The 72,089-nt window shown below is 37.3% G+C and overlaps 4 protein-coding genes and 1 non-coding gene across 5 annotated transcripts; 3 read left to right on the forward strand and 2 right to left on the reverse strand.

The window, feature by feature from the left end:
* Positions 1–1,009: 1,009 nt before the first annotated feature.
* LOC133783225 (receptor-like protein 7) lies at positions 1,010–4,458 on the forward strand. The gene is made up of 2 exons (XM_062222771.1): positions 1,010–4,085; positions 4,214–4,458. The coding sequence occupies exon 1, from the start codon at positions 1,065–1,067 to the stop codon at positions 4,020–4,022; it is 2,958 nt and encodes a 985-aa protein (XP_062078755.1). The 5' UTR covers positions 1,010–1,064; the 3' UTR covers positions 4,023–4,085; positions 4,214–4,458.
* A 29,091-nt stretch (positions 4,459–33,549) lies between these two features.
* Positions 33,550–34,596, reverse strand: LOC133786038 (uncharacterized). Its single transcript, XM_062225252.1, has one exon. The coding sequence runs from the start codon at positions 34,594–34,596 to the stop codon at positions 33,550–33,552; it is 1,047 nt and encodes a 348-aa protein (XP_062081236.1).
* Positions 34,597–35,215: 619 nt separating this feature from the next.
* LOC133787537 (small nucleolar RNA R71) lies at positions 35,216–35,321 on the forward strand. The gene has a single exon (XR_009872553.1). It is a non-coding gene; the product is annotated as a small nucleolar RNA R71 (small nucleolar RNA).
* Positions 35,322–50,773: 15,452 nt separating this feature from the next.
* On the forward strand, positions 50,774–52,746 carry LOC133783226 (cytochrome P450 71D11-like). Its single transcript, XM_062222772.1, has 2 exons — positions 50,774–51,850; positions 52,025–52,746. Exons 1-2 carry the CDS (start codon positions 50,942–50,944, stop codon positions 52,649–52,651), a joined length of 1,536 nt encoding a protein of 511 aa, XP_062078756.1. The 5' UTR covers positions 50,774–50,941; the 3' UTR covers positions 52,652–52,746.
* A 532-nt stretch (positions 52,747–53,278) lies between these two features.
* On the reverse strand, positions 53,279–55,232 carry LOC133783228 (cytochrome P450 71D11-like). The gene is made up of 2 exons (XM_062222773.1): positions 54,202–55,232; positions 53,279–54,078 (listed from the first exon to the last, which is right to left on the reverse strand). Exons 1-2 carry the CDS (start codon positions 55,093–55,095, stop codon positions 53,449–53,451), a joined length of 1,524 nt encoding a protein of 507 aa, XP_062078757.1. The 5' UTR covers positions 55,096–55,232; the 3' UTR covers positions 53,279–53,448.
* Positions 55,233–72,089: the final 16,857 nt, after the last annotated feature.

Genomic DNA, 72,089 nt, shown 5'->3' on the forward strand with positions numbered 1-72,089 from the left:
ATTTATTATTTTTAAATAATTATCATAGTAAAATATCTCAAAAATATTATATTTTAATTATTTATTTTATTTTATTTAAGTTTAAGTGTTTACAAACTACTGTTAAATATAAGAATATTTTGTTAAATATAAGAATATTCCGTTAAAGTTAACATTAAAAAAATAAAAAATTGTTAAAAATAAAAATTTCCGTTATCTACACACTTATATAAAGAGTTATGTATATATATTCCCAAGCATATATATCATGACCAAACAAATCAAAAATATAGTTTCGTTCTATTACTACTCGAGGAAACTGGCAAACTAAGATGGGGTGGTCTTCATGGTTGACGCTCCTCGTTTGCCTTGTTTTACATGATTCTCAATCTCTAATCTATTCCTCTATTTTTTATCAAAATTTGTTGAACTAAAATCACAAATAATTTATCAAACTAATAACTCAGAATAAAAATACAGTCATTCTGCCTAAAATTGTATTGTTATATTCAATTTTTTTTGTCATCAAAATCAAATTTAAAAGTTTATTTTGAACTATTTTACAAAATACATAGTCAAAAAAATAATTTATCAAAACATAAAATTCAAAATATATAATGAGTCAAGACACATTGTTAGTATAAATCATTTTTTAAATCAAATATTCAAAATCCTTTTGGATTGATTCGATGAAATTACTTTATTATTGGTCAGTATTCAAAGAGTATAATTTTCAACGTATAAGAACAAAAACAATAATTTAAATTATATAATATATGGCACAAAAGTCCTATAGAAAATAAGTTTTTGGGGCCCAGCTTCATTACTTTTGCATCGGTCCAAATTAAATAAGTGTTCAGAAACAAGACTTTTCCAACCCGGAAGATATATCAACTCATGCATTATTTTCTTTTCTTTCTTTTTGACACAATCAATTGATCACATATGACCATAATGGTAAGCAGCTATATTTACACACACACACACACATATATATACATATACATAAATATAAATATCAGGACCGAAACCAAACAAAAATAGAGTTTTTGTTCTAACTACTTTGAGGAACCTGCGAATCTAAGATGGGGTGGTTGGTGTTTCTCGTTTGCTTTGTACTACTTGATTCTCAATTTCTAATCTACCCCTCTACTCCTTTACCTTCTCAATTGTGCCATCCAGATGAGAGATCTGCTTTGCTCAAATTCAGCAACTCCTTATCTCTCAATCCAGAATACTTAGATATTGCACACTTGAAGACTGTCTCTTGGAAGAATGGTACTGATTGTTGTTCGTGGGATGGAGTGTTGTGTGATCCTATTTCGGGTCATGTAATTGGCCTTAACATGAGTTTTAGCTTCCTTCAAGGCTCTCTTCATTCCAATAGCACCCTCTTCTCACTTCGACATCTCCAATCCTTAATCCTCGACGACATTAATTTCAATGGCTCTCCAATTCCTTCTGATTTTAGTAGTCTTGCCAACTTGAAAAGACTTAGCCTTGGTAATACCAATTTTTCTGGTAATGTACCTGTCGAGCTGTCTCACCTTTCTAAACTCTCTCATCTCGTATTTTCTTCTACAAATAGTATTTTTTTGGAGACATATGTCTTAAAAAGAATGCTTCAAAATTTCACCGATCTGAGGGAGCTCACTTTGAATCGTGTCGACATGTCTGATGTTCCATTAGATAGTTCATTCACGAATGTAAGTATTTCTTTGATGTTTCTTGATCTCAGTCATTGTGAATTGCAAGGGAATTTTCCAGACTTCCTCCTTCGCTTACCAAACCTTCATCACCTTGATTTATGGAACAACAATAATCTTACTGGCTCTCTACCTACATTTAATTGGACCAGTCCACTCAGGTACTTATCTCTTTCATACACAAGAATTTCTGTTGATTTGCCATACCTGTGTAATAGTGCCAAGTCTTTGCAAGCTTTGTTTCTTCGCAATTGTAGTTTTAGAGGTGCACCATATCCTACAAGATTGGCTAACCTCAGTCAATTAGTACAACTTGATACATTATTCCTTGATTACAACAATTTTGGAGGCCAAATCCCATTATTTTCTTTTAACCTCCAGCATCTCATCAAATTGGATCTTTCTGGCAACAATTTTGTTGGTAAGATTCCTGAAAATTTAGAAATAAACTCTACCCAAAGCCCATTCCCTATGCAATTAGAAGTCCTCGTCTTATCTGATAACTTACTCAGCGGATCAATACCTTCTTGGATGTATTCTCTTCCATTTCTAAAGTCTTTAAACCTAAATCGTAATAAAATTATTGGCCCAATTAAAGAATTCAAATCAAGATTTCTTGAAAGCCTTCAGTTGGGTACCAATAAGCTGCATAGTCTGATTCCAAGCTCAATTTTTCTACAAGAGAACCTAAGAATTCTATATCTCTCAACCAATAATTTGTATGGTGTTTTGGAGTTAAACAAGTTCTCAATGTTGAGAAATCTTGAGAATCTTGATCTCTCTTATTACAATTTCACTTTGAGTTCAAATAACTATGATGGTAATAATCTTTTTCCTCGGCTGCAATATTTGAGTTTGGCTTCCTGCAATATTGTTGCATTTCCATATTTTCTGAAAAGCTTGAAAAAACTAAAGAGGATAGACCTTTCCCACAATCAAATTCATGGTAGCATTCCTCAATGGTTATGGAATCAAGGCACAACTTCATTGTCTCATTTAAATATATCATACAATTTTTTGACACATGTAGAGCAAATTCCATTTCAAAACTTGAAGTATTTAGATCTTCGCTCTAATATGATACAAGGGAATCTTCCAATCGTTCCACCTTCATTGATTGTTTTTTTCATCTCAAACAATCATTTATCCGGTGAGATACCTTCTACATATTGCACTTTGAGTAAGATATACATCCTTGATTTCTCTAATAATAGTATTCATGGAAAAATTCCTTCATGCCTTGGAAATAAATCATTCCTCTCTGTGTTGGATTTGGATATGAATAATTTTAGTGGAGAAATCTCTCGTGACATGTTTGAAAATTCAACTAGCTTGAGGAGTCTACACCTTAGTGGCAATCAACTAGAAGGATCCCTCCCACGTTCATTGTGGAATTGCAAAAATTTGGAAGTTTTAGATGTGGGAAAAAACAAGATAAATGATACCTTCCCTCATTGGTTGGAAGATCTTCCGATGCTTCAAGTTCTTGTTTTGAATTCCAATAAATTCCATGGTTCTATAGGGACACCAAAGGTCAAATCTCCTTTTAATAAGTTGAAAATTATGGACCTTTCCAATAATGAATTTAGTGGTCTTTTACCAACAAAGTACTTTGAAAGTTTCACGGCTACGATGGATGGACATGCAATCGGGAATATGACACGCATAGGAGACCACTATTACCAAGATTCTGTGATTGTAGTAATGAAAGGTAGTGAACGTTCATTAGAGAAAATCATAAGTATTTTTATTACAATTGATTTCTCAATAAATCACTTTGAAGGAGAGATTCCAGAATCGATTGGAAAGCTTAAGGCACTAAAGGGGCTGAACTTTTCTCAAAATAAATTAAAGGGTTCCATTCCAATGTCATTGACATATTTAAGTAATCTTGAATGGTTAGATTTGTCGTCAAATGAGCTAGTTGGAACGATTCCAAATGAATTACCAAATTTGACTCAACTTTCAACTTTAAACCTTTCGCATAATAAATTAGTGGGACCAATACCTAGTGGAAACCAATTTGATACATTCAACAATGATTCATATAGTGGAAACTTAGAATTATGTGGGTTTCCTCTATCGAAATCATGCAACAATGGTGAGATGCAACAAGAAGGCGATCATGGTGAGAAACATGAAGATCATGGAATTTTTAATTGGAATATCGTGAAGATAGGATATGGGTGTGGAATGATAATCGGAATATTTTTTGGATATATAATGCTTTTCAATACAAGGCTTGATTCTTGGCTTCGGAAAAAGATTGGAAGAGGAGCGGGACAAAGACAAGGACAAAGGACAAAGATTGGAAGAAGAGGCGTTGGAAGCGAATGATCGTTTGAGAAGGATCTAGAATTTCAAACAAAATTAGGTCATGATCAAAAGCATTGCCATATGGTAAGTGTGGAAAACAAATTTAATATCATTTTAGTGATTCAAATTATTTATTTTATATTACCAAAATTGAATGACCCAATAATGAATTATTTATTTATTTTGTTTTATGTTTGTTTGTTTTGATGAAGTACAAAAGGTGGCCGCAGTGTTGATGATTTGAGATGTACAACTACTTATGATTTGCCTAGAATGATGCATGGATCTCTTTTTCTAATTTAATTGTCTTTGGATTGTTCTTCACTACTAAAAAAATGTCATGTCCTAATTGAACACCATTTTCTATTTTTTTTTCCGGTAAATATAGTTTTGCATTATCTATCAATCAATCCTTGTTCAAATGATATTTCATATTTTGTGTTAGAATTTATGTACAGTCGGATCCCGTATGATGATAATGGTGAGCAGACATGCATATTATATTATATCATATCATATTATATTATATTATATTATATATTGGGTATGGATGTTGTCTAGCACCTAACCGATCACTTCATAGAATTATAGTCATTTGATTAAAATCAATTAGGGATGCACACAGGTCGGATTTGCGGGTTTCGAGTTTATCGGGTTCAGATTTTGCGGGTTTCGGATTGAGAAAAATAGTACCGAAACCGATCTGAAATTTTTGAGTTTTTCAAGTTTTGGGTGTCGGGGTTTTTTCGGGTTCGGGTTTCGGGTTGGGCTGGGCCTTTTGGGTTTTGGGCCGAAAAGCTCAATTTGGCAAAAATACCATTTTTCAAAAATATCATTTTTAAATAAAACTGAAAAAAAAAATGTGTGATAATATGAATGTTCTTTTTTTTTTTTTTTTTTTTCACTAAATACACTATTTTATGTAAACTTTCCTTTATACAATTCTAACTACCAAGAAATTAATTGAAAAAATAACTCAAAAATCTAAATTAACTAACATATCAAGTTTTCTTTAAAAATGAATAATACGCATATAATGTAATTTTTCTTTTCCAAATGTTTTGTCATTTAAACTATGTTATTATACATCCTTTCATTTTTTTTTTAAAGTAAGAAAAGAAAAGAAAGAAGAAGGAAGTTAAAATATAATGTCAATCAAAAGTCCAGAAACAAAATACAAACAAAGTTCAAATTACCAATTACAAACATAAAAAATGTCAAAGTCCTAAAATATAACCATAAACAAAGATAAAGTTCATAAACTAAAGTACATAACAAGTTAACTACAAAACCATAATAAAGTCCATAAGTCTACAACCATAGACATAAAGTCCATGAAAATTCAAAATACAAAAAAGTTCATGTCCTTTCCTTCATTCCTTTCAAAATTCAAAGAAATTTTTTTTTAAAGAAAAGAAATCAAGGATAATATATAAAAACATACTAAGTAAAGGCAGGCAGGCACGAATAAATTCTTACAAGAAATTCTTTTAATTCATAGATTGTTGTGCATATGAGACTGAAAACTGAAAATTGACAGAGGATGAAGTTGGCCCAGTACTTGTAGGATCATTGGTCATCTCTACAAATATTATTAATATAAAAGATAAATATTAGATTATAAAACATTCACACACTTAAAATAAATATTTATAAGTTATTAGTTTAGTTGCAAGTTCAACCACGAAAATCCAAATAAAATGTAATAAATTACCTGACTCAAGATATTCCGATGTTTGAAGCGCTTCTTTTTCATCCTTATAGTCTCGAATAATGATGGGTTGATGTGATATGCTCCACCAGTTATTGAGAAAAATTAATGCTTCGACCATCCTTGGGCTTAGCAAGCTTCTAAAAGGATCTAAAATCCGACCTCCTATAGAAAATGCCGACTCAGAAGCAACGGTGGTAACCGGTATAGCTAACACATCACGAGCCATGAGTGATAAGATCTTGTACTTGCACCCACTACTAGCCCACCATCCCAAAAAATTAAAATTCTCACTTGGTCGCTCACGTTCCTCTTCCAAATATTTATCGACCTCATTTTTTGTCATTCCATCATCCTTCTCCAATCTCCGTGCCACAAAACTCATCATGCCAATTTCGTGACTTCTTGTTTGCACTAGGTTGACCACTAACATGCATGACGAATGTGGATGAAGCACTAACAATAGATGTTGATTGTAGCTGAGTCATAGATGTCGATAGATGAAGACTTGATGTTGTCTCATTATATTGATCAAACATTGCCCGCATTGTCTTCTCTACCCTTTTCACCATCTCTTTGCACATCATCTCATCATAAGTAGCACTAAACCAATGGCTGAGATAGTCAAGCTTGTATCTTGGGTCAAGGACCAAGGCAATTAGAAGTGCCTCATTGCAATTATCAAGTTTTCCCCAATACTTGTCATACTTTAGTTTCATGCTCATTGCCATTGTCCTCAATAACTCATTCTCATCATCGTCAGCTACTAAGTCATACAGCTCCTGTTGCATATTGCAGATCTCAATGACGTGCTTATTAGCAGTAACATAAGTAGACCCACTAAACTTTAATGTTACTTCGTAAAAAGTCTCCAAAAACCTCAAAAACACTAAAGCATTATCCCAATCATCAACAGTGGGGGGCCCTCCTTTGGTTTTCCATCTTTGTCAACCTCATCAAAATATTTCATATAATTAGCATCTTTTTTCATCATGTCAAATGCCTTCGAAATTTTATTGCACAATTGAGCATTAGATATGTGGAGTTCCACCTTGTTGGGACATCTAAATACAGAAGCCCTTTACAGTCAATCATTTCCTGCATGACACGCTCCTTAAATTTTTTTAGCCTAGCAGGAGAAGACCTAACGAACCTCACAGCATTTCTAATTGCTGCAATTGACCAATGTTTTTCCTTCAACCCTTTAGTGACAATTAGGTTCACTATATGAGCGCAACACCTCATATGTAAAAACTTTCTATCCAAAATTAGTCCCTTCTCTTTCTCCTTGAATTGTTGCCTCAAGTATCTAATGGAAACATCATTAGAAGAAGCATTGTCTACCGTAATGGTAAACAACTTAGAGATGCCCCAATCTAAAAGACATAAGTCGATCTCATGGCCAATGGTTTCCCCTTTATGATCTACCACTTGGCAAAAAATTATAATTATTTTCTGATACTCCCAAGAATTATCAATCTAATGAGCAGTGATGACCATATAATTCAAATTTTGAATGGAAGTCCAAGTATCGGTAGTAATCGATATCCTCTCACGGCTCAAAATATTTTTCAATGTCACCTTCTCCTCCTTATATAACTTCAATACATCTTTAGCAACAATCATTCGAGAAAGGATCTCAAACCTAGGTTGGAGTGTTTTGACAAATCTTTTGAACCCTTCACCCTCGACATATCTAAATGGTAACTCATCCAACACAATATGTTGTGTGAGGGCTACCCTACAAGCTTCTTTGTTATAAGCTGCCGCTACTAAGCTTGTTTCCCCCTCTTTCCCTCCCTTTACATGTTGAAAGCTTAAAGTCTTTTGTCTCTACTCATGAATCTTATACAGACTTAGCTTGCATACTTTCTTAAAATGGTTCCACAAATGACTAGTCCCATATTTTCTACTGTCACACAAGAAGTCAGACCCACAATAATTACATATCACTTGGGGGGAGAAGACTCTTCGTTAGGATCTGTCGAGGGTGGAGGAGGATCTTCCTTAGTAAAATGATCCTAAACAGATGACCCTTTTCCCTTTGTTTTCCCGGTACTACTAGCATTAGGGATGGGAGGTCTAACCCTCTTTCTAGCCCCAATTTTTCTACCCTTTTCGGTAGGAGGAGCAGGGTTTTCAGTCTGAGTGAGAGGTGGTTGATCTTGATCATCTATCAGGGGAAGAGTTTCATTTACCTCATCAATATCCATTACCTAATACGACATATTTAAGAAAAAACTAATCAACAGAGCAACACACAAGCCTATAATCCACTAAGTAAAGGCATGCATGAATAAATTGTATCATTAGTTATTTATTCCCTTGGATAAATTGTATAAATTAGGTTTAATGTACTTTGAATGCCCTTGTTGAACTTGAATTTATAACTCTAGTATAAATTGACGTTGTTTTTCTCTTACATTAGTGTTGTTTGATGGATTTATCTACTCTCTTGTTCAATTTTAGTCTCTTATAAATTTTAGTGTACTTTGAATATGTCGTTTCTATTCATCATTATTAACTCTAAACAAAAGACCCTACTGAAAAAACTAATCGGACTTTTCATAGAAAACAGTTATATCCAACAATATATATTATATATTAGACCAAACATAAACATATCCAACAATATATATTATATATTAGAACAAACATATTCAACAATATAAACATATATTAGACAAAAAAATCACAAAGATCAATGCAACCCCTTAAAAAATTCAACACAAAATCTACAGTTCAGCAACACAAAACTTGGACTCATACATTCCTTTTCCTATCTCCTTTTTTTTAATCTTCCATCATTTTCACAACTATTGTGCTTCTACACTACCAAAAACTTGTCCATTTCAAGAAAAACTCATATTCAACCTCAAATACAACGGCAAAATAAAAACAAAATCGAAAATGCATAAGAGACAAAAGTAACCGCGGTGGTGGCGCTGTGGCAGCGAAGGGAGGAGATGAGGCTGGCTGGTGGTGGCATTGTGGCTGGCGTGCTCCCTGGGCAGTTGGGTGGGTCTCTCCTCTCTTGACCGTGCGTGAGAGAGAAGAAGAAGGGGGGCTGGACTAGAGCTGGTGTGACCGTGTGTGTGAGTGAGGGAGTTGGGTGGGTGGCTGAGCACCGTGGCTCTGCTGCTTAGTGAGGGAGGCGGTCGTTCATGAGTGAAGGTGAAATAGAAGATTTTTTTTTTTTTCAGTTAGTTTATTTTAGGGTTATCATTTGTCTTTTTCAGAATTTTTTTTTTAAAATTTCGGTCGGGTTCGAGTCACACCCAAACCCGAAATTATTTCATTTTAAAACCCGAACCCAACCCGACATATTTCGGGTTCGGGTCGGATTAAGCCCAAAATGGACAGGTTTTCCAAAAATTCGGGTTCTCGAGGTTCAAGTCGGGCGGGCTTTGTGGGTTTTCGGGTTTTGCGGGTCAAATGTTCACCCCTAAAATCAATGACTGGGATTATCTCTAAAACAAACAATAATTTTTCTAAATTTTTTTTAATCAATTTAGGGGTAAAGTAAAGGTTAACTGGCTAGAGTGGTTTTGGATTGAGAGCTTTACACATTAGTAGGAGTAAACACCTGAAAATTAGTTTTTTGGTCTTAGTACTCGAAAGTCACCTGAAAATGAATAATCACTCTCTTTGTCTATAGTGGAGAGTAAAAAGAGAGAAAGAAATAGAGAAATGGGAAAGAAGAAGGGAAAGGGACTTTGATTTAATCAAGTATCACAATACCCTAGCGAAAATTTGACCTCAATAAATTCTCTCCAAAATTTTCACACATTTATGAAATATCTATACTTTTAGGGGCGACTTGTTGCTACTAATATGCCTCATGTCTCCCCTAATGATTTTTAAAAGTAAAATAAAAAATAAAAATATATGGATTTTAAACTTAGAATTATTAAAAAAAACCATTACGTAATTTTAATTATTTACTACTTTAGACATCCTTACTAGATTAAGAAAAATAATTATTAAAATGAATTAATAAATTTATAATTAAAAATTTCTTAAGTAATAAAGGGAAAAATTATTTATTAGTTAATTATAAATAAAAGAATAACTAATAAAAATATTCATTTCTAAAATATTTATCAGATCGCCACCCGGTGTGATCTAATATCAACAATTGCACTAATCAACAATGTGTTTATTCACTTCCGTAACTGTTGGTTTAGTTCTCATTAAAACTAATGTATGCATGGCACTTTGATTGGTTTTAGAAGATTCAAGCTTCAATAAATTGTTTATATTCAGTTGGGGTTCTTAGTCTATATATTGGCTTGTACTCTTTATTTGTAATAAAAAAAACGTAACAGAGGGTTTGAGAGAGAAAGTAGTGAGCGGTCAAAGGGTTAGGGATTTGACAAAGGGACTGCCAAGGTGTTCTCCTCTAAGATATCTCAAATCTATTCAAGGGAGATTGGTTCTTGTTGTACTGTTCTATTGTAATATTGCCACATTCATAGTGAAGAGATTGAGTTCTTTATGTGGAGTTCAAAGAGGATTAGCCCTTGTATTAAGGGTGAACCTCTATAATTTTCTGGTGTTATTTATTTTCTGGTGTTATTTATTTTCTGCCTATTATTTATTTTCTTCTATTTTTTTCTGGTTCATTTTCTGGTTTGTGTTTTGGTTTGTTGTGTGTAGGACAAAGTTGAGGTTGTTGATTACACAACAAATGGTATTAGAACCAGGTTCATAAAGATTCTCAACTTGGTGCATGATTTGAAACAACAAAGTAACAAAGAAGAATGACAAGTGCTCGATTGCTGGTCTGAGAAGAATTCAAAAGAAAGCTCAAAAGAATCAATTCAAGATCCATCAAGAAAGATGTCTACAACAAAGATAGACATTGAGAAATTCAATGGTAAAAATGATTTTTACCTTTGGAGGGAGAAGATGAAATCTCATCTAGGAAACATAGGGGAAGATGAAGCTTTGAAGGAAGAAGATTAAATGTCAGAAACCATAGAGAAATCTAAGAAGGGAGACATTTTGAAGAAGGCAAGAAACATAATCGTGTTGAGCCTTGAAGATGAAATCTTGAGGAAGGTGAGTCGAGAGGAGACTGCAGTTGCTATGTGGAACAAATTGGAACAAACATTCATGACAAAGTCCTTACCAAGAAGAGTTTACTTGAAACAAAAATTCTATGGTTTCAAGATGAATGAAGGTAAACCGGTTGATGAAAATTGAAATGATTTCACTAAGTTGTTGTCTGATCTTTGCAGCTCAAATGCCAAAATTGAAGGGGAAGATCAAGCAATTAATTTATCTGCTCAATTTATTTCAATCACAGAGATAGAATTCTTTATGCTAAAGACAATTTAGTGCTGGAAGAAATAATTGGAGCTATCTACTCTAAAGAAATGTCTTTAAAGAATAGTGGCAAGTTGTCAGGAACAAATGGTGAAATCCATTTCACAAGAGGAAGACATACTCAGAGGTTTAACAACAAAAAATCGAAGTCAGAGCAATTCAAACTTCAAGATTCGAGAAAGATCGAGTTCTAAAGGTCCAAACAAGGATGGCAACAAGTGTTTTTTATGTGGCAAGGTTGGTCACTATAAAAGGGACTGTTATTTCAACAAGAATAGGAATAGCAGGGATATAAAGGAAAATCAAACTGGAAATAAGTTTGAGAATCAAGATTCAGCAAACTACACTGATGGTTATAGTTCATGAGAAGTTCTTCTCGTTGCATCAAACATTTCAAGTGAGAAATGGATTCTTGATTCCGGTTGTACCTTTCATATGACATTCAACAAGAAAGTCTTGAAAGAATTCAAGCCAAGTGGTGGCAGGGTTGTTCTTGGAGACAGTAACACTTGCAAAGTTGAAGGAATTGGCGGTGAACACATCAAGATGGTTGATGGAGCTACAAGAATTCTCAAAGATGTAAGGTATGTTCTTGAACTCACTAAGAATCTAATATTTGTGGGAACTTTAGATGATGCAGGTTATACAAACAAGATTGAAATTGGCATCATGAAGAAAAGTCGTGGTTCTCTAGTTGTTATCAAGGGAGAAAAATGAAATGGCTTGTACTATCTCATAGGATAAACCATTAGTGGAGATGTGGCACTAGCAACAAGTGATGAGGATTCAAAAACAATTCTATGACATAGAAGACTAGGCCACATCAGTGAAAAGGGACTCAAAGTTATGCATGATCAAGGGTTCTTTGGAAAAGATAAAATCAGCAAAGTAGAGTTTTGTGAAAGTTGCATTATTGGAAAACAACATAGACTCAACTTCAAAACAGGTCAGCATACATCAAGAGGTATATATATTAGATTATATACACTCTGATTTATGGGGCTCCGAAAAGGTACCTATACATGGAGGTAATGTTTACTTTATGTCTATTGTTGATGATTTTTCAAGAAAGGTTTGGCTATTTTTGTTAAAATCAAAAGATCAAGCATTTGAAAAGTTTAAATAATGGAAACTTTTAATTAAGAATTTGACAGAAAGAAAAATCAAAACACTAAGAAATGACAATGGCCTTGACTTTTGTAGTGGAGAATTTGATAATTTCTGCAGAAACAATGGAATTCAAAGGCATCGAACTGTTAGAGTCACTCTTCAGCAAAACGGAGTTGCTGAGAGGATGAATCACACATTGCTTGACAAAACCAAATGTTTAATGATTAGTTCTGGTTTGCCAAAGTCATTTTGGGGAGAAGCAATGATGACAACATCATATTTGGTAAATAGAAGTCCATCTACAACTATAAACTTCATGACACTAGAGCACAAGTGGTCCAATAAACAACCAGACCCACAAGGTGTGAAGGGTTATAGATTATGGATTAAAAGTGACAAAGGTTTTAAATTATGAATAGTAGGGATGTAATCTTTAAAGAAGATGAATTTCCTTGCATAGAAGATGCTAATCATAAAAGTGTAGGTATTACTAACAAAACTGTTGTAAGAAATATAGAAAATCAAATTCTTGAAGGTCAAAATCAGGTGGAAAATGTTGATATAAATGATCATAAAGATCAGGTGGAACAAAACCAACAACAACCTGACACCAACCAGGTGGAAACTCATGATGAACAAGCTGATGCTGCAGATCATGGAGAACTAAATCAGGAAATTATAACTGATGTGCAAGACTATCAGTTAGTTCGAGATCGAGAGAAAATAGTCTCTAGACCAACTCAGAGATATGGTTTTGTTGCACTAGATGATATGCTTGCTTATGCTTTCATCACAACAAATGAAATGATCAAAGTGGAACTAACAAGTTATGAAGAAGCAATTGCAAGTAAGGATGTAATTAGGTGGAAGAAAGCTATGGATGAGGAAATGCACTCATTGAACAAAAATAAGACATGAATTTTGGTTTCAAGGCCAAAAGATCACAAGGTTATCAGCTGCAAATGGATATACAAACTCAAAGAAAGGCTAACAAGTGGAAGTAAGCCAAAGTTTAAAGCAAGACTGGGTGCAAAGGGTTTTACTCAGCAAGAAGGAGTAGATTTCAATGAAATCTTTGCACCAATAGTGAAATACAAGACCATAAGTATTATGCTCTCTTTGGTTGCTCAGTTTAATCATGAACTTGAGCAAATGGATGTGACAACAACTTTTCTAAATGGATAGTTAGAGTAGGTCATTTACATGGAACAACCTAGAGGTTATGTAGAGTCCAAGAACTTTACTTAGCTAATTATTTAGTAGTATTATAGTATGTATAGTATTATCTTTGTAACTGTGGATTTTTGGTTCAGACCGGGAATTATTTGGACACTCATAGTAGTACTTATAGATTTTCTAAGTTTAACCTATAGTTTAAGAATATTAATGTTAACCTAAGGTTTGATTATATGACTAATATTAAGGATAATATTTATTATACTATAAGGTTTAGATAAGGACCAATATGATTTTAAGCACATGTTATGAATGGGTGATTAAGGATTAAGTATTTTGAGGATTTAATTTAATAAGGGTAAAATTTTGAATGCTATAAGGTCAGTCAGAAGCTTTGAATACGTTGAGGGCTTAGTCAAGGTTGTTTACTCCATTCAAACTTAGCTAAAAATGTGTAATTTCGTGTTTAATTAATCAGCGTGTGCTGATATATCGCAGCTATAGGGGGCGATATATCGCAGCACGTAGATACGGAAAACACGAGACGATGCACGACTGCCTCGGGCATACTGGCCCAGGCGATATATCGCCTACAGGGGGCGATATATCGCCTCCTTCAGTATGTTTTGAAAGTTTTTGAATTCTTTTTCCATTCAGCCATTCAACCTCTTGATAAGTCCAGCATCTTTTTGAACGAGTCTTCAGCCTCTGCTGAACGATTATTCAAATTATTTTCACCTAAAAAGCTATTATTTTTATTCAAGTAAAATCAAGATCCTTTCATTCCTAAACTCTATTAAATAGGACCTAGTACCCAGCCATTATTCATCTTTTGCTCTAAGTTCAGAGGCTGCAAGTGCTAAGTGAGTGTGAGAGTGTAAACACCTGGTTTGAGGAAATCATAAGCTTGATCCTCATAAGCTTATCAAACACTTTGGGAAGTAAGGTTCTATAGTATTTCGGTTTGTGGTGTAGATTGGTCTTACAAGTCTTTAAGGTAACCCAAAACTCTAGTTCTTTGGTTTTATGTTATTTTCTTTCTCATAGCCTTCTACTCAGTCTTCTAACCTCATTCTTATTTTGGTTAGGAAATCTAAGTTCTTGAGCACATAAGTTTCAGTAAGTATGTTTCTCAATGGTTTAGTCTTCCCATTCCTTTTCATCTCTTTTTCTTCATTAGACTCACTCTTTTTCATAATGGTTATTAGGAGTGTTCCAAAGTCCCAACGCTGTGCACATATCCCGGTAACTTTGGTAAGGAAAATAGGATAGAAATGCATATGTTATATGTCTTATATGTTGTCTTATGTTTCTTATGTTGTGATATGTGTTATGTATGTTTGTAGGCTTGGGCATATGACCCATATGACTAACAAGACCCCAAATAGATTATGGGCATATGACCTACTTAGCTAGTTGGACCCCACTAATCTCATGGGCATATGACTTGTTTAGTCTATCGGACCCCAAGTAATAATGGCCATTATAGTATGTGTATGTAATAAGTGTTATGTTATGTTTTTATGTTTATTATGAAATTTATGTACATGATGTACGTGTTAGATTTTCCTTGCTGGGCATTAGGCTCATTCCTTTTTGTTTTATGTGCAGGAAAATAGCTTTAGTGGCGGTAAGGTTCGTGGATGCTTGAATTGTGTATCGGTGGTGAATGGATTCAAGGAGTCGAGAGTTCGATTTCGAGGATGTAGTCATTTTTTTATGGTCTTTATATGTATTTTCCGCACTTACTATGTAATCCCTTTATTTTATAAATCATGTTATGTTTTGTTTTTCAAACAATGGGATCCCATATCCTTCTTGATATTTATGTAAGTAACTCTTATTTCTATAAGTTTTCTAATAAAATTATGGTATTTTATAAAATGTAAGTTTTAGTAAGAATTTGTATGTATAGTTTCGTTAATGGTCCAAGAGTCTAGAATAGTTGGGTCATTACAGGTTATGAAGCTAAAAAAGGAAAGAGGCAAAGTCTGTTTACTAAAGAAATCCTTATATGGCTTGAAGCAAGCTCCAAGGCAATGGAACAAGCGTTTTGACTCTTTCATCACCAAGCATGGGTTCATCAAGAGAATGTATGATACATGTCTCTATTACAAGGGTACTAACATCATACAAGTTGAATATCTACTTCTTTATGTAGATGGTATGTTGCTGATTAGTAAAGAGAAACAAAAAAAATTGAAAGAATCAAGAAAGTTTTTAACTCAGAGTTTGATATGAAAGACTTGGTAGAGGCTAAGAAAATACTTGGGACCAACATCAAAAGAGATAGAAAGGCTCATTATCTATTTCTAAACCAGAAGGATTATTTGAACAAATTGATAAACAGGTTTTCTATGAGAGGAGCTGAACCAGCTTCTTTACCTTTGTCTAGTCAATTTCAGTTAACCTCTAAGAAAAGCGCGAAGACAAACAAGGAAAGGAAAGAAATGGAAGGAATATCATATGCTAATGCTATTGGGTCGGTTATGTATTCCATGGTATGTTCAAGACCTGATTTGGCATTTCCTACTAGTGTTCTAAGAAGATTTATGGGGGATCCACGAAAACATCATTGGACAGCTATGAAATGGATGCTTAGATACATTGCTATGACTATTGAGTATGGATTAAAGTTTAGTAAGAAATCTGATGTGATTCAGGTGGAAGGTTTTGTCGATGTAGATTTTGTTGGAGACAAGGATTCAAGGAAGTCAAGTACTTCATTTATGTTCTTAGTTTCAAGGACTTGCATTTGCTGGAAGTCTCAATTGTAGCTTGTTGTAGCACTTTCTTCAACTGAATATGTGTATATTGCTGTTGTTGAAGCAATAAAGGAGGGCATTTGGATTCAAGGATTACTTTAAGAGCTTAAAATCTATCATGAGAAGGCAACTGTTTATACTGACAGTTAAAGTGCCTTACACCTTTGTAGGAATCTTGTTTTTCATGATAGAACAACATATTGAGGTGAGGTAAGGAATAATCAAGATAGAGAAGGAACCAAGTGAAGAAATGTAGAGTCCAAGAACTTTACTTAGCTAGTTAGATAGTAGTAGTAATGGTAAAAGCTAGTAGTAGTAATATTATGTTTATTACTATGGATTTTGGTTCAAGTCGGGACTTAGTTGGACACTCGTAGCAACACATGTAGATTTTATAAGTTTAACCTATAGTTTAAGAATATTAATTATAACATAAGATTTGATTAATATATCTGATTCTGAAGATGATATTTATTATACAATAAGGTTTCGATAGACCCAATAAGATGATGACACTTGTTGTATGCATGGTTATTAAGAAATTAAGTATTTTGAGGAAATAGTTTATTAAGAGTGTTGACCCAGATTTTGGCCAACTGACACGGAGTCAGAAATACGCTTGACGTGAATGAATATGTTGAAATGAGTGTGATGACGAAAATAATAAGAACACAAGATTTTATAGTGGTTCGGCCCCAAGATCTGGCAATAACCTACGTCCACTTGAATTGTTATTAAAATGAAATTCAAAGGAGTGATCAAAGAACTAGGGTTCAATGAGTTTCACCAACCTCTGAAGAAGAAAAATACAATTATTCTCATGTAATTTCTCTCTAATCTCAAAGCTCAAAAGGAAAAGGATCGGATCCTCTTCCCTGAGCCCTCTTCTTCTATTTATAAGCTCAGGGAAGATTTACATTGATTTGTTACATATATTCTTTCCTAAATAGTCGGATACTCAGGAAATCATGGGATATAATTTCGGATTCCATCATAACTGCCTAAGATCTTCTCCGTGTATTATGTGCGTACGACTAGGCTGGTCGTATGAAGAAACCGATCGCATGACACTGGGTGTTTTCCTGGTCGATAGTCGAGCACAGATTCTGCCAGGTGTCAGTCACGTGTAATTAATGCTTGCCATGTCATTCACTTTTCATTTTTGGGATAACATTTGCCCCCCAAGTTTGTTTAGTGCGACCAGCAATAAAGAAACTTAAGGGAACAAACGTTCATATCCCCATGATGTCTGTCAGAACCCCCGTGTGTTTTCAAAAATCGTGACATAATTATGTCTAGTCAAGCCTTTTCGGTTTCCAAAAAGACACTTTTGACGGCTTATACACTTCCCCACATTTCGAAAGTGGGAAGTGATGATTACTGCCTTTTTGCCATACCCTCAATCCCTATAAATAAACTTTTCTTTCCCATTAAGAAATTTTTATTCGTCATCTTTGCCGATATTCTCAAGAACTTGCACCAGAGTTCAGAGCTTCGAATACCAGTCCGACGCCTAGCCGAAGGTCTTCCAGTTCGAGTTTTCATTTTCTTCCGAATCTCCATCTTCTCTCAGGTAAGGACTCCATCTTTTAAGCTCTCTATTTCGCCACGCATGCCGTCTTTATGCTCTGATATTTCTGCGTTCTTGAATAGGGTTTTTAGGGTTTTTTGGTATAAACCGCCTACTGTTTGATAAAAATGCATCTTTATGCCTTGTATAGGTTAGGTCGATACTTTGATAGATAGAATCTCTGATTTGGGACGTTAGGTTGACGAAAGATTCAACCTTTAAGCCAGGTGAAAAAACCAAAAAAATTTCCCGCCCTTCAGGAGTCGAAAAAGTTGTCTTCAGAAAACAGTTTTCTTTCCTTTTTGTTTTTATCCATCTTTTAAACTATCCACGTTGAAGTTAGTGTAGGATTAGGATGTTGCTGGTTATTTAGGCACGAGCAACGTTATCCCAACTCCCCACACTACTTCGCGGATTGTGTCTTATCTCCTCCATTGTCTGTTTGCAGTTCATATGCAAGACCCTTGGGGGGAGAAAGACCTATCGAAGACGAACTCTTGGCCCAACTGCTCGAAGGCGAAGAGAATCCATCCACGCTGATTCCAGAAATCCCATTTTCACGTCCTAACCCAAATCCTCCACCAGCTCCTACTCAGAAAATGGCAAGAACAAAAACTAAGGCTAGAAAAAGACGCAACCCTTCTTCTCCAAGTCAGCCTCCTGCTGATGCTCCCTCGACCAGTGGTCGAGGTGAATTCCCTCCTGAAACCGAAGTTCAGAGGCGTGCCCGTCCTCGCCATGCCGACCAGCCGGATGTCGAGTGGCACGTGGTTTCTCTAAGTTCAGTGACAATTCGCATGATCACCAACTATTTAAATAAGTACAATCTGACGGGGGTGACCCTAGTCAGACCTTCCATCGAACAGTGAGCCAACCTTCCAGGGGGGGCTTATAGCGCCTGGTCGAGATACCATATCGAGGTGGGTGCCATCTTGCCTCTTCATTCGTTTTTCCAAGGGGTGGAAAATTACTTCGGGGTGACCCCTTTTAAAATTACCCCGAACGGGTATAGGATGCTGGCCACGCTCTATATCCTCTACAAGCTCAAGAAATGGCTAGCCCCTTCCCTTCATGAGGTCAATTATCTGTTTGACCTCAAGTCCAACCCCAACCAAGACGGTACGGGGTTTTTCCATTTTTGCCACCAGGAGACCGGACGCACCTTTCTGTCCGAGACCACCCATATCTCCAACGTGGGGAAGTATCATCTGGAGTACTTCCTTACGCCCGACATCCCCGCAGACAATCTGGCCATCACTCGAGGAGGTAAGGAAAATAATGATCCTTAAGCCAGTAGTTCCTGCGCTTTAAATCTTTCTTGTCGTAATACTTCAATGTTCCATTGTGTTCCAGGTCCATGGTTACGCCCGACCCCCACTCCAGGAATGCAGTCGAGGTCAGCACTCTTATCCAGTATGTCAAAGGCTGCTAAGAGTGTAAAAAACTTGATCAATGAGGCTAACCTTAGGTTGGCTGGCCTTAAGGGCTCCCAAGCTGCGACTAGCGAACCCGCGGCGGGTGGTGTCCATGCTGATGTAGGACCTGAGCAGGGACCCGAGCAGCAACCTCAGGCACCCCCTCCTAGGAGGAGGCCAACTAGGGTTACAATCAGGGAACCTGTTGTTCCCCACCGAGCAGCAGAACCGTCGGTCCCCAAGGGCAAGGGGAAACAAAAGGCTGCTGAGCCTGCCGAACAGTCTGACGACTCGTCGGATGTATACGGTACACCATTCTCGTTTTTAAATAACTTGCCAATTCCCCTCCACCTATTTGATGGGGATGGCAATTTTAGGAACGCCCCTTCTTTAAATTCAGATTTCTTCCAGGAACTAGGTAGTTCAGTAGATAATGTTACGAGTAGTAGGTGTAGCTCGGGTACCTTACTTTTGTAATCCTTCTACTCTAATCACTGTTTTTTCGCGTCCCTTTAATCTCATTGTTTGAACTGTTACTCTTTGTGCAGGCATGGACTCCGGGGACTTCTTCGACCATTACCAAGCTGCTGCTGATTCTTCTGTCCCGAAGAAGGACAGTAAAAGGGCTCGAGGGGAAAGTAGCAAGACCCCTTTGAAGAAGGCTCGGACAGAAGATGCTTCCGCCGACACCCCTTCCAAGGAGGACCTACCACATCCACCTACCTCCGAGCAGCAAACTCCTGCGCTTGTCAATCCTCGGCCTTCCTCAAAGGCCGCAGACAAAGAGACCTTGGACCATTTGTCCGAAGGCTCCCTGCCCAGCAACATAGTTCGCATGGCCAGGGAGAGAATATATCGACTCTCGAAGCACAAACGCACTTAGGTCGCCATCAATGACACCGCCACTATGGACGTCGACCAGGTCGTCAACAGGGGGTTGAATGAGCTAGCCAGCGTAAGTCATCTTTTGCTATCTCATGGCTTATATTATACTTCTTTTCCTGACTTTCCTCATTTTTTCTTCAGGCGATGCTGTCTTTGACTGCTGGCTGGCTCCGTGCTGGGGCGTTGATCTCTCGAGAAAAGAATTACGACTCCAAGCTGGCCCAGGCCAAGGAAGCGCTTGAGGCTGCTAACGCTAAGCTGCTCGAGGATAACAACAAGTTGCTTGTGGAGAACAAGGAGTTGGCCAAGCTGAACGAGCAATTGTGCAAGGACCAGTCCATTCTCACCCTGGAGCTTCAGGAATCTCAAGAGACATTGAGGCAGGCCCACGAAGAGCGTAAGACCTGGAGGGAGAGCGCTGTACTCGTTACCCAGGAGTGTAAGCTGGCCTAACTTGACCTGGCTGGCAGTAGGGAGGAGTCAAAAAGGCTCGAGGGACGGGTGCTGGAACTCGAGGGGCGCGTTCAGGAGCTTGAAGAGCGCACTCAAGAGCTTGAGGAAGATGGGGCCAGAAATCTGAAGAAGTATAAGGAAGCCACCTTCCTAAGCTTCTATGATTTCTAGAAACATAACCGGGGGGCTAAAATTGACTACCTATCCGAGAAGTTGCAAAGGACGCTAATGGCGCAGTGCACTGCTCGGTTGGAGGCAGAAGAGAAAGTTAAGGCCAAGACCCCTTTTGCTGGTGCTAAAGCCGATCCTCCAGCTGATAAGAGTGCTCCTGCTCCAAAAGACCCTCCTGCTCCAAAATAACTTTTTTCTTTTTATCTTTCACAGTTTTTATGGCCCATGGGCCTACTTGTAAAGACAATTTTCTTTTATTGCTGCAAGGGCAGCTTATTTACTCATGTTTGAACAATTACATCCGAGCAATACTGCTCGCGGTGTAAAAGTTTTTTCCTTTTAATTTCATATTTACATCCGAGCACTAATGCTCGCGGTGTAAACAATTGCCTTATTGATATTATAATATTTATTTTATTATAATACCTGTTCGCATGACCAAACTTAGCATAGTACTTTGGTTTGATTTAACAAAACATAAATTTTGAAAAATGCTCTAAGTACCGTAGCATGCTTTCACTCATTTTGTTCATGTGTTTACATACCTCATGGTATGCTTTGCTATCGATGTGCCTTATATGCCCCCCAAGTGATCAAGGAGCTTTAGGTCCTTGGTCATTTGCCTTGACCACGACCTGTTCGAACATTGCTGCTCGTTATGAAGTTCAACACTTGTAATACAGCAAAACAACACACGTAATGAACAAATACTTGTAAAAATAAATTTACAAAGGTTGGCAAGAATGACTGGCTGCGCACAGTCCGTTATAATCTCGTATTAAAATGGACTAAACATGTCTGTACGAGTGATCTTGAAAAGATCTTACACTTATAAGCGATTATCCATACAACGTGGCTAACCCTTTTTCAAAACTTGTAAAAAGTAAAAATTAATACAAGCCAGTCCTTTAAGAAGGACTGTTCATTGGTAATACTTGCGCAGGTGTTCTCCATTCCAGTAGCGTGGAACGAGATCTCCATTTAAGCGTGCAAGTTTTTAGGTGCCCGGGTGAAGGACTTCTTCGATCTGGTATGGTCCTTCCCAGTTTGTTCCGAGTACTCCAGTAGTGGGGTCGCGGGTATTCAAGAAAACTCGTCGTAGCACTAGCCCCACGACGTTGAATTTTCTTTCTTTTACTTTTGAATTAAAGTACTGAGCGACTTTTTGCTGGTACGCAGCTACTCGGAGTTGGGCTTTTTCTCGTATTTCTTCTATTGAGTCTAGGGACTCCATCATCAATTGGCTGTTCCGATCCTAGTCGTATGTAATTCGTCGATGCGAGGGCGGATCTAACTCAACTGGCAACATGGCTTCATATCCGTATGCTAAGGAAAATAGAGTATGACCTGTCCCTGTTCGGTGAGATGTTCTATACGACCAGAGGACTTCGGGCAGCTGTTCTAGCCATGCTCCTTTGGCGTCTTCTAGCCTTTTCTTCATGGTAGATTTGAGCATTTTATTCACGGCTTCCACTTGTCCATTTGCTTGTGGATGCGCAACTGAAGAAAAGCTTTTAATAATTCTGTGTCTTTCGCAGAAGTCTGTACATAAGTCACTGTCAAACTGGGTTCCGTTGTCTGAGACAATCTTCCGAGGCAGACCATATCGACAAATAATGTTTTTGATGACAAAGTCAAGAACTTTCTTGGTCGTTATGGTAGCGAGTGGTTCAGCTCCAGCCCATTTGGTGAAGTAATCGACTGCTACGATCGCGTACTTTACTCCACCTTTTCCGGTTGGCAGTGAGCCAATCAGGTCTATGCCCCATACTGCGAAAGGCCATGGACTTTGCATCTTCTTTAACTCGTTTGGAGCTGCGCGTGGAATTTTGGAAAACCTTTGACACTTATCGCACTTCCGCACGTACTCCGCAGAGTCTTCATTTATAGTTGGCTAGAAATAGCCCTGCCTTAGAATCTTCTTTGCCAAACTTTGCCCCCCAGCATGATCTCCGCAAAAGCCTTCATGTACTTCCTTCATCAATTCCTTAGCTTTCTCGGGCGTGATACATCTGAGTAGTGGCATGGAATATCCCCTTCGGTATAAAACACCATCGACCAGTATATATCTCGCGGTCTGCCTTTGAAGAGTTCTGGCTTTGTTCCTATCTGTCGGCAGTGCACCGCTGGTAAGATACTCCAACTATGGTGCCATCCACGTATCTTCCATCTGGATTTCCATGCTAGTCACATCTGTTCATATGCTTGGCTCGCTCAATCTTTCTACTGGCACAATGTTCAGAGTGCAACATCTTTCACGCTAGCGAGTTTGGCTAAGGCATCTGCATTTGAATTTTGGTCTCGAGGTATCTGTTGGAGGGTGTACTTCTGGAACTGTGCCAATAGGTCTCTAGTTTTATTTAGGTAGGCTCCCATTTTGAGACCCCGTGCTTGATATTCCCCTAGAACCTGATTCACCACCAAATGTGAATCATTGTAAATATCGAGCACCTTTATATTCATGTCTTTTGCCAATCTCAATCTAGCAAGGAGAAGAAGAAAAATACAATTATTCTCGTGTAATTTCTCTCTAATCTCAAAGCTCAAAAGGAAAAGGATCGGATCCTCTTCCCTGAGCCCTCTTCTTCTATTTATAAGCTCAGGGAAGATTTACATTGATTTGTTACATATATTCTTTCCTAAATAGTCGGATACTCAGGAAATCATGGGAGATAATTTCGGATTCCATCATAACTGCCTAAGATCTTCTCCGTGTATTATGTGCATACGACCATGCTGGTCGTATGAAGAAACCGATCGCATGACACTGGGTGTTTTCCTGGTCGATAGTCGAACACAGATTCTGCCAGGTGTCAGTCACGTGTAATTAATGCTTGCCATGTCATTCACTTCTGATTTTTGGGATAACAAAGAGCAATATTTGAAAACCCCTGAGTCTGGCAGAAGCTTTTAAATCGTATTATGACTTAGTAAAAGTTGTTTACTCAATTCAAATTGAGCTCAAAAAGTGCAATTACGTGTATAGTATTTCAACGTATGCTCATATATCGCCACTCGGGGAATATGAAAACACGTGAACTTTGCACGAACTTTACACGAACGTCGCCACTCTCTTAGGAATATGAGTCCAGGCGATATATCACCTACTAGGGGCGATATATCGGCTCTAGGTCATAGTGTTCAAATCATTTTGAAACCGAGCTCAATTCAACCCATAACCTCTTAGCAAGCCTCTGAATCTTTTTGGCCGAATCTTCAGCCTCTCCTGAACGATTATTCAAATGTTTTTCAATTAAAAAGCCATTATTTTATTCAAGCTAAATGAAGATATTTTCATTCTTGAACTCTATAAATAGGACCTAGTACCCAGCCATTTCTTCATTCATCAAGCTGAGTTCAGAGCCTACAAGCTGCGAAGTTTACTTTAGAGTGTTAAACACTTCGGTTGAGGTTATAAGCTTTATCATTATAAGCTTATTAAACACTTGGGAAGTAAGGTTTATAGTGTATTTCGGTTTCGAGGTGTAGTTCGGGTATAGCAATTTCAAAGGTATCCTTATTCTTAGTTCCTTTATGTATTGTTTCATTAAGTTCTTATAGTTTTCCTCTACTCAAATCCTAACTTGGCATTCTTTATTCTTGGTTAGGCATCTAAATTCTTAGAATTTGAGGTTCTTGTTGGTACGTATATTTTTGATGGTTTAGTTCATTCTTTTCATCTCTTTTCTTTTAGAATACTCACCTCTCTATTAATGGTTTTTAGGAGTGTTCCAAAATCCCGACCTTGTTCTCATCAACCCGGTATTTTAGTAAGGAAAATAGGATAGTTCTTATGTGATATGTGCTATGTTTATATAAAAGTGTTATGATTATGCTATAGTATGATTTTATGTGTTATGATATATGTTTTTGGGGCTTATAGTTGTTATATAGCAAACCCTATCACATTTATGTTTTTGGGGCTTATAGTTGCTATATAGCAAACCCCAACACTTTTATGTTTTTGGGGCTTATAGTTGCTTAACTAGCAAACCCCATTGTAGTTTGAGGCTTATAGTTGCTTAGTTAGCAAACCCCAATAGTCACCATGTACATGGGTTAGAGTTATGATATATGTTCATAGTTTATGTGTATGATTATGTTTCATGCTTGTAGTAGATTTTCCTTGCTGGGCATTAGGCTCATTCCTTTATGTTTTATATGTGCAGGAAAATAGTTATGGTGGCGGGAAGATTTTTGGCAGCTTGAGAATGTGTATTGAGGGAGAGTGGAATCGGTGGAATGCGCGAACGATTCGAGGATGAAGTTGTTTAAGTCTTTCAATCATATTTTCTATGTATTTTTCCGCATCTGAGTTGTAACAAATTTTAAGATTTAAGTTAAGTTATGCTTTACTTTCAAAACAATGGGATCTCATATCCTACTCATGAATTTTTATGTATTTTAAACCTTTACTTTACAATTTTTAAATAAAGTTATGGGTATTTCATATGTATGTTTTCTTAAGATTAGTGTTTGTGTATAGTAGTTTATTAATGGTCCAAAGTCTAGAATAGTTGGGTCGTTACAGTTGGTATCAGAGCAACGGTTCATCCGCATGAAGTTCTCCTCAATACACACACTCAAAGCTCCGAATCTGACCGCCTAGTAAGTGTTTATGATTATAGTTATTATGTTTATATGTATAGCTAACAATTTTAGTCTTTATGTTTCAGTTAAGAATGAACAGAGCATTAACTTATGAATATATCTGAGCCATTAAGGCCCTAAAAAGAATTAGAGAACCACGAAACACCGTAGGAGTGCTAGAAAGAATCACTCGGAGGCTGCTTTTGCTCCACAGAGATATAGGTCACCTCCAAGAATCTAAGCAGATCATGATGAGATTGTTATACCCAAAAATTGGAGAATGCATCCTAGGAGACCCCAAGGGAGTGGTCTTAGGAGACCCCAAGGAGAAAGTGGTCTTAGGAGACCCCAAGGAGGATGTGGTCCTAAGAGACCCCAAGGGAGTGGTCTTAGGAGACCCCAAGGAGAAAGTGGTCTTAGGAGACCCCAAGGAGGATGTGGTCCTAAGAGACCCCAAGGATGTGTAGGAGGCAAGCCTCCCAAGGTTTCCTAAGTGTTGGCTCGAACGTGTCTAAGGTAAGTAGCTAAGGAGGAGGAGTCTCATGCAAGAGGAAGGAGACTTAGATTTTGATAAGGAGAGCCTATACAATGTTCGATCGGACATGTTTGGGAGATGCTAAAGGAGAATGCCTTGACCTTGTCCAAGGTGAGATGTTATGGAGGAGGTTGCCTCAATGTTGTCCAAGGTGAGGCACCAAGGAGGTTTCCTCAATGTCGTCCAAGGTGAGGTGCCAAGGAGGTTGCCCCAATGTTGTCCAAGGTGAGGTGCCAAGGAGGTTGCCTCGGACCACCTTGGTCCGAGGAGAAGCCAAGGAGATTGGTTCAAGGAGGAACATGGCATGCTAGGGGAGAGTGCCATGTTAGAGGAGAGAAGTGCATGTCCTACCACCATGCACGTTCAACCCACAAAAACATGTCCTACCACCATGCATGTTCAACCAGCACTTGCATGGGTAGTGAGTAGGAGGTGGACCAACTAGCTAGAGAAGACTAAGTCAGACACAACTCCAACAACATAAGCGGGAATCTCTCATTCTTCCCACAAATGGGGGGTTTGTTACATTTCGAATTTTGAATGTTTAAATGTAATAAATGTAGTAAATATAATAAAATATCCCTATCATAAGGGATATCAGTTGAGGATCCCAGGCCTATAAATAGAGAGTTTATGGGATGAGAGAGGGGCTTCCTTCTGCTTCTTCTTTCTAGAGAGAGAAAATTGGGTCTGTCTATTCTAGAGAGAGAACGTGCTGAAATAAGAGAGAATTCTTGTATTTTTCACAATCTGTACTGAAGAAACTCAGTTGGCTCAGTCCATCTGATCTTGAGTATAGGTCTATAAATCACAACTCTAAGTGGATTAGGCTATTACCGACAATCGGGGCTGAACCACTATAAAAATCTCCTGTGTTATTTACTTTTCTTGTTTATACCGTCTGTTGTCGTTTTTATTTCTCTTGAAGGCTTGTCGTTATTGACGTTCTCACGTCGTTGGTTAAAAACGCAGTCAACAGAGAGCAATAGAGCAATACGTTTTACTAATTGGACTATTTAGAGATTATCATACTGTAATTGCAGCCTTAGAGGATATATGGGAAACAATGAATGATGAAGATGAATTGCCGGTAGCAATGAGATATTTTTTTCTCTTACTTAGGTTCACGTCAAAAATGGAATTTCAATTTACAAATGAGCAAAAGCATAGAATTTTTACAAACTTTCCTCGAGGGCATTTTGAAGCACATGACAATGAGGACTATGAAGAGTTAGATGATGATATGCTAGATGAAGGATCAGATATAAAAGATCCTGATTTTTAGAATAATTAGTTTCATTGTTTTTTTTCTTTTATGGTTGTAAATAGTGAAAAACTTTCTTTTACCAATTAATATCAATGTTATTTTGTTAATATGTATGAGTTTGATTTTCTTTCACAATCATAATAATGTAGAGTCCAAAGAACTTTACTTAGCTAAGTTAGATAGTAGTATAACAGTAATAATAGTATTATCTTTATGACTGTGGATTTTTGGTTCAGACAGGGATTTATTTGGACACTCATAGTAACACGTGTAGATTTTCTAAGTTTAACCTATAGTCTAGGAATATTAATTTTAACCTAAGGTTTGATTAATATGACTGATATTGAGGGTACTATTTATTATATTATAAGGTTTAGATAAGACCCAATAAGATAATAGCACATGTCATGTGTATGTTTAATAATAATTAAGTATTTTGAGGATTAAATTTATTAAGGTTAAAATTTGAATATCCTAGGGTCAGTCAGCAGCTTTGAAAACGTCAGAGGGCTTAGTCAAGGGTGTTTACTCAATTCAAATTAAGCTAAAAATATGTAATTTCGTGTTTAAATATTCAGCATATGCCGATATATCGCAGCACGAAAAAAAAAACGTCGCACGATTGCCTTGGGCATACTGGCCCAGGCGATATATCGCCTACAAGGGGCGATTGTTGTGAAAATTATATGTGCAAGTGTACACAGTCCAACACAAGTAATATAATGATAAGTGAATCGTCTCCACAGGGATTGGTATTAAAAAGTTCAATGTAAACACCAATTAATTACAATTTAGAAATTTAAGAAAGTGAATTGAGTGGTTGTTGAAACTAAAATAAAATGAAAGAAATTAAAATATGCTTAAAATTAACCACAAGTTCTAGAGAAATAACAGCAAGAAGAATTATCAATGGAAAAATTGGACTTGAATAGCTAAATCCCCCTATGTCAGAAACTGCCCAGAATGCAATAGCATTAAATTTAGCAAATTGCACCAGAGTTAACTAGAATTCCCAATATGCTCACCAGATTTTTCCAAAACTCGTGAATATAGTTTTACCATCCAATTAAATATATTCCTATATCAAATCAGACTTAAGAACACAAATAACAGCACCAATTCTTAAAAGTTATGCAAGGTAAGTAAAATATTCCTATTATACTCACTAAGAACAACCTAACAATGGTTATGCTCTTGCATCATTCAAGTACAAACTACGACATTCAACCTTTCCAGAATTAAATCTAGCTTAATAATCTGCCATTGTTGGCCAAACAATAGCAAAGAATAATCATGAACAACACTTGAATGAACAATGGTGAATTTACGTAAATATGCATTTAAACTTTAATAACTATGACATAGGGTTCTTTAACCATTCAAGTCTCAAAAAGCTTAGCTCATAGCTAAATTAGTATCCAAAATCTGAAATGGAAAATTGATATCCATGAGTTCTAAAATAGCTATTCTAAATTAGGAAATACAAAAATTAAAGAAGAAGAGTAAATGGGACAAATTCGATATAGTTGGTGTGTGAATCCTCCTTGTCCTTCTCGTTCCCCTTCAACAATTGTACTTCTCTATATTTTTCTCTCTATTTTCTGTACTTTTTTCTTCTGATGATAGTCCTTCAATGGCTGCCACTCAGGTGATACGGCTGGTTCTCCCTATTTTCCAAATTAGGGTACAAAATATCCTCTCTCCAATTAGAAAGCCCACCTTCTTTTCCTCCACTTAGGCCCACTTAATTGGACCACTTTTCTGCCCAAAATAACTCCAGCTGGTGCCATTTATGGACCCATGCCACCTGGTCACGGATTAGAAGGAAATGACACAGCTGCCTTTAATTTCCACGTCAGCAAGTGAGCACCAGCATGCTGCAGCATGAATTTTAGCAATCTGGAAAGTTTCAGCTTTTGCTTCCAAACCAAGCTTCCAATTTTTCTTCTTCAATCCTTCCATGGATCGCTTGATTCCCTTTTTACACAGAAAACTAGAACAAGATTAGTTATTTAATTCCAATTTAAACCCAAAATATTGTAAGACTCCAATATTAGATCAACTAATTATATAGATAGATAACAACTTAAAATTGACAAACAAACACCAAAATCATCACTCTTTTTATGCATAATTAAGTGTAAAAGTCAAATAAATAACTCTATATCATAGAGTTATCACACCCCCAAACTTAAAACATTGCTCGCCCTCGAGTGATGACTCAAAAAGAAAGAAAGAAAAAAACACACAACAAAACCGACTTAATCAACAACACACACACTCAAGAGGATATGCTTTCTTAGGATTTAGCTTAGCAAAGGAAATGCTCTCATAAATTTATTAAAATGATGGTGGAATATGATGATGATAGTGATGAGTGTGCCTCTTGCCAATGCTCTCAATCAAATCTCGAGTGCTAATGATGCCACAAATGCATATGTCAAGTGTTCCCACCAATAGAATGTGCATAAACCTTCCCAAACAATCTTGATTCCCTAGAAAAAATTACACCTCGATCCTAAAGCTTAATGCTTGCTTCCATATGTTGACTTAGTGAGACCTTCTCCACTAATGTAGACTAACACTACACCCAAGATCAATAGGACTTTGACTAGCTTATAATATTTGGCTTAGGCTAGGGTAGGATAAAAGGTAGTATCTTCGGCTCACAGTACCCTAAACATCTCAATTTATCTAGGATCAATTACAAGCTCACAAACAATTCCCAAAGATTCACCCACAATATTGACATTTTTATATTTCTCTTGCCATTATTTAATTCCACACAACTAGAAAATAAAGAAAACTTCAACACAACTTCACTTTTTTTTTTCAAAGATGCTACACCCCCAAACTTAGTTTCAAAACCTATTATTGCTTTTTTTTATATATATATATATATTTTCGAAATTGCTTTCTCTGTTTTTTTTTTCAATGGGGATGCACTCTTTATATTTTGCTTTATACAGATTTTTTTTTTTTAATGCAATAATTGACAAAATATATACACAAGGCAAGAGAAATATCACATGAGACTCACTCTCCCCCCAAACTCAAACCCAACATTGTCCCCAATGTGGCCACTAAGAATAAGAACATGAAATGGCTCACCACAGTAGCTGAAGTGCTCACACTCCCCACTCACTTACTCTCAAATGTATATCCTAAATAAATTGAGATGGTTAGGGAGGTAAATGAAGGATTAGGTGTTGTAGGGAAGATGATCATGGGTGAAGAAGAAAATAGGCAAATAAGCTCAAAAGGGGTGACTAGGGACAAAAATATAATGGGTGAGTTGGAAAGGCTCAAACGTCCAAAAATGGCCTAAATCATATCCGTGGTGTATTGTCATCTAGGATTTCGCCTCAAGGGCCACACTAAGCAATTCTAGAAACTTAAACTTTCACAAGGCATTAACTAGCTCTAGAGGATCAAGAAAATATGGGAGAAGGAAATGCACATAATATTGAAAACAACACAATCAATTCACTGTGCAACATCATTAACACCAAAGAAAAGCGCGCAAGATGCAATGACAAAAGGAAATGAGGATGGAGTAATATGGATGCAAGTGATCATCATCGAGCCCTTCGCTAAGCACTACTAAACAAACATAATCCTCTCAATACAACTAACACAAACTGACAAGAGCAGAAACAGCAACAACAGAACACATAAAGCAAGACAGAAAACAGACAAAAAACAGAAAAATATTTAACATAAAGTCAAAAGGTAAAAGAAGGAAGAAACCCCCTTGCAACTAATCGGACTCCTCAGCAGGAGAGTCCATCGCGGTATCGGCAACAGCAACCCATGGCTCCAAAATCTGCTTGGGGAAGGTAGGAAATGAAAGTGCAGTTTTGGGGGTAATCTTCTTAAGTGCTCGATGCATCACCACATTCCGTTGGTGCTCATACTTCCAATAAACATGAAGACGCTCGCACAGCTGAGTTTGAAGAGTCTCTTGCCTAGCCAACCGGTCTAAAATGGGGTCATTCATAGATGAAGAGCCAGCACCTTGTTGAACACGAGAATCGCGAAAATGGATAACACCTTTGTTGGACAGGCGCTCCTCATCCTTCCACACAGGCACACCAGCGGCCTTACACACTTGAGTCACTAAAGACAGAAGAAAAATCTTCCCACTCGTCCGGTGGGCACAAGTAAAAATCTCTTGAGCAAGAATACTACCCACATTAATAGACCGGCCAGTAAGAATACAATAGAGCAATATCATGCGCTCCCGGCTAACTGAAGAATCGTGTGATGTGGGCAAGAACCGAGTTTGAACAAACATATACCAACATTTAGCTCAGGGTTGTAAATCAGTGCGCTTGAAATGAAATGTCCCAGATGAATCAATCCGCCAATCGACCCCAGGCTTAGCAAGCAAAGTCACAATCTCGTGCATTTTCTCCTCAGTGGCACTTTCAAGGAGCTGAGAGTAGTCGCACTCAACTTCAGATAACCCAAATAACTGTTTAATGGATGCTCCTGAAAAGAGAACACTCGCTTCACAAACAGTAACAGAATCAGGCCACATTGAGTTGATGAACTGGGAGTAGAACTCTCTGACTACGGGAACCACAGCTTCATCGGGGTGCTGGCAAAAAGATTCCCACTTCCTTGCATTTATATTATCAGCTAGCCAAGATGGAACACCTGTGAATGGAGTCTTTTTAGGCAGAAAACCTCTCTCAGGATAGATATCTTTAAGCCGAATAAAATCGTCAAATTTCTGCCTAGCTTCTGGGGAAGAAAATCTCTCAAGTGAACTGAGATCCTTAACACTTTTTCTTTTCGGGCCACACTTTTGCCTTGGCCGAGACATATTTCAGTAATAACAAAAGCAGCTACAACTTTCAACAGGGGTGCACACACACAGTACCAGCCAGATAAAGTCCCAAGAAATCACTGCCAAATACTCAAGAATAAACAGCAAAGATGCTCACGGACCCCCCAAGCAGAAGAACAAACCAAAATAATGCACCCATAGGTCGCAGAGAAAACAAAACCCAAGAAAAAGAGAGTCAATATCAGAGAAATTCCCAAACCTGAGTTACCCACGATGGAAAAATATGTTGAAAATTGTCCTGCATGGGACGGAGATGGGAGATGGGACTGGGCTTAGGCACAGCTACGGAAAATGGAGAGACGGATCAGAGGAAATTTCGGCTGGAGCCGAACTCCTTCGCGAAGTGCGGGGACGAGGTTTGGGAGTCTTCACTACTGGGGCCGGGCTTGGACGGGGTCTGACGGTACGGATGGTGGCAGACGGTGGGGTTGGGCTAAGGAGAGGAGCTTCGGCTGGGGGCTGGGTCTGATAGTAGCTCGGGCTGGGTCGAGGCGAGGCGGGGCAGAGGACTCACGGATGGGGTGCTGATGAAACTCAGGGGACTGGGCTTCGCGACTGGGGAACTTGTGTTAGGTTCAGGTGGACGGTGATAGCGAATGCGGGGCTTGGGCTGATGGCGGTGGACGGTGGTAGACAGAGATGGGGGAAACGGGGCAGAGGACTCACGGATGGGTCGCGCACCTGGGCGGAGTGTTGGGACAGGGCAGAGGTGCTTCGGCTGGGGTGGGTTTAGTGAAAGAGAAAGAAAGAATTCGGGCTGACTAATTTGGGAAATTGGCTTTTAATTTCTCTGTTTTCTTGATATATTTGTTTTTGTTTTTTTCTGTTTGTTTATTTTTCTTCTCTAACCTAGCCAAGCCCATTCCAAAGAAAACCCGATACCTTGCCAGGTGCTCTGTATTGCCTCAAATTTGTCTATTCAAGAGGCCTGCTTGCTAAATTTCATGTTGTAGCATCCTAGAGCATTTATAACTTGCTTGCCAAAACTGAATTCCTTCCCCAAGCTGAGAAAATCAGTAACTTTCAACCCCAAAACTGCACCAGTGCATCGAAATCAAGATTTACCCTGCCTCCAGTGGACCTAAAAAAAAAAAAAACAGCAACACTAAAACAAAAATCAATAACACTAAAGTAAAGAAAATAAAATTTGAACTAAGTAATATAAAATATAACTATATGTATATATATTTTTATCCTGCTTTTTTTTTCTTTCTTTTTCTTGTTATATATATATATATAAATATACAAAATGACTTGCTTGAATCTCTCTCGCTCTTCGGGTCTCCCTTAAAATAACACAATGAGCACAAGGAACCCGAAGTACCATCCGCTTCATGCATCCTCCAAAGTAATGGAGGTCTTCGCTCGGTTGACCTCTCCTTCCCAATAATGCTTAAGTTGCTGGCCATTCACTTTAAACTCTCTACCGGACTGATCTTCCCTTACTTCAACAGCCCCATGAGGATACACCTTGATGATTGTGAATGGCCTCGACTACCTGGATTTCAATTTACCAGGAAATAACTTCAGCCGCGAGTTAAAGAGAAAAACTCGCTGTCCTTCTTCAAACCTTTGGGAATGAGCTTTCCTACCACACTTCTTTTTCTTCTTTCTATGTGGCTCTTGCAAATGAGACGGTGCCTTGTTTATACTTGCCCCTAGCTCATTGTTTCTCTCAAATTCTTTAAGAGATAGCCTCATCCTCACTTTCTTGTTATACCTTAGAGTTCTTGATAGTGATGGCAAAACAATCTCCTACTTCATCTGGAGAGCGTATAGGATTGAATACCTTGAAAGTTACCTGTTCTTCTTGAGCTCTCATTGTGAGCTCCCCTTTTTCCACGTCAATCAAGGTCCTCCCAGTAGCTAGAAATGGCCTACCCAAGATAATAGGAACATCTCTATCCACTTCATAATCAAGAATGATGAAATCGGCCGGAAAAATGAACTTATCAACTTGCACTAGAACATCTTCAATTTTTCCTTCCGGGTGTGCCATAGAAAGATCTGCCAATTGCAAAGTAATTGTGGTTGGTCTAGCTTCCCCAATGCCTAGCTTTTTGAAAATTGACATAGGCATTAGATTAATACTAGCACCTAAGTCACATAGAGCTCTTCCCACATCTCTTCCACCAATTGAACATGGAATTGTAAAGCTGCCTGGATCTTTCAATTTAGGAGGAATCTTGCTTTTTAACATTGCACTACAACCCTCCGTCAAAGCAACTGTTTCAAACTCACCAAGCCTCATCTTCTTTGTCAAAATATCTTTCAAGAACTTCACATAAGTTGGCATTTGCTCCAATGCTTCTACCAATGGAATGTTGATATGGAGCTGCTTTAAAACATCCAAAAATTTCCTGAATTGACCATCCTGCTGCTGCTTTTTGAATCGTTGAGGAAATGGTGGAGGTGGTTTATGTAAAACCTTTTCTGTAACAGATTGCTGAACTGATGCTGTAGCATTCTGGGTAATTTCAGCAGCTGAACTTGCTGAGTTTTCCCTCTTCTCTTCACCAATTTGGATTGAAGTGGGCTCGTTTTTTCGCTTATCTTTCTCCTCATTTAACTCCAGATTTTTTCCACTCCTCAAAGTCACCACTTTGCACTGCTCTTTGCCATCCCTCCTTGGATTTTCGGTGTCACTTGGAAAGGTGCCTTGCGGTCTATTCTTCAATTCATTAGCCAATTGCCCCATTTGAATCTCAAGGTTTCTCAAGGAGGCTGCTTGGCTCTGAATCACAACATCATTCTTGGCCATATATTCTTTCATTAAACTCTCCAAAGAGCTTAATTGAGATACTTGAGGCGGAGAAGGTTGTTGCACTCTTGGTGGTTATTGAGAAAACCCCGGTGGATATGTAGTCTTGCCTTGCATTGGTGCTCCACTTGAACTAGCTCCTTGACCCCCCCATGAGAAGTTCGGATGGTTCCTCCAACCCGGATTGTAAGAGTTCGAATATGGGTTGTTACGACTCACATTTTGATTCCCCAAGTAACAAACTGATGCAGGATTTGATGGACAGCTGTCAAATGTGTGCCCATCTCCACAATAAACACAAGAAACATCTGCCACTTGGCCCATAGCAGCTGGTTGTACCATTCCCCCCAAACTCATGTTCTTGAGAAGGTTAGTCATTGAAGAAACTTGAGCTGTCAAAGCTGTCAATGCATCAACTTCAAGTATACCAGCCACTTTTAGACTTGTTGAGGCTCTAACATTGGACCATTGATAATTGTTGCTAGCTATCCTCTCCAAAATCTCATAGGCTTCATTGTAGGACTTAGAGAGAATAACCCCATTGGCTGAAGCGTCTAACACCATACGAGTGGAAGAATTGAGCCCATTGTAGAAAGTCTGCATTTGTATACAATGTGGGATCCCGTGGTGTGGGCACTTTCTCAATAATTCCTTGAATCTCTCCCACGCTTCACAGAATGATTCATCTTCCAGCTGCTGAAATGACATGATTTCATTGCGAAACTTGGCATTTTTGGTAGGGGGAAAGTACTTCATCAGGAATTTTTCAGCCAACTCATTCCATGTAGTCACCGAGTCGGGAGGAAGGGTGTTGAGCCAAGCTCTAGCTCGATCCCTCAAAGAGAACAGGAACAACTTCAACCTTAGGGCCTCTTCACTTACTCCTTGTAGCCTGAAAGAATCGCTAACCTCCAAAAATGAACGAAGGTGGAGATGAGGATCTTCCGTTGGCAGCCCACTAAATTGACCAACCGTTTGGAGCATTTGGAACATGACGAGCTTTAACTCAAATTGGGTTGCTTGGATTTCGGGCCTCACAATGCTCGGATTGAGCTCATTAAACATAGGGGCAGCATACTCCCTTATGCCCCTCTCTCTATCATCGGCCAAAGAAATGGCGTTAGCAATATTATGGGCATCCCCAACCCCTTCAATCTCATCAGCCATATTGAAATGATTTTTACCCCTTTGTTCCCTTCTTCTTCTTCTAAAAGTGCGTTCAATTTCGGGGTCAATAGGAGCTAGTTCAAGGTCTTCTTGCTCGTTCATGCACTAGAGTATTCCTGAAAATTCACAAAACCGAGCAAGCAAGATTAGAACAACATAGAAAAATAAATTGCAAAATAATTGATATTACACAAATTTTTAATTTCAATCCCCGGCAACGGCGCCAAAAAATTGTTGTGAAAATTATATGTGCAAGTGTACACAGTCCAACACAAGTAATATAATGATAAGTGAATCGTCTCCACAGGGATTGGTATTAAAAAGTTCAATGTAAACACCAATTAATTACAATTTAGAAATTTAAGAAAGTGAATTGAGTGGTTGTTGAAACTAAAATAAAATGAAAGAAATTAAAATATGCTTAAAATTAACCACAAGTTCTAGTGAAATAACAGCAAGAAGAATTATCAATGGAAAAATTGGACTTGAATAGCTAAATCCCCCTATGTCAGAAACTGCCCAGAATGCTATAGCATTAAATTTAGCAAATTGCACCAGAGTTAACTAGAATTCCCAATATGCTCACCAGATTTTTCCAAAACTCGTGAATATAGTTTTACCATCCAATTAAATATATTCCTATATCAAATCAGACTTAAGAACACAAATAACAGCACCAATTCTTAAAAGTTATGCAAGGTAAGTAAAATATTCCTATTCTACTCACTAAGAACAACCTAACAATGGTTATGCTCTTGCATCATTCAAGTACAAACTACTACATTCAACCTTTCCAGAATTAAATCTAGCTTAATAATCTGCCATTGTTGGCCAAACAACAGCAAACAATAATCATGAACATCACTTGAATGAACAATGGTGAATTTACGTAAATATGCATTTAAACTTTAATAACTATGACATAGGGTTCTTTAACCATTCAAGTCTCAAAAAGCTTAGCTCATAGCTAAATTAGTATCCAAAATCTGAAATGGAAAATTGATATCCATGAGTTCTAAAATAGCTATTCTAAATTAGGAAATACAAAAATTAAAGAAGAAGAGTAAATGGGACAAATCCGATATAGTTGGTGTGTGAATCCTCCTTGTCCTTCTCGTTCCCCTTCAACAATTGTACTTCTCTATATTTTTCTCTCTATTTTCTGTACTTTTTTCTTCTGATGATAGTCCTTCAATGGCTGCCACTCAGGTGATATGGCTGGTTCTCCCTATTTTCCAAATTAGGGTACAAAATATCCTCTCTCCAATTAGAAAGCCCACCTTCTTTTCCTCCACTTAGGCCCACTTAATTGGACCACTTTTCTGCCCAAAATAACTCCAGCTGGCGCCATTTATGGACCCATGCCACCTGGTCACGGATTAGAAGGAAATGACACAGCTGCCTTTAATTTCCACGTCAGCAAGTGAGCTCCAGCATGCTGCAGCATGAATTTTAGCAATCTGGAAAGTTTCAGCTTTTGCTTCCAAACCAAGCTTCCAATTTTTCTTCTTCAATCCTTCCATGGATCGCTTGATTCCCTTTTTACGCAGAAAACTAGAACAAGATTAGTTATTTAATTCCAATTTAAACGCAAAATATTGTAAGACTCCAATATTAGATCAACTAATTATATAGATAGATAACAACTTAAAATTGACAAACAAACACCAAAATCATCACTCTTTTTATGCATAATTAAGTGTAAAAGTCAAATAAATAACTCTATTTCATAGAGTTATCAGCGATATATCGCCTCCTTCAGGACATTTTGAAACAATTTGAAAATGTTCTCCATTCAAATCTTCAACCTCTTGATAAGTCCAGCATCTTTCTAAACGATTCTTCAGCCTCTTCTGAACGATAATTCAAATGTTTTTCACTTAAAAAGGAATTATTTTATTCAAGTTAAATGAAGATCTTTTCATTCCTAAACTCTATAAATAGGACCTAGTACCCAGCCATTTATTCATCTATTAAGCTAAGTTCAGAGGCTGCAAGTTGCTAGGTTAGTGTGAGAGTGTAAACACTTGGGTTGGGAATTATAAGCTTGATCACTATAAGCTTACCAAACACTTGGGAAGTAAGGTTCTATTCACATTTCGGTTCAAGGTTTAGATTGGTCATAGAAGTATTCAAGGTATTCCAAACTCTAGTCCATTTCTGTATTATTTTCTTTAAGTTCTTATAGTCTTCTACTCAGTATTCTAACCTTATTCCTTATTCTTGGTTAGGAAATCTAAGAACTTGCACATAAGTTTTTGGTAAGTATATTCTCAATGGTATAGTTCTTCCACTCTTTTCATTTCCTTCTCTTTAGTATATTCACCCTTCCATTTATGGTTTTTAGGAGTGTTCCAAAGTCCCAAAATCTGTTCTCATATCCCGGTAATTTTGGTAAGGAAAATAGGATAGGATTTATGTGTTATATGATTTTATATGTTATCTTATGATTAGGTGTTATGAAATATGCTATGTTAAGTATGTTTGTAGACTTGGGCATATGACCCGTACAACTAACAAGCCCCAAATAGATTATGGGCATATGACTTGCTTAGCTAGCAAGCCCCACTAATCTAATGGGCATATGACTTGTTTAGTTTAGGGGACCCCAAGTAATAATGACCATTATAGTATGTATGTGACATAAGTGTTATGATATGTTTTATGTTACATTATGAATTTTATGTATATGGTTATATGTTAGATTTTCCTTGCTGGGCATTAGGCTCACTCATTTTTGTTTATATGTGCAGGAAAATAGCTTTAGTGGCAGGAAAGGTTCTTGGAAGCCTGGGGAATGTGTATTGAGGCAGAATGGATTCAAAGAGCCGAGAGTTTCGATTCGAGGATGAAGTCTTTACTTATGGTTTTATGTGTATTTTTCCGCACTTATTTATGTAATCTCTTTTAATTACAATTATGATATGTTTTGATTTTTAAAACAATGGGATCCCATATCCTACTTTCGATTTTATGTAAGTTTAACATTTGTTTTTACAAGTTTTAATAAAGTTATGATCTTTTCACTTGTAAGTTCTATTAAGAATTAGGGTCTATGTGTAGTTTTCATTAATGGTCCAAAGTCTAGAGTAGTTGGGTCAGTACAAATAAAATAAATAATGACTAAATTCAGTGAGGATAGTTACAAATCAATGAACCAAGTTCTCTATATTGAGAGTTAGGGAGTCATAGTAGTGGGAACGATTTTACTTATCTCAGCTCTCCCTCAATATGGTTAACTTTGGAACAAAGATGAGTTTTGAGCCTGAGAATTAAGTCATATAGATGATTAGAAACATACTTAGAAAATAATAAAGATGGCTTGTTTTTCTAAAGTATAGAAACTCACTCTAATAATAAAGAAGACTTATATAATTTTCATAAGAAGTCATAATTAATAGGTTCGAGATATGTTTGCTTAGATTAAGTTGTTGCCTTAGAGCCTATTAGGGTTACTCAAGAGAAGGTTTCTCAAGGAATGATCAAGATAGAGAAGGTAACAAGTGAAGAAAATCCAGCTGACATGGGAACGAGGATTGTGATACTCAGTAACTTCCAACACTGGTTGGAATTACTGGGAATTGAAAATGGATAGGTCTTATCCATTCATGAAAAATGGTACTTAAGGAGGTCTCTTCAGTTAGTTTTAATGAGTACTAAGGTGGAATTTTTTGTTGGTTTAGTTCCTATTAAAACTAAATGTTAGTTTATAAGTTTGAAAGAAAAACTTTAATTGATATTACAGAAAGAAAAGTTAACTATTAACGAGGGAAACAAGTGTTTTTAACAAGACAAAGAGTTCATCATTACATCACCAATTAAAAAACAGAGAAAAAAGAATTACAGTTTTTGTTTTTTTAAAGTTAAAATAACAACCCAGAATCATGGTCCTAATATTATGCCATGATCACATCTACATAGATAACAGAACACCATAAAATTAGGAATAAATTGAAACTTTCAACTAAGAATATTTATAACTCCACATCAGCAGTCCTAAACACGTCATCCAACACTCCTCCTTGTTTTAGGAGCTGCAAACACCAAGCTTTGTTTGCAGAAATTCAAACTTGCTAAGAGGCAGTGGCTTGGTGAAAATATCTGCAACCTGATCTTCTGTTTTGCAGTAGATAAGAACAATAGCTCCATCTCTCTGTACTTCTCTCAAGAAGAATAACTTAATATTAAAGTGCTTAGTTTTACCGTGAAAGACAGGATTTTGAGAGATTGCAATAGCGGCCTGGTTGTCAACAAGAATTTGTGTACTTTCCTCCTGCTCCATGTTAAGATCACATAAAAATTTTCTCAGCCATAAAGCTTGATTAACAGTGGCTGTTGCAGCAACAAATTCTGCTTCAGCAGTGGATTGAGCTACAATTTCTTGTTTCTTAGAGCTCCAGGAGAAAACACCAGAACCAAGTGTGAAACAGTACCCCGAGGTGCTTTTCATATCATCAATGGAACCTCCCCAATCACTATCAGAGAAACCAAGCAACTTAAACTCCTTACTTTTTGTAAATTTAATGCCAAAATCACTTGTGCCTTTCACATATCTAAGCACCCTTTTTGCAGCCTTGAGATGCCATTCACTTGCACAATGCATAAAACGAGACAAAATACTTACAGTATTCAAAATGTCAGGTCTAGTGGCTGTAAGTGTAACGCCCTGGCTACCCCAGAACAGTTACGGTGAATGGTGAACCGGAAATTTGACTCACTACCTGAGTCCTTTGGTCAAAAACGTGCTCTAAGTGCAATTAACAGGTTAAGGCATAAAACCAATAAAAAGGAAATGGAGATTTTTATTACAAACTGCTCTGCAGAGCTAAACAAAACGTTTATAAGCTGTTCTCAGTACAAAAAGGTCACTACTGCTGTAAAGTTACAATCCCGCCGACCTAAGCGGCAAAAATAGGGTAAACCCCCTAGTTCCTCTGAGAACACCTTGACCGTGGTGGTCAAGCGGCTGCATACGTACACACCACCACATCAGCTCTCCACTCAAGGCTAGGTGAGCTTCTCTTTCCCTTTACCTGCACCACATAGCACCCATGAGCCAAGGCCCAGCAAGAAAACATAACACTTTATATAACATTATCAAATGATTATCATTATAATCACACTGAGCATAAAGCTTTCAAACAAATGGGTAAACACCACATGAGATTCTGATAAACCACACTGAGTGACTGCCATGCCAGTCACTAATTCAGATGGAAGAGTGGCTGATGGGTAAGCCACTAGCCTTCAACAGGTTCTGGTAACCACACTGAGTGACTGCCATGCAAGTCACTAATTCAGATGGGAGAGTGGCTGCTGAGTAAGCCACTAGCCTCCAAGCGCTTATTTCATTCATCGACCCTCGGGGTCGGTCTTGCATTAATGCTCTCTGAGCCATTCAATGCTGGTGATCTATCAGATCAAAACTTGTTGGCTTGCGTGACACACGCTAAGGCCGTCCTGACTAATAAGCCAGCTCAAAGTGATCAGTGCCCAGTACCACCCCCGAACCTGACTAATAAGTCACAGCTTCATAGTTGATACTAGCACCCTTGCCAAACCTGACTAATAAGTCAGTGCCATGCACAAATGAGCAACATATGCTAAGCATTCTATATTCAATCCATGTCCATATTTTCACAATCACATGCCTCATGTATATCCACGCATGTCACATTTGGGGTGCAGTTTTCTTACCTCTGGTTCGAGCAAGAACGAATAAAAGAACAACCCTGAGAACGATCAACTTTTTGGTCCTTTAGCGGTTACCTGGTCATAACCAAATCATGGGATTCCATCAATAAAATGAATAATAAAAGGTTCCCAAACCAAAACCTAACCTCCGGGACCTCAAACACTACTCAACCGGGTAGTAGGTTCAATCCCGAGGCCTTAGGCTTGCATCCCCGAGCCAAAAAGCTCTCTTTGGCCAAAAATGCCTTAAGGGCCGCGGCCCTCCTTGGCCATGCCGCGGCCCGCCCCTCAAACAGAGGCGCCTAAACCCAGCAGCTCCCAAGGGCCGCGGCACACCCTGGCCATGCCGCGGTGCAACGCCCATTTCAGCCAAAACCCCTGTTTTTCTTCCCTTGCGTTTTCCCTTGAAACCAACCCTTCAAACCCAATTTAAACACCACCCAAACCTCTCTCAAACACCCATTTAAAACTCCAAACATCACTCATAACTATCCCTCATCATAACCCAAGTAAAACATCCCAAGAACTCCTCTTGATTCCAACTTTCCATACCAAAATCTAAAACTGAAAGCTATGAACGAAAACAGAGCATACATGGAAACTAATGGCTTAAATCTTACCTCAAGTTCAGGTTATGGTGCTCTTCCACTGTGGAACACTCTCCCAAAGTATCAAGGCTTAGCTCCCAAGCTCAAACCTTCAACAAGTTCACAAAACTCACAAGGAAGAAGAAGCAAGAAGAAGGTACGGGAAGGACAAGAAGGGAACTCTGTTTTGGGTTCTGTTTTACAGCCTTCCATACATCATATATATCCATATACCAAAAGACCATAATACCCCTAGGTCTTTAAAAGTCTCTAAAACCACTCAAGGGCAATTTTGACATTTTCCACCCACACCGTCAATGATAATTAACGCTTCCCAATTCCCGCTAATCTCAATATTCTCAAACACCAATATTTCACATTCTGTTACCCTTTAATACCCGGTAACACTCTAAACATTAAAAGCACCCCGAGACTCACCCCGAGCCCCGAGCTTAAGCCTGTTATGACCAAACCGATATTTAACATTCCTTGATCGTCTCATGCCAAATAGCTCGAACAAACCCACATTATAATGTGGTCTCAAATTATATCACCAACATGTGAATAAATAATCAATTTACCCTCAACGGGTCAAATTACCATCACACCCCTGTATAAAGAAATATGGACACATATGCATGCATTTCACATCATATCATAATATAATCAACATATACATGCATTTAATCAATTAATAACATAATTAAGCAAGTACGGCCCTCCCGGCCTACTGTTCACGCCGTTAAATACATCGGAGAATTCGGGGCATTACAGTAAGATACATCAAGCAACCAATCATGCTTCTGAAATATGCTTGATCAACCTTCTCTGTTCCATCTTCTTGACACAGCTTCTCCCTTGAGTTCATTGGAGTGCTCATGTCTTTGCATTCTTCAAATTCAAACTTTTTGAGAATCTCCTTAGCATATTTCTTCTGACATATGAAGACTTCATAGTCATTTTGTTTAATTTCCATCCCAAGAAAATAGGTCATCAGTCCAAGATCTGTCATCTCAAAAAACTCCATCATTTCTTGCTTGAACTTCTCCACAATACTTGATTTGTTTCCTGTGACAAGCAGATCATCTACATATAGTGAGATAATAATAATGTCAGTTTCATTGTGCTTGACATATAATGTTGATTCAGATAGACTTTTGGTAAAACCCAAATTCTGCAAGTGTTCATCAATTCTGCTATACCAAGCTCTAGGAGCTTGCTTCAACCCGTAAAGTGCTTTTTTAAGAAGATAGAATTTGTCTTCTTCTCCTTCTTTTGCATACCCTTCAGGTTGCTCAACATATATCTCCTCCTGCAACAAACCATTCAAGAATGCCGACTTGACATCTAACTGATACACCTTCCAATTCTTTTGAGCTGCGACAGCGAGTAAGAGTCTGATGATATCAAGTCGGGCAACTGGTGCGAAAGTGTCTGAGTAGTCCACGCCAGGTATTTGAGCATATCCTTTAACCACTAACCTAGCTTTATATTTGTTGATTGAGCTATCAGCATTAAGCTTGGTTCTGTACACCCATTTGACTCCAATCACCTTTCTATTTTGGGGTCGCTCAACCAACTCCCATGTTTGATTTTTTTCAATCATGAGCAGCTCATCCTTCATTGCATTAATCCAATTCAGATCAGTCTTGGCTTCTTCATAATTTGTGGGTTCATACACAGCAACATTGCATCTTTGGTAGATATCAGAAAGTGGTCTTGTGCCCCTAATAGGTATGTCATCCACCATTTCATTTTCCCAATCTTCAATGCTTTGATCAATTGTGCCCAAATCAAAAACATTGAGTCTTGGCTCTTTTAATGGTGAATCCATTTTTTTTTTCATCATCCCAGTTCCATTCTTCATCTTCCATAAAGTGCACATCCCTGCTTATAATAATTTTTCCAGTTTGTGGTTGGAAAACTTTATAAGCTTTTGCAACCGAACTGTAACCAATAAAGATGCCTGGAAGTGCTCTTTTGTCTAGTTTGTCTCTCTTTACCTGTGGAATATGAGTGAAGCACAAACATCCAAATATTTTAAGAAAACTCAGAGATGGTTTATATTCATACCAAACCTCAAAAGGTGTTTTATCTTTCAATGCTTTTGTGGAAAGTCTGTTTTGCAAAAAAAATAGCAGTGTTTGCAGCTTCAGCCCAAAATTTCTTTGGCAAGTTCTTCTCATGTAGCATACATCTTGTCATTTCCAAAATAAATCTATTTCTTCTCTCGCTAACTCCATTTTTTTGTGGAGTATACGGAATAGTTAATTGATGTTGGATACCTGCCTCCTCACAAAACTGATTAAATGTTTCTGATGTGTACTCCTTTCCATTGTCAGATCTGAGGATCTGAATTCGACAACCACTCTCATTCTCAACTTTTGCTTTAAATTTCCAAAATACTTGAGCCACCTCTGACTTAAGCTTCAAAAAGAAAATCCAGCACATACGAGAAAAATCATCAATGAATATAACATAATAAAGGCTACCATTCAGAGAAGGTTTCTTTGTGGGCCTCCAACATCAATATGAATTAGCTGCAGCTTCCTTGTTGCTCTCCATGTTGCCTTTGAAAATGGTTTCCTGCTTAGCTTTCCAAATTGACATGCTTTGCAGTTAGGAACGTGGTCTTCAAATTCTGGAAGTTCATTTGCCATCTCTTTGGATTTCATCAGTAGGAGCCCCTTGAGATGATAGTGCCCAAGCCGTTTATGCCATAACTTAGTGGCATTTTCTTTGATTGGGAAAGCAATTTGCTCTTCCTCCAATAGATTTAGAGTGAAGCTTTTTCCTTTCATTTTTACTTTAAAAATATCATTGCCATCTGCATCTTTAATCAAACAAAATTTGTCGTCGAACACAACCTTGTTACCCTTTTCAATTAGCTGTCCAACACTTAACAAGTTTTGATCAATTTCAGGAACATATAACACATCAGAAATGAACTTCGTACCTGAACATGTTGAGATTGCAACTGTTCCTTTTCCTTTCACAGCTATGTACTTTCCATTTCCAACTCTAACCTTAGATGAGTTTGTGTTGGTCAATTCCCGGAATAGACTCTTGTTATATGTCATGTGGTTAGTACAACCACTATCAATAAGCCAACTCTCGCTTGAATCGATGCCGGAGAAACACGTAGCGACAAATAAATGATCCTCTTCCTCTTGCTCAACAACTTTTGCCTCTTCATTCTGCTGTTGATTTATGTTTCTGCATATAACAGCTTCGTGCCCCATTTGATTACATTTAGTGCACTTAGCATCAGGTCTTATCCAACATCTAAACGGTGGATGTCCTTTTTTTCCACAATGTTGGCAAGGCGGAAAATTTCTCTTTGAGTTTCCACCCTTGTTTTGAAACTGATTTCTTGCTGTGTTTTCATTATTTTCGTTGCTTGACACCTGCATTCTCTTATTTTTTTCAGCATCTTGATGCTTGGCTGGCAAAGCTTCTTCAACTATATGATCTTCCCTCATACGCCTCCTTTGCTCTTGAGCCTGGAAAGCATTTAACAACTCTGCCAATGTTATCTTGGACATATCCTTTGTGTTCTCCAAGGTGGTGAGTGATGCTTCATATCTTTCTGGCACAGTTACAAGAAGTTTCTCTACAATTCTAGAATCAAGAAACTCAATGCCAAGTAATCTAACTTTGTTAGCAATGCCAAGCAATCTATCTGAGTACTCTTTTACTGTCTTAGATTCTTTCATCTTTTGCAACTCAAAATCCCTTACTAAATTCAACACTTGCATGCCTCGTATCCTTTCTTCTCCTGCGTATTCTTCCTTCAAATAATCCCAAATTTCTTTTGCTGTTTTGAGAGACATAACTCTCATGAAAATAGTTGTTGAGACAGCAGCAAACAGAGTTGCTTTCGCCTTTGCCTTCCTGGTTTTTCTTTCCTTGTGAAGTTTAATTTGAGCCATGGTGGGATTATTAGGCAGCGGTTGAACTTCATAATCCTCTTCCACAGCTTCCCAAAGATCTAAGGCCTCCAGGTAGGTCTCCATTCGTACTGCCCAAAATTGGTAATTATCTCCATCAAAAACAGGTGGAGCAAGGTGAGCAAGACTTGATTCACCTTCCATTTCACAGACCCCTTAAGAAGAGAGCTCTGGTACCAAATGTTAGTTTATAAATTTGAAAGAAAAACTTTAATTGATATTACAGAAAGAAAAGTTAACTATTAACAAGGGAAACAAGTGTTTTTAACAAGACAAAGAGTTCATCATTACATCACCAATTAAAAAACAGAGATAAAAAAATTACAGTTTTTGTTTTTTTAAAGTTAAAATAACAACCCAGAATCATGGTCCTAATATTATGCCATGATCACACCTACATAGATAACAGAACACCATAAAATTAGGAATAAATTGAAACTTTCAACTAAGAATATTTATAACTCCACATCAGCAGTCCTAAACACGGCACCCAACACTAATGTTTGTGTGGCACTTTGATTGGTTTTAGAAGATTCAAGCTTCAACAAATTGGTTATATTCAATTGGGGTTCTTAGTCTATATATAGGCTTGTGCTCTTTATTTGTAACAAAAAAAAGTGTAACAGAGGGTTTGAGAGAGAAAGAAGCGAGTGGTTAAAGGGTCGGGGATTTGACAAAGGGACTACCAAGGTGTTCTCCTCTAGGATATCTGAAATCTGTTCAAAGGAGATTGGCTCTTGCTATACTGTTCTATTGTAATATTACCACATTCATAGTGAAGAGATTGAGTTCCTTAAGTGGAATTCAAAGAGGATTAGCCCTTGCATTAAGGGTGAACCTCTATAATTTTCTGGTGTTCTTTATTTTCTGTCTGTTATTTGTTTTCTTCTATTTTTTTTCTGGTTCGTTTTCTGGTTTGTTGTGTGCCGCCGGACAGAGTTGAGGTTGTTGATTACAAGCATAAAGAGTATCATTAGCATAAAGAGGATAGAAGTGACAAAGATAGGAACTGCTTAGATCGATGCATCGTTTGATCAATAATGTACGATCATATGTATATTTGTGGGAATGTACGATCATATATATATATATATATATTTGTGGGAATGTACGATCATATCTAATTGAAAGAATTTGTTAAATAACGGTTTAAGTTTTCACTTTACACAATTCAGGCATGGAGTTTGCAAATTAGCTATACTGTAATATCTGAATCAAAACATCAAAGTTATATCTGTTTTATTCATAAAATAAATAGATAAATAATTAAGGGTTTTTAGCAATATTGCCCCCTGAGTTATACATGGATTGTCAATTGAGTCCCTGAGTTTTATTTTTAAGCGATCAACTCTTTATGTTCATTAAATTGTGTCATTTACATCATTTTCTTTAACTCCATATAATTTTTTAAAAGAAAAGTCAAAGAAAAAAATTATATTTATATTTAAAATTTAATTAGAATAAAATTATTAATTTTAAAATATTTTAAAATAATAAAAAACTAAATACAAATATTTTTAATTAAAAAAAGACAATATTTTCTCTCTCTCTCTTACTCTCTTCTTCTTTGTCACAATTGCATTACATTTTCTTCATCATTGTATTGCGGGACAAGAGAAAATTATAAAATTCAACTTTATGAAAACATCTCATAAATGGATGCTTTTAATTATTAGTCAGATCTAACTTCTCAAAATCTCATTTCAAAAAGTATAGTTTCAAACTTTATGTTTGACGCTAACTTGAGCTAGACATTTAACCTCTCAAAAAATCAAAGTATATTATATAACAATAATAAAACTATGAATTTTAAACTTGTCTTTTGAAATGCAATAACCAAACAAGATTTTTTTTTCCTAGATTGAATCTTCAATTTCCATCCCCATTTCCCAAACAATCAAAATCTAAACTCATATATTAATGCAGAAAAAAACATCCCCACAACATCAGCGTTCCCATTTCAATGGTATATTGGAAATTGAATTCAAGTTTCAAATCAATAAATGACAAGAATAAGAAAAAAAGAGTAAAAGAGAGAAAATATTATTTTTTATTAAAAATATTTGTATTTAGTCTTTTATTTCTTTTAAATATTTTTAAATTAATTATTTTATTCTAATTAAATTTTAAATATAAGTGTACTCTTTTTTCTTTTACTTTTTTGTTGAAAATTAGATGGTGTTAAAGAAAAAGATGCAATTGACACCATTGAATGAACATAAGGGGTTGATTGCTTAAGTAAAAACTCAGATACTCAATTAACAATCATGTATAAATGAAGGGCAATAGTGCTAAAAAGCCAATAATTAATCATCCTAATCATAACAAAAATAATCAATTAATGCCTGTATTAGCGGATTCAATGCTTTTCACTTTTATATAAAGGATTAGAATACAAGAGTGAATAGAAAAATATCAAGAACCTCTGTATTTAGACTCTTTATTATAAGCAAACTAAGGAGATTAACATCATATAAACTGCAGAGGCAGTGAACAATTATAATAAAGTAGGGGTAGAACTATAAGGAACTGGAATTAAGCATAGCTCTATTTTTCTTCTCACTGATACACCAAATCTCTCACTCAGTACAGAAGTTGATACCATGAGGCAGTTTCCAATCAAAACAGTACAGAAGTTGTGCTAGAGGAAGTTCAATATTTGCAATAGCAAAAGAAATTCCAGGACATGTCCTTCTACAAGCAGCAAATGGAATCAGCTCAAATTAGCTCCTTGAGTCAACCGCTCTTGGGTTGTTAAGCACATTGACTAAGAGGGTTCATTTTATAATATTTAAATTTATATTAATATAATTACTAAATATATATTTTATCTTAATTTTATAAAATTAGAATTATGTATTATGTATTTTATATTATTATAATAATAATATTTATCACATTTAAATTTATATTAATATAATTATTAAATATATCTAATTTTGTATTATATATTATTGTTAACGCGGTTTTTCGGCAACAGATAATTATACGAATAAAGAGAGGGATTAGTACTAAATAATGAACCGTAATAGATGGATGATCTCAAAGGAAAATTGTAACACGAATACTTTTTTTTAGGTGGTTCAAAGGTTAAAATTATTCTTGTCCACCAGTCAATATTATTGATATCTCTCTGATATTCTTTACAGGGTGTTTCTTTACAAACTAGAAGACAATCTCTTGCAACTCCCAGGGTCTCTATATACTTGATCTCACCAACAAAGTTGTCAACAAAATACATACTAAAATATAACAATAAACAAAAAAATAATAAAAAAGTTGACAAAATATAAAGAAAAATATATTAAACATATATTGTAACTAAATAAACAATAAAGTGCTTAAAGAAAACAAATAATTTGTTATATGTACTCATTTATATACTTAAACCCGAAATAATTTTTTTTTTAAAAAAGTTAACAAATCACATAAAGAAAAATTGACTATAAATATCCTAACTAAATCAATAATAAAATATTACTTAAAAAAACAAACAATTTTAATATATACATATTTAACCAATTAAACCCAAAGTTTAAAAATAAATTTATAAAGTTAACAAAATATAAACAAAAATTTACTAATAATAATCAAACTAAACAATTAATAAAATGAAACTTATACAAAATATATACATTAATATATATATACTCATTTACATAAGTAAATTCGAAATTAAATTGAATTAAAAAAAAAGTTAATAAAAAATAAAGAAATTATAATAAAAAAATCCTAAAAAAATAAAATATTAAAATGCAAAGTTTAAACTTAAAACAATTACATAATCATTAATATAAAACTATCCAAAAATTAAAAAAATTGAAATATAGTAAATTTATAAAAAAATAAATCACAAAAATTAAATTTAAATCATAAAAATTAATAAAATTGTACTTGCTTGTGGTGATTGAGCAATGTGGGTTCTTGGAGTAAAAAACCCCAAAAAAACCAAGAAAATTTATGAGTTTTCAAATAATAATCTTCAAAAATACAAAATCTATACAAAAAATTCAAAAAAAAAACTATATATAAGTTTCATAAACATATATAAATCATTATTTTTATATTAAAATTAAAAAAAAATGGATAAAAACGTACCAAATAGAGTAAAAGTTGAAGGGGGCGCCACTGATTTCTTGCCTTTTCGTTTATGAAATTTTAGGTAAAATGGGGTCTGTTGGGGACGAATGGCTATTTATTTTTGCAAAATGGTCATTTGCGTCAGTGCCCCACTGACGCAAGCAGCCTCATTAAACAGTGTCAATATATGTTATGACGCAATTGCCCCCTCATTTGTGGCAGTGCCTAACTCTCACAAATACTAATTTGTGGTCAACAGTGAGTCAAACATTTGACTCACATAATTACCATTTTTTGTAGTAGTAGGTGGACCCAAAATATTACCTACAATATTATCTTTTAGTTTATTTTCAACTCAATTATTATCTAGCAAGTATAAATATAGCACCAACAAAAATGACAAAAGATGATATTGAGCTGTCCTGAGGAACAGCGACGGGACTGTGTTAGGCTTTTCAGCCAGCCCCTCTGATCGTTACTATAGAACCACATGTGGCTGGGATACAATTCAATCACTTGGTAACCGCCTTGTATTTGGCTTTATTGACTTTGAGCCTCTCTTTTGAATGAAATATCCTCTTATGATCAACAAACAAAAAACAAAAAACGACAAAAGATATTTCCATCATAATATCTAGAAATTGAATAAGCAAAATTGATCATTACTTTCATTTCGATATGACACAAGTTAGTTAACTTCTACGTATTCCTTGTGGCCTTATCTTAACACATTCAATATTAATCAATAATATAATCGACCAACAATATCACCAATCAGGAAAAAAAAAATTGTATATATGGCCGGGGGTGAGACAAGGTTACAGAAACTATAGCTAAAAGGCACTAATATATATTAAATTTTCATACATGGAACTCCAACTACCCTCATTCCCAATAATTTTCTCTTCCTTCATTTTTTTGTTTACTATGGTAAGCACACTCAAGAGAAGAACAAAAACCAGAAGCACAGCTTCAACACTCCCACCCGGACCATGGCAGCTACCCTTTGTGGGAAATATCCACCAACTTCTTGGCTCTTTACCTCACTATGCACTCAGAGACTTGGCCAAGAAGTATGGGCCATTTATGTACCTAAGATTTGGGGAAGTTCCAACCATAGTAGTCTCTTCCCCAGAGTTTGCCAAAGAGGTGATGAGAAATCATGATGCCACTTTTGCATCAAGACCCCAGAGTTTGTTCTCACAGATTATGTTGTATGGCAATTCTGACATAGCCTTTGCTCCCTATGGTGAGTATTGGAGACAGCTTAGAAAACTATGTATGAAAGAGCTTTTGAGCTCAGCTAGAGTTCGATCTTTCAGACACATTAGAGAAGAAGAGATGCATAATCTCAAGGAATGGATTGCTTCAAATGTTGGGTCGGCTATCGATCTTAGTGATAGGATTCAAACTTCAACATATGGAATCACTGCTCGGGCAGCCTTTGGTAAGAAAAGCAAAGACCATGAAGAGTTCATATCAATTGTGGAGGAAAGTATTAAATTAGGAGGAGGCTTTAAGCTTACAGACTTATTTCCTTCTTTCAATTTTCTTGCCTTGATCAGTCATGCAAGGGCTAAAATTGAGAGACAGAAGCACAGGGCTGAGAGGATAATTGAAAACATCATCCAAGAACATGAAGAGAAGAACAAGTCATCTGTGGAAACTGCTGAAAGTGAAACACATGAAGATTTTGTAGATGTTCTTCTAAAGTTTCATAACAAGGATGGCCTTGGTTTTTCCTTAACAAGTAACAATGTCAAAGCAATTATTTGGGTAAGTTTTTCAATTTCCTACTGCTTTCTATGAAGTTATTTATAGATAGAGATGTATGCACATATGTCTGTATTGCTAAAATCTCAAAGTTTAACCACGCCACCTTCTTTTTAGTCAAAGTTGTCTGTAGTTTGTAGAGTTAGTAAAAACTAATTTTTATCATATATATTTTAGGACATCTTTTCTGCAGGAAGTGAGACATCAGCTACAGCTGTAGATTGGGCAATGGTAGAAATTGTAAGGAACCCAAGAGTAATGAAAAGAGCACAAGAGGAGGTGAGGGAAGTCTTTAACAGAAAAGGTGGAGTTGATGAAGAAGGAGTTGCTGATATGAAATACTTGAAATCTTTAGTCAAAGAGACACTGAGATTGCACCCTTCTAATCCATTGTTACTACCAAGAGAAAGTAGGGAGAAGTGTGTGATTAATGGTTGTGAGATACCTGTGAAAACCAGGATCATAGTTAATGCATGGGCAATAGGAAGAGATCCTAAATATTGGAGTGAACCAGAGAGTTTTATACCAGAAAGGTTCCTTGACAGCACCATTGATTTCAAGGGGAGCAATTTTGAGTATATCCCATTTGGTGCAGGAAGGAGAATATGTCCAGGCATGTCATTTGGTCTCATCAACATTGAGCTTCCCCTTGCAATTTTGTTGTACCATTTTGATTGGAAACTCCCCAATGCAATGAGCCATGAAGATTTGGATATGACTGAGTGTTTTGGTGTAACAGTGAGGAGAAAAGATCATCTTCACTTGATTCCTATTGCTCATGATATTTCATGTGTTGAAAAATGAAAACGAGGATGATGTATCTGGTTTATTGTTTCTTAAGTTGTAACTATTTATTGGAAATTTTAATAAAGATGGAAAATAAATAATTAAAGCCTGTATTAACGGATTCAATGCTTTTTCTCTTCTTTTTATTTATTTATTTTTTAAAAATGATTGTTTTGTTCACTGTTATAGTAGCCAAAATACTGAAGTAGTTAAAAACAGAGGACTCTGTTCTAAAGGATCCCCTGCATTCAATTTTCAATAATTAGTGTTTTATGTTTCTTAATTTTCTTCTTCAAACTTGATTTGTAATAAGAATAAGCCAGTGGAATATATTGGGAAAACATTAGAATACTAAAGTGAATAGAAAAATATCAAGAACCACTTTATTTTAAGCAAGCTAAGGAGATTAACATCATATAAGCTACAGAGGCAGTGAACAATTATAACAGAGTAGGGGTAGAACTACATGTCTATATTGTACCAATTGCGGATACATATTTGAAAAATACATTTGAATTTATACTTAATCTATATTATACCAATTGCGGATACATATTTGCTACAAATTAGTTTGTAAAGTGATAAGAAATTTTTTAAATAGTACTATACTTGATAAAAAAAAAAAAATAGTAGCAGTAGTAGTAGTAATTTATAAATATACTCTTGCTTTATTCCAATCACAATATTTGTGAACTTTAATAACCTTCAAAACAAAGTTCAACATTGTCTAACATTAGATCTAATAACTTCAGTGATTTTTCTATGGATGACAGATCATATATTTTTGGTAGGAATCAAGTACAAATCATCATCCTCTATGATTTTGCTATCGAAGATTGATCATAAATAGTAGGAATCAAGTACAAGTCATCTTTTCTTCTCATTGTAACACCAAAGAACTCTGTCATATCCAAATTTTCATGTTTCATTCCATTGGGGAGTTTCCAATCAAAGTGGTATAGCAAATATGCTAGAGGAAGCTCAACATTGATGAGACCAAATGACATCCCTGGACATATTCTCCTTCCAGCACCAAATGGAATGTACTCAAAATTATTGCCCTTGAAGTCAATAGCACTGTCCAAAAACCTCTCTGGCAGAAAATTCTCAGGTTCAATCCAATACTTGGGATCTCTTCCAATTGCCCAAACATTTACCATTACTCTGGTTTTCATAGGTATCTCATAACCATTAATGTCACATTTTTCTCTACTTTCCCTTGGAAGTAACAAAGGAGCTGGAGGATGCAACCTTAGAGTTTCTTTAACAACTGATTTTAAATATTTCATCTCATCAATTGAGGTTTCATCCACTGACCCTTTTCTGCCAAAGACTTCTCTCACCTCATCTTGAGCCTTTCTCATCACTCTTGGATTTCTCATCATTTCTACCATAGCCCAATCCACAGATAAAGCCGATGTTTCACCTCCAGCTACAAAGATGTCCTGAAATAAGTCACCATTTTTCATTTCATTATTCATGCTTATTTTCACAAACTTATAGAAGAAGTACTTATTCTATAACAATAACTTTGATAATATAAAGAAGGTGATGTTGATGAAACTTACCAAGATTACTCCTTTAATATTGTCCCTTGTTATGGTGAACCCAAGATCTCCATTGTTATGAAACTTCAGAAGAACATCAACCAGGTCTTCATGTCTTCCACCTTTCTCTGCTGAAATTTCATTCTCTTTTATGTGCTCCTGGATGATATTTTCCAATATCCTCGAAGACCTTAGTTTGATGCTCTCGAACTTAGGACGACTTTTCCAATCAAGAAAACTCAAAGAAGGAAACATCTCTGCAAATTCAAACCCTCCAGCTGCCTTGATAGTTTCCTCCATAATCGATATAAACTCATCATGGTCTCTACTTTTCTTGCCAAAGGCAGCCCGAGATGTGATGCCATAAGATGATTTTTTAACCATTTCAGTAAGATTGATAGCTGACCCAACTTTTGAAGCTATCCCTTCAACAAGATTAAAAAGCTCTTCTTCTCTAACGGGTTGAAAAGATTGAACTCTTGCTGGGCTTAGAAGCTCCTGCGTACAAATCTTTCTGAGCTGTCTCCAATACTCACCATTTGGAGCAAATATAATATCCGTACAATTATATGCAATGATCTGTGCAGCAAGAGTTCGGGGTCTAGATGCAAAAACAACATCATGAGTTCTCATGACCTCTTTAGCATACTCTGATGACGAAACTATTAGAATTGGAACTTGTCCAATTTTGAGGTACATGAGTGGCCCATGTTGCTTGGAAAAGTCTCTGAGTTTAAGATGGGGTAAAGAGCCGAACAGCTGGTGCATATTTCCCACTAATGGTAGTCTCCATGGTCCTGGGGGTAGCTTTGAAACTGAGTTCTTTGTTTGATCTCTTTTCAAAACTATAATCACTACCATAAACACAAAAACGAAGGAGAAGAGGATTGGGAAAGAAGGTAGTTGGAGATCCATTTGGAAAGTAATGAGAATGAAGGTCTAATGTATTGTGTCATAAAGATTGGTTGCACTAATAATTATGGTTAAAAGGACGAGCTTTCATATAGCTTTGGAGTTATGGAGTTAGACAGGGATAAGGATGAGTCTTGTTATTTGGCAACGTTAAGACGTCTAGAACTCTATATTGGATTGCACCTCGATCAGGACTGTGATTATGCTTTTGTTATGTCCAATAAGAAAATTCCACGTGGAAGATGCCTTAGCCATACACATGCCTATTTATATTTATACCTGTTTTGTCTTAGCTTCGAAAAAAAAAACGAAATTTTGACTTTGATAGGTAACGACACAATAATTTGGAGAATGGGTCCATAAAATCTTCGCTTTAATACAAAACTTTTTTCCTTTTTTGAACAGTTCAGGTTGAACTTTTAAAGACATATTAAACAGGTCTGTGAAAGATATACGGCTTAAAAGTGAAGCTCCACCGGATAATTTTCTTATATGGATAATTTTTTTTATAGTGTTTCATTTTAAGTTATATCGGTGAGACTTTTAGTATTTCTCGACTCGTGAATAATTTTTGGCGTAATTTTTTTTATAATCGTGTATATTGTAGCTATTTAGAGCACTTTGCAAATTTTCAGAAAATTCTGAATAATTTACATTATCGAAAACTAGGTTCAAATATGTTATTTTGCACGCACATAAAAAAAAATTAGTTACGCGTACAATAACATGTTTGAATTTAGTTTTCGTTACTGTAAACTATTCGAAATTTTCTGAAAATTTGCAGGATGCTCTAAATATTTACAATATACACAGTCATAAAAAAAATCGCACCGAAAACTATTCAAGAGTCGAGAACACTGAGTTCTTCTTCTCTGGTAGGACTTAAAGTGAAGGTTATATAATAGAATTGTCATTTATATATATTTATAGGGAAGATATGATTCTTTAATAGTCTTTCTTACTTGGGGGGCTTATCTAACCCCTTTTATATATATATATATATATATAAATATTTATTTATAGGGAAGATATGATTCTTTAATAGTCTTTCTTACTTGGGGCTTATTTAACCCCTCACTTCATTTCGAGGATTACATACCTCAAGCCATAGTATGCATTGGATTATTTTTTTAAAAACAAGTTTTTGTAAGATCAAAGTATTGTTAGAGTAACTAACTGACAGGGGTATAAATTTTATCAAAATTGGCTACCGGCTATACATTATTATATTATATTTTCAAATATCAATATTTATACAAGTAACTTTTTACGGAAGAAGAATTAATCAAGCCGTAGCCAACTTAATATATCTTTTTTATATAATAAGTGTGTAAATTTAATATATCTTTTTTATATAATAAGTGTGTAGATAATGAAATTTTTTTATTTTAATGTTTTTTTTATTTTTTAATGTTAATTTTAATGAAATATTCTTATATTTAATGGTAGTGTGTAAACATCACATAAATTTAAATAAAATAAAATAAATAATTAAAAAATTAAAATATAATATTTTTTAGATATTTTACAATAATAATTATTTAAAAATAATAAATAATTAAATTAATTAAAATATGATATTTTTGAGATATTTTACAATAATAATTAATTAAAAATAATAAATAATTAAACAAACTTAAATATAATATTTTTTAGATATTTTACAATAATAATTATTTAAAAATAATAAAATCATAACTTAAATAAATTTTAATTAAACCTAAACTCACTTATTAGAATAATATTATATTAAACATATAATATAATCTACTGTCAATTAGCAACAAATTGCTTTTTTTTTAAAAAAAAAAAACTAGCACGAAACTTACATTTAAAATCCACGTATAATATTTAATATTACATTAAATATATAATATATAATCTTTTGTTATCACTCCCAAATTCAAAAACTAGAACAAACATAAACTTTTAAAAAAAAAAAATTAATTAAAACATGATATTTATTTGAAATTTATATGACATTAATATAAATTTAATAAAAATAATTAGTTAATTCTATAAATAAAAATATAGAAACGTACATTGCATGTTACTTGTACTTGTATCTATTATATATATTTATATATATGTTGACGCCGTTTTTCGCAAATTTAGAAACTAAGAAAAGAAGAGTATGATTTTTACATGTTTCAGCAGTTAAAATCTGCCTAGTCCACGAGTCAATATTATTGATTCGTAATACTCTCAAAACTTTCTCAGAGAAATTCAACAGAGTATTCTCTGTATAATATTCTGCGTGAATAAAAATGAAATTTCCCAGGCTATTTATAGACCTGCTGGTTGACATGGGGGACCAAGTTTACTCTTTCGCCTTAGGAGAATTAAGTCGGGTCCGGGGACCAGATAAGGGTGCGTCCCGGATCACTTTTAATCTTGATTTCCTTGTTCGCTCATTCATTTTACTAACTATTTTTTGTTTGTGTATATTTCAGAAGACTCTGACATGTCCAACCCGGTGGACAAGATGAAGCAGGCCCTCGAGATCCAGGCCGCCAAGGAGAGGGTCGCGGCCAGGAAAGCCGCTAGGAACGCGCCTAAGCAGACGCTAGTACCCGAGCTTCAATCCACCGAGGTGGCCCTGGCAGCGGTTCCGATCACGACAGTTGACCCGGCAACTGTCCCCGATCTTCCCACTCACACTCCAGTGATTGACCTGGACCGGGAACCAACGGCAAGCCGGAGCTCTGGGAAACGTGCCGCAGACTTGGACGCGACAGAGGCGGAACCAAGAGCCAAGAGGGCCAGGACTAGACGCGTCGGTTCGGCCGGGGAGTCATCCGGGGAGAGTCGCCCTATTGCCAAGGAACTCACGGTAGCATCACCTCTCCCTATCCATCCGGCCTTACCTGAGGAGGGGGAAGCAGTCCTGCAGGATGAGCAGGCCAAATTAGTTACCCGAACCTGGGAGAGTGGTCGGGAAAAAATGGAGGAGGTTTACAAGGCCTTGTCGATTCGTCGTCAGGTTGAATTTGCTGAGCATCTGACAGCATTTAGTGCCCCCCAACCAATTGTGGATCGGTTGATCGCCGAGACGGGTTTCTGCCCCAAATTGGGGCAGGACACAACCCCGTTCGCGACGGACTTACTGGACCAGGTGGGGAATACCATGTCCAACCTCGAGTTGAAATGGTACGCCACCATCGCTAGCCAGGACATGCTGTTCATCTTCCAGGCCCTCCGCCATCAGGCCACCGCTGTAAGTTTTCTTTGCATCTTCTTTCTCTTCTTCTTCTTGTTTAGTTAGGACTCTTTCTAACTTTGCTTTGTTCCAGGATGCTCTACTGGGTCGTCGGAATGCCGACTTGGCGGCTGAGATTGCCATGAAGATGGAGATGATCCAACTGGAGCTCGAGGCGGCCGTGAACCAGCGGGAAGCCGTTAAGGAATCCCTGGCCAAGGAGGTCAAAGAGGCTGCCCAGACTGAGTTTCAACTTGAAGAGACTATGTCTCGGAGAGAAACCGAGACCGACAAGCTGGTGGCCAGTTTAGAGGCGAAGCTCCTCTGAGTAAAGGCTCTGCAAGAGGCGGCCGCAGCCCAGTCTACCCAGGATCGGGAGAGGATCACCGACCTGCAGTCCCTCGTCAGAGAATTGGACGAGTTGCTCCAGCAGGAGATGAAGGCGCACGATGAGACCCGCCGTGAGAGAGAAAATGCGAATGCCATGCCGGAGGTCACCTTCGATGAGGCCATCTACATGGCCTGAGTCCAGGACAAGAATATGAACCTCCTGCTCTACCCTGACCCTGTCGCGAAGAGTGCTGAATTCGAGGCCAAGGAGAAAGTAGACGCGGAGCCCCTGGATGAGGAAGAGGCGGATGAAGCTGCTAAGGATACGTCAGGGCGGGGCGAAGCCAAGGCCCGGGACCTCTTTTCATTTTTCATTAATTTTGTAACACTTTTATGGGCGTGGGTGCGTTAGACACAATTTTTGTGTTCTTACCCACGTTAATTTTTTTTTGCGTATATTGCTTTCCCGTTCTCATTCGTTTAAAGCTTTCTTTAAGTGTTTTACCACCATGCCTGAATGAGCCGAGTGTTTGGTACCGGTTCCAACAGCCAGGAAATCTTCTGGTGATCCGTCTTCGGACCTCCACAGCCTGGGCTAGATTACTCCTGCTTTTAACCTATCAACTTGCTTTAATCCTGCCGCTCAGGTTCCAACGGCCTGGGCCATTAGGGAGTTGAGGATTATTCCTAAATTTCTTTGCCCAATTCCCCGTGTTGAAAGTTTGACGGTCTGGACTGTCGAAGATTAGTTGATTAGCTTGTTTTGAACCCTAGGTTAGGTTCCCATGGCTCGGGCCATTTCTAGGACTAATTTTAGACAACTTATACTTGGGGGTCCGCGTTCTTATAATCCTATGCTGTTGTAGGAATGACGCGAACGGGTATTTAGTTATTTGGGACCGCGTGCGGTCAACCAAGTTTTAGGTATTTTATATTCTCGGGACATGCATGTCTGGGCCGGGACCGGGCTTGAGCCTTAGGTCCTATATATTGTACCCCCGGACCGTGTACATCCGGGCCGGGACCAGCTTGAGCCTTAGGTCCTACTGGGTTTGTACCCCCAGACCTTGTCAGTCTTGGTCGGGACTAGGCATGGGCCTTTAATTTCCTGCTTTGTTTTTGTTCTCGTATTTGTTCATACCGGAGATACCCCCCCCCCCCCCCCCAAGTGAGCGAAGACTGGTCTTGGGTCACTTGATTAGGGAAGGAGATTGGAATTTTCATTGTTTGATAATATTTCTTTATGACGTTTTGTACACGCCATTTTTATTATTCAAGGAATCTCCCAGAGGCGTACATTGTCTACAACGAAAATATAAAACTGAAACACGGTGTCCTGACTACTGATTGTACTTACGGAGATGTTCCGCGTTCCAGGCCCTTAGGACTTCCGTGCCATCGAGTCATTTTAAACGGTATGTTCCCGGACATACTTCGTGTTGAATTTTGTACAACCCTTCCCAATTCGGGCCCAGAACCCCCACTCCCGGATCTTGGGTTGTAGGGAAAACTCTTCGTAGGACCAGATCGCCGATTTCGATCCTTCAGCTTTTTACCTTTGATTTAAAATGCCGCGCGATCTTGCCTTGGGACATCTTCAATTGAACTTGTGACTCTTCCCGGATCTCCTCGATGAGATCAAGGGATTCCTGGAGTAAGGCATGGTTCTGGGCGGGATCGTACGTGTCTCTTCTGTGGGATGGGATGGCCGTTTCTACTGGGATGACGGCTTCGCACCCGTACACCATGGTCCGGTACGCCCACAACACGCAAGGCAACTCTTCGGGCCACTTGCTCTTGCAGGCTTGGAGATTTTTCTTCAATGTTCCTTTCAAGATTTTGTTGACAGCCTCTGCTTGCTCGTTCGCTTGAGGCCTGGTGACTTCGGAGAATCTTTTGACGATACCATGTCTTTCACAGAAATCCATGAAGTGGATGTTGTTGAATTGCTTCCGTTGTCGGACACAATCTTGTAGGGGAGCCTGTACCGGCATACGGTGTTGTTGATGACGAAATCCAAGGCTTTCTTCGAGGTGATTGTATTCATGGGCTCCGCTTCAACACACTTGGTGTAGTAGTCGATGGCCACGATGGCATACTTCACCCCTCCTTTCCTGGTCGGGAGCGATCCTACTAGGTCGATCCTCATACCTCGAAAGGCCAGGGACTCGTCATCAAGGTTATTTCTGTTGGAGGGGCTCGCGGGATCTTTGCATACCTTTGGTACTGCTCGCATTTGCGGACATAATCGACACAGTCTTTCTTCATGGTTGGCCAGAATTATCCTTGGCGCAGGATCTTTTTGGACAAACTATGTCTGGCTGTGTGATTGATCACCAAAATGTAACATGCAAGTATACGCGGTCTAATCAAGTAATATATGATAAGTCAAGTGTCGATCCCACGAAGACTGATATTAATCACCAACAATTAATCTCTAATTCTAATTGATTTGATTAATAATTTCAGATTGACAATTAAAATAATTATTACTAAAAATTAGGAAACTACTAACACTTAAATAAATGCAGTAATAAGAGTTGATTTAATTTAATAGAAGCAAAAGTTAGGGCTTTAGTTTCATCAACTTTCCACTTATGATTTCTAATCAATTCTCAAGATTTCTTAATTCTATTGTGGTAGCAGATTACAATTATATATTATAGTCTTGTTAGGATCTATAATTCTCTACAATATATTATTTCCTACATCTCTGTGGTAAATCAATATATTGCAGGCTTTAAGCACATAATCCCTAAACTACACAATTCATAAAAGTACTTTCGGCCAATATGAAATTGTGATTATTTATCTATAGCATAATTACCCTTTTCTTTTCAGAGTTTAGGTTAAAATCATATGAACATGTAAATGATGATCAAACATTCACAAGCATTAAGCATATGATAAATAATCCACAGCAGAAGAAAGAAATTCAGGAAAATTTCATTAAGAAATCAAAGTTTCAAGAAGAATCCACTAAAACCCTAATAACAAGATTAGTTCAAAGCAGACATAATGACATCAATCAAATTAAATATAAACATAAACATCAGTAGAGAAATTACAAAAGAGAATAAGAATTCAAACTTTAGGTCCTCAATGTTTTTCTTCTACCTCCAATGACTTATCTCTCTCTAATTCTGAATAATCCCCCTAATAATTAACTCTAAAAACGTATTTAAACCAAAACCCTAAAAAAAATAACAAATTCGACAATCTGAAAAATCACCCTCAGCCATACGCGCCGCGACCCTTGCATTCGGGCACCGCGGCGCGCATCTATGCCCAGCATGCCGCTCTCTGACTTCAGCAAGCGCCGCGGTGCACCCCTTAGGCGCCGCGGCCCTTCAAAAATCCCAGAAATTGCCTTTCTCTGTTTCGCCCTTGCGCCGCAGCTCTCCATTCAAGCGCCGCGGCCCCTCTAATTCTTCTAAAATCCGGATTCCAAACTCCAAATCTACCAATTATCTCCACAAATGAGTCTTCAATTTTCTTCTTGTCCTATTTTTAGCACAAATTTCCCAATTTCAGCTACTTTTTCTGTCATTTTCCAAGCTTCACGATTTCTTCTCCTATTTCCTGAAAACATACCAAAACAAGCATAATACCGCAACACACTCCACCAAAAATGACTCAAACTTATCCTAAACACATGTTAAAACTATGCTAAAAACAGACTCATCAGTGATCTCCGCAGAAACGTTCGTGCACTTCATGCATGATTGTGCTCAGTTCGGTCCCGGATACGCATCTGAGGTATGGCATGGATAACCCTCTGCGCTAGAGCTTTCCGCCCATCATGACGTATCTGTGGACCTGGTACTGAAGCTTCCTGGCTGCAGCCCTATCTGCTGGCAACCCTCCAGTTGTCAAGTAGAGGATAATGGGTCCCATCCAGAACGTGGAGTGGTCAATGAAGTTGATCGCGAAGGTTCGAATGCTAGGGATAGGGAGATGGTTGATCGGGACCAGCCCAGATAGCTCCATCTCGGCATCGGTGGCCAATTTCGCCAACGTGTCTGCGAACACGTTTTGCTTCCTGGGGATCTGGCAGATGGAGTGCCTCTTGAACGTTTGCAGCATTTCTCTCGTCTGAGTCACGTAAGCAGTCATCTTTTCCCCTTCGGTTTGGTATTCTCCCGAGACTTGTCGAACAACTAGCTGGGAATCGCTATAGATCTCCAGGTTCGCGGCCCCTACTTCCTTGGCTAGACGCAATTCGGCCAGCATGGCCTCGTGCTCAGCCTCGTTGTTCGACGCCTTGAAATGGAAGCGCAAGGAATTTTGTAACTGGTGCCCTTTTGGCGACACTAGGATGATTTCGGCCCCTGCTCCATTTTCATTCGAGGCTTCGTCCACGAACACCTTCCATACGGGCGCCGCGGGGGCTGCGGGATCATCCCCTTTGGTGATCCCGGAGCACTCCACAATGAAGTCGGCTAGGGCCTGCCCCTTGATCGAGACTCTAGGTATGTAAGCTATATCAAATTGACTCAATTCCATATCCCACTTCAAGAGTCTTCCTGATGATTCGAGTTTCTGCAACACTTGCTGCAAAGGATGGTTGGTCAGAACTTTTATGGCGTGGGCCTGAAAGTAAGGCCGGAGCTTCCGGGATGCCATTAGTAGACAAAATGTCAATTTTTCAATTACCGGATACCGTGACTCTACCCCCAATAACCTCTTGCTAACGTAGTACACTGGGAGTTGGGTTTTCCCGTCCTCCCGCACTAGTGCAGCGCTGATCGCGTGTTCAGTCACAGCCAAATAGAGGTATAGCGGCTCCTCGTCCACCGGTTTTGCCAGTATTGGTGCTTGGGCTAGATGCTCCTTCAGCTTTTGAAAAGCTTCTTCGCACTCGACTGACCATTTGACACGCTGGCTTCCCCGAAGAACGTTGAAGAACAGGAATCACTTGTCCGTGGCCTTCGAGACAAAACAGCTTAAAGCGGCTATCCGCCCGGTCAGACTTTGCACGTCTTTATGCTTCCGGGGAGAGGAAATTTCAACCAGTGCCTTAATCTTGTTTGGATTGGCTTTTATCCCCCGAAAACTCACTATGAACCCCATTAACTTCCCGGATGCCACGCTGAAAGTGCATTTTTTGGGATTCAGCTTCATCCCATATCTTCGAATGATCGCGAAGGCCTCGACCAAGTTGTTAGAATGTTTGCCGAAGGTTTGGGATTTGACCAGCATGCCATCAATATAGACCTCCATGTTCCGCCCCAGCTGGGCCCGGAACATTCAGTTGACTAGCCTTTGATGGTGGCTCCGGCATTTTTGAGCCCGAAAGGCATGACGATGTAGCAGTATACCCATTTGTCGGTCTGGAAACTGGTATGCTCCTGTTCTGCTACATGCATAGAGATCTGATTGTAGCCTGAGTAGGCATCCATGAAACTCAAAATCTCATACCCGGACGCCGCATCCACCATCTGATCAATCCGAGGAAGCGGGAAGCAATCTTTAGGGCAAGCCTTATTGAGATCCGTGAAATCGATGCATGTCCTCTAGGTCCCGTTCAGCTTTGGTACCAGAACCCGGTTGGCCAGCCATACGGGATATATAGCTTCACGAATGAAGTTGATCGAAGATAGCTTTTCGACTTCTAGCTTAAGGGGCTCTGCCCTTTCCATTCCCAGTTCCTTCATTTTTTGCTGGATCGGGGTCGCATCTTTGTTGATGTTCAAGGCATGGCAGATGATGTTGCGGTCGATCCCCATCATATCCAAATGAAACCAGGCTACGATGTCCTGGTTCTCCTTTACCTGGGTGATGATTGCGGCCCGGACCTCTGCCGTCAGATTCTTCCCGACTTGGATTACCCTAGTTAGGTCAGTGTCACTGATGCACATCTCTTCAATCTCGTCCATGGGTTCCAGTATGCGGTCGTCTCTTATCTGCGGGTCCAGCTCGTCCTCTTCCCGAACAATCCTCCCAGCTAGAGGAGGTGGAACCGGGCCGACGACTCCCTCGTGGAGTTCTTCCCGGACCATGTAGATAGGCCGGGCGAAAACGTGGTAGCATTTTTGGGCACTCTTCTGATCTCCCCGGATTGTTCCCACTCCTCTTTTATCGCAAGGGAACTTCATGCATAGGTGACAGATGGAGGTGAAAGCCCCGAACTCGACCAATGCGGGCCGACCAAAAATGATATTATAAGCAGTGGGATAGTCCACTACTACGAACATACAGAACTAGAACGAGCATTGCACCTCGTTCCCCAAAGTTACGGGCAATTGGATTTTTCCCATAGGGAGTATTGTGTCCCCGTTGAAGCTGTAGATCTGGGTTGGGCATGAGGCCAGATTTGTTTTGGTTAAGCCAATTGCGACGAAGGCAGGCTTGAACAGAACGTTGACGGAGCTTTCGTCATCCACCAGCACCCGGGACACCAATTTATTGGCGATCTGGGCGTTTATGACCAGAGGGTCATGGTGCGTGAAATGGACGTTATGGGCGTCGTCTTCCGTGAAGGTGATAGGGAGGTTCATCAGCTTCAGGCGCTGAGCCGGGGCCTGGACCAGAGCGCATACCTCTTGATCGTGGTTGAGCTCGCTAAGGTAGCGTTTTTTATCGTTCTGAGACGGACCTCATCGACGTCCCTCCTAGATGAGGTCCGCCTGAGAGGGTGGCCACATGGCCATCTATTCGGGGGGTGCGGTCCCGGACAGATAGGGTATTCCAGGCCCGGGTGCTTGCACAACGGGGGCCCCCTGAGGGGTCTGTGCTGCCAGACCCTTTGCGTACCCTCCCTGAGGCGGATACGTTCCAGGTGCACCCGAGACCGTGGACTGTACTCCCATGGGCATCCCTATCCACTGGTGGAGATGCCCCAACTTGATCAAATTTTTGATCTCATCCTTGAGTTGTCGACATTCTTCGGTCGTGTGGCCCACCTCCTTATGGTAGGCGCACCGTTTGCTAGTATCTCTCGGATTCCTTCCTCCTTTGAACATGGGGGTTGGCTTCTGGTAATGAACCCCCCTTTCCGTGTCCAGGAAGATGTTTTCCCTGGTGCCCACTAGGTTGGTGTACTCCCAGTATTGGGGCTCGTAGCCCCTCTTGCCCTTCTTAGCCGGCTCGGATCGATTTTGGCCCTTTCCGGATCTTTTCCCCCGGGAGGGGTTCATACTAACCTCAGTTCCTCCCGCCTGGGACAGCTGGGCTCCGACAGGGGCAGCGCTGTACCCGATCGGTGCAACTCCGTATCCGGAAAAAGGCGTGGACTAGGCCGGGGCATTCCCCGAAGAGGCAGGGCCATATACTGTGGGCGTGGCGAAGGTCATCCCAGGCGCGGCTGCCGATCCTGGTGCAAGCAGGAGAGTGACATATTGCTATGCCGGAAACTGCACCCAGTATCCCGGAAATGTTTGGGCATTGGACTGAGGTGCTGGCTGCCATCCGAACGCCTAGATTTGGGCCTCTTCCCAGTTAATAAATGTTATATTATTTTATAATATAATGTAAAATTATATTATATTATAATATAATGTTTTAGATTAAATAAATGTGACAAAGTGTGTCACATATTGTAACATATAATAGAGAGTTACAATATTTAGATATATGAGATATATCCAAATAATGTAACATATTTGGTGTTACAAATTTGTAACCTCCAAATATTACCCTTTATTGTGTAAATTGTTGTTACACAATATTGAGATGAATTTCATAAAGCCATATGTGATATGGCTGTTAGAGATATGATTTTAACCCCAATAATGTGTTTTGAGAGTTACAAAATCATTTGGGAGGGTTTGGACCCGTTTGGAAAAACAACACATTTTTTGTGCTGAATTTGGTTAGTGGCCGCGGCCACAGACCAAAACTTACCAAATTTTCAGTTTTTTCAATCTTTGTTGAACGGCTCAAAAAACTCAAATAACTCCCACATCTCATTTTTAATTCCATATTAATCCAATTAAACATTGGTAAAAGCCATGGGAGTTGGTGGAATTTGAAATTCAAAGGGTGTCTCTAAACTCTATAAATAGGAGCCTATAGCTCACTCGTAAGACACAACATTTCTATCCATTAGAGCACTTGGATAGAAACACCTTGAGGCTTGATAATTCCAGAAAGCTTTTCCAATATCTGAGAGAGATCCCTTAGTGCTTGAGTTAGGGGGAAATGAGCTTTTGGACAAAGGTTTTAAACCTTGTTCAAGTTGGTGATCCCCAACCCTCTTCACTTAGGTTGTGTAAGTGAGAGTTTGCTTGTGTTTCTGTTCTTCTTTTTATTCTATTGCTTTTCTTCTTATTCTCTTGTTCTATTTACTTGTATATTTTGTTTAAGAGTTGTAATCTTTTCTTTTGGTCTAAACACTTTATTTTATTTGTAATCTTTTGCTTAGAGTTGTATTCTCACTATTCTCTTCTTCATCAGCATCTTCTTCCTTTTCTTTGTTTATTTGTAATTTTCAGTTATAGAGTTGTAACCTTATTTAATCAATCTATTTTTATTTGTAATATTATTGCATAGAGTTGTAATTTTATAATCATTTCCATTGAGGCAATTTATATTTTCCTAACATTCAAAAGCTTAGCCCCATTGTTTGTTTCAATGGAAGGTGAGACTATCAAAATCATGAACCAATACCTAGTAGGGTGGAATAGGTTTCATGGATTCAATTAAACTTGGTGGTAAGACAAGGTAAGTGTAAATTTTATATAATAGTTATGAAATTTTATTTCATGTATTAGCATGTTTTCCAAATGTTGATATATGAATAATTGTGTAAATGTTAACATGTTAATATAATATGAGATACCTTGTAACATAGGTTACACATCAATTTGTGAAAGTTAAAGTGAACTTTTGAGAAGCTCTACATAATCTAGTGATTGTTAATCTTATGTGTATGCTATATGTGAGATAGTAGTACATACATTTGACATGAAAATTATGTTTTGAGAATTTATAAAGCATGATAATTAGGTAGTTTTTGACATGCCTATATATTGATTTTGTGAATCAATAGATATGTAAATTATTGTATGATATTTGTGATATACTTACAATATAATTATGAGATTCAAAATGCATGCTAATATGATGGATATATGTTGACAAATTATGTGAAATTTCTTTGAGACATAATTATGTTAATATATTGTAGAGTCCAAGAACTTTACTTAGCTAATTATTTAGTAGTATTATAGTATGTATAGTATTATCTTTGTAACTGTGGATTTTTGGTTCAGACCGGGAATTATTTGGACACTCATAGTAGTACTTATAGATTTTCTAAGTTTAACCTATAGTTTAAGAATATTAAGTTTAACCTAAGGTTTGATTTTATGACTGTTATTAAGGATAATATTTGTTATACTATAAGGTTTAGATGAGGACCAATAGGATTTTAAGCACATGTTATGAATGGATGATTAAGAATTAAGTATTTTGAGGATTAAATTTAATAAGGAGTAAAGTTTGAATGCTATAGGGTCAGTCAGTAGCTTTGAATACGTTGAGGGCTTAGTCAAGGCTGTTTACTCCATTCAAACTTAGCTAAAAATGTGTAATTTCGTGTTTAATTAATCAACGTGTGCCGATATATCGCAGCACGTAGATACGGAAAACACGAGACGATGCACGACTGCCTCGGGCATACTGGCCCAGGCGATATATTGCCTCCTTCAGTGTATTTTGAAATGTTTTGAATTCATTTTCCATTCAGCCATTCAACCTCTTGATAAGTCCAGCATCTTTTTGAACGAGTCTTCAACCTCTGCTGAACGATTATTCAAATTATTTTCACCTAAAAAGCTATTATTTTTATTCAAGTAAAATCAAGATCCTTTCATTCCTAAACTCTATAAATAGGACCTAGTACCCAGCCATTATTCATCTTTTGCTCTAAGTTCAGAGGCTGCAAGTGCTAAGTGAGTGTGAGAGTATAAACACCTGGGTTTGGGAATCATAAGCTTGATCATCATAAGCTTATCAAACACTTTGGGAAGTAAGGTTTTAGAGTATTTCGGTTTGAGGTATAGATTGGTCTTACAAGTCTTCAAGGTAACCCAAAACTCTAGTTCAATTCTGTATTTGTTTCTTTAAGTTCTCATAATCTTCTACTCAGCCTCTAACCTTAATCTTTATTTTGGTTAGGGAATCCAAGTTCTTGAGCACATAATTTTTGGTAAGTATGTGTCTCAATGATTTAGTCTTCCCATTCCTTTTCATCTCTTTTTCTTCATTAGACTCACTCTTTTCATATGATTATTAGGAGTGTTCCATATCCCGGTAACTTTGGTAAGGAAAATAGGATAGAATCTATATGTTATATGCTTGTGTTATCTTATGTTTTATGTTATGAAATATGTTATAAAATATATGTTATGATATGTATGTTGTAGGCTTGGGCATATGACCCATATGACTAGCAAGACCCCAATAGATTATGAGCATATGACCTACTTAGCTAGTAGGACCCCACTAATCTCATGGACATATGACTTGTCTAGTCTATGGGACCCCAAGTAATAATGGCCATTATAATAAGTGTATGTAATAAGTGTTATGATATGTCTTTATGATTATTATGAAATTCATGTTTATGACTATGTGTTAGATTTTCCTTGCTGGGCATTAGGCTCATTCCTTTTTGTTTTATGTGCAGGAAAATAGCTTTAGAGGCGGTAAGATTCGTGGACGCTTAGAGAATGTGTATCGATGGTGAATGGAGTCAAGGAGTCGAGAGTTCGATTTCTCGAGGATGTAGTCTTGTTTTACTTTTTATGGTTTTACATGTATTTTCCGCACTTACTATGTAACCCCTTTATTTTTAAATCATGTTTTGTTTTTAAAGACAATGGGATCCCATATCCTTCTTGGTATTATTATAATTAACTCTTATTTCTATAAGTTTTCTAATAAAGTTATGGTATTTTCGCAAATGTAAGTTTTAGTAAGAGTTTGCATGTATAGTTTTGTTAATGGTCCAAAAGTCTAGAGTAGTGGGTCATTACATATATAAAAGTATATTGATATATACATGAGAATTATCATGATTATTATGGTGTGCCATATAATACGATTATTAAGGTGATAATAATATAAATATGTTTTATCCTATATTATTGCAATGTGATGAGTTACCATTTATTTGGTAAATAAAGAGAATTATTTGAGAAATTAAAATTTCTCATTTAAGTGTTGACCATCTCAACTTATGAGATAAGAAAAGATAAACCTAAAAAGGTTACATCTTTTGATAAGTATCTTGCTATTGCAAGAAAAATTGATCAATGTGGATCCAAATTATGGGATGACATATTGACCTATAGGCTTGGAGTCTAAAGTGTGGTCAAAAGAGAAAATATTTGAGAATTATTTAGTGACAATAATTCTCAAATATTCAATGTCTCAATGAGGTGACATTACAAAATTGGAGAATCAATTTTGAATCTTTATACCAATAATGAATAAGGTTGAAGAGAATTTTATTCATTCTTATTAAAGATGGTGATATGTTCTAAATTAATCTCAATGAGGAAATAATGTTAAACCAAAGCATTAGAAATCAAAGTGTTTAAATAAATCATTGAGGGTTTATTTTCTTTGATTTAAGTGTTTAAAATTGACATCTTCAAATTGATTTTGACGAGAAAATCAATGGATGTCAAACTGATGTTTTCAAAAGAATCTCAAAGAGACTCTTAGAAAACGCACAAAAGTTGGTTAAGTGACTTTGAGATTACTTAGTCAACTAAATAAAAAGATTAAGGTGCTAAGAAGTGATAGAGGAGGAGAGTACTTCTCTAATGAATTTGTAATGACCCAACTACTCTAGACTATGGACCATTAATGAAAACTTAAGCATAGACACTAATCCCTAATAATACTTACAAGTGAAATAATCATACTTTATTAAAAACTTGTAAAAACAAATGTTAAACTTACATAAACTCAAAGCAGGATATGGGATCCCAATGTTTTAAAAAAGTAAAAACATAACTTAATTGTAATAAAAAGGAGATTACATAAATAGGTGCGGAAAAATACACATAAACCATAAAACAAAGACTTCATCCTCGAAAATCGAAACTCTCGACTCCTTGAATCCATTCCACCTCAATACACATTCCCCAAGAATCCACGAACCTTTCGCGCTACTATAGCTATTTTCCTGCACATATAAACATAAAAGGAATGAGCCTAATGCCCAGCAAGGAAAATCTATCATATAGCCATATACATAAAAATTCATAATGCAACATAAAAACATACTATAACACTTATGTCACATACATACTATAATGGCCATTATTACTTGGGGTCCCATAAACTAAACAAGTCATATGCCCATTAGATTAGTGGGGGGTCTTGCTAGCTAAGCAAGTCATATGCCCATAATCTATTTGGGGCTTGTTAGTTGTATAGGTCATATGCCCAAGTCTACAAACATACTTAACATAGCATTTTTCATAACACACATTCATAAGATAACATATAAAAGCATATAACACATAAATCCTATCCTATTTTCCTTACCAAAATAACCGGGATATGAGAACTGATTTGGGACCTTGGAACACTCCTAAAAACCATTTATAAAATGGTGAGTATATTGAAGAAAAGGGATGAAAGTGAAAAAGCAACTATGCTATCAAAATATACTTACCAAAAACCTTGTGCTTAAGAACTTGGATTTCCTAACCAAGAATAAGAATAAGGTTAGAATGAGTAGAAGACTATGAGAATTTTTAAAGAACATAATACAGAAATGGACTAGAGTTTGGAAATACCTTGAAGACTTATATGACTAATCTAAACCTTGAACCGAAATGTGAATAAACCTTACTTCCCCAAGTGTTTGATAAGCTTATAATGATCAAGCTTATAATTCCCAACCCAAGTGTTTACACTCTCACACTCACCTAGCAACTTGCAGCCTCTGAACTTAGAGTAATAGATGAATAAATGGCTGGGTACTAGGTCCTATTTATAGAGTTTAGGAATGAAAAGATCTTCATTTAACTTGAATAAAAATAATGGCTTTTTAAGTGAAAATAATTTGAATTATCGTTCAGCAGAGGCTGAAGACTCGTTCAGAAAGGTGATGGACTTATCAAGAGGTTGAAGGTTTGAATGGAGAACGTTTTTGAAAACTTTCAAAAAATATGCTGAAGGAGGCAATATATCGCCCCTTATAGGCGACATATCGCCTGGGCCATTATGCCCGAGGCAATCGTGTAACGTTTCGTGTTTTCCGTATCTTCGTACTGCGATATATCGCCCCCTATAGCTGCGATATATCGGCATACGCTGAATATTTAAACACGAAATTACACATTTTTAGCTTAATTTGAATTGAGTAAACAACCTTGACTAAGCCCTCTAACGTTTTCAAAGCTGCTGACTGACCTTAGAGTATTCAAATTTTAACCTTAATAAATTTAATCCTCAAAATACTTAATCATTAATAAACCTATACATAACATGTGCTATTATA

Source organism: Humulus lupulus, chromosome 6 (genome assembly GCF_963169125.1).
Source record: "Humulus lupulus chromosome 6, drHumLupu1.1, whole genome shotgun sequence".
Lineage (NCBI taxonomy): Eukaryota > Viridiplantae > Streptophyta > Magnoliopsida > Rosales > Cannabaceae > Humulus > Humulus lupulus.

What these genes read in the sequence shown, in the direction of transcription:
- LOC133783225 (XM_062222771.1), top strand. Translation starts at nt 1,065, where the DNA reads ATGGGGTGGTTGGTGTTTCTCGTTTGCTTTGTACTACTTGATTCTCAA.
- LOC133786038 (XM_062225252.1), bottom strand. Translation starts at nt 34,596, where the DNA reads ATGGCCAAGAATGATGTTGTGATTCAGAGCCAAGCAGCCTCCTTGAGA.
- LOC133783226 (XM_062222772.1), top strand. Translation starts at nt 50,942, where the DNA reads ATGGAACTCCAACTACCCTCATTCCCAATAATTTTCTCTTCCTTCATT. An exon ending in ATGTCAAAGCAATTATTTGG is followed by an intron (nt 51,851 to 52,024) that starts GTAAGTTTTTCA and finishes TATATATTTTAG; the next exon opens with GACATCTTTTCTGCAGGAAG.
- LOC133783228 (XM_062222773.1), bottom strand. Translation starts at nt 55,095, where the DNA reads ATGGATCTCCAACTACCTTCTTTCCCAATCCTCTTCTCCTTCGTTTTT. An exon ending in ATATTAAAGGAGTAATCTTG is followed by an intron (nt 54,079 to 54,201) that starts GTAAGTTTCATC and finishes GACTTATTTCAG; the next exon opens with GACATCTTTGTAGCTGGAGG.